A 72,089-nucleotide genomic window follows, 5' to 3' on the forward strand; every position below is an offset into this window, starting at 1 on the left:
CTCCAGCACTTTGGATTTGAAATGATACAATATGAGGTTAAAGTGCAGACGCTCAGCTTTAAGTTGAGGGTATTTTCATTAATATCGGGTGAACCATTTAGAAATTACAGCGCTTTCTGTACATTGTCTCCCCATTTTAGGGGACCATGGGACTTTAATGTATATTAAAGAAGGTCAAAGTTAAGTATTTGGTCCCATATTCATAGCACGCAATTTACTCTACAAACTTGTTGGATGCATTCGCTGTTTATTTTGGTTGTGTTTCAGATTACTTTGTGCCTAATAAAAATGAATGGTAAATAATGCATTGTGTAATTTTGGAGTACTTTTATTGTAAATAAGAATAGAATATGTTTCTAAACACGTCTACATTAATGTGGATGCTACCATGATTACGGATAATCATGAATGAATTGTGAATTTTATTTTTTTATTTTTTATTTTTTTTCAAGTCAGTTAAGAACAAATTCTTATTTACAATGACAGCCTAGGAACAGTGGGTTAACTGCCTTGGTCAGGGTCAGAACGACAGATTTCTACCTTGTCAGCTTGGGGATTCGATCTAGCAACCTTTCGGTTACTGACCCAACACTCTAACCACCTGCCGCCCCTGCCAAATAATGAGTGAGACGCACAAATATAATACCACCCCCAAAAATGATAACCTCCCCTGTTATTGTAATGGTGAAAGGTTAGCATGTCTTGGGGGTATGATATTTGTGCGTCTGTAACTTTCTCAATGATCATTATTGAGAATTCTTGGTTCAGTCAATTCATATTTCAGCAATACGGTTCGAGGGGGTGTGGTATATTGGCCATATATCACAAACCCCCGAGGTGCCTTATTGCTATTATGAACTGGTTACCAACGTAATTAGAGCAGTTCAAATAAATGTTTTGTTGTACCCGTGGTATACAGTCTGATATACCATGACTGTCAGCCAATCAGCATTCAGGGCTCGAACCACCCAGTTTATAATGCAGCTTATAGGATGGTAATACAGAGTGACAAGTAGCCACGTTAGGAATACTCTGTACAGGAAGAGCTACATTCCAAATGTCAAACTTCATTGTGGATTTTACTGAGCCATACTTGAATGTTTTCCATTCCACAAGTGTGCAAAACTAAATGGAAAATCCATCCCTTTTATCCGTGGTTTTAACTTTCACTCTCTCTTTTAAAACACGCACTATTTTAAATGGTAAATATTCATATTTAATAATACTAGCAAAATTGTAATTGTATATTTTTTGCTATTATTTTTCTTTATGGGAGAGTTGAATGTTCTGTTCCGAATGTGTTTTCTTCGCTACACTTTTGTTTTCTATTATCGAGAAAACACACCATATACAAGAAACAGGCACAACTAGCCACACCACCACACAAAGCTTCTCCACCAATGGCAGCCTATTGAGAGGCGGAGAGAGAGCTGCCACCGCAAGGCAAATCCTGTTGATCTGGTCGTGAGCCAACTGGTTTACAGTATTTCAACAGGAAGTGGGCACTACGCCCCTGCTCCTCCACGCCCACCTCCTCTCTTTCCGCCCTCCTCCCAACCACCTGTGCAAGTCTCACAGGATGAAGATCCCCAACACCCACCAGTCTCACAAACACTAGCTAGGTCTACAGCTGCACCATACCCAAAACCACACTACGTACGTGTTTGTGTACTTTTACACTCCACTGCTTCGATTTCAATGATTTCAATGAAAATATTGTTCTGTATTTTTAGAACTTGTATTTTAACCGTAAATAAAACACATTTCAAAAAAAAAAATTGAGTAACTAACAGTAACCGCATGATTCTAAATATGAAATGGTTATACTTGTATAACTGCAGGGGCAAATCAATGAAGTAGCCTACACATGAAAACAAATAAGGAGAAGTTCCATGAAGCTGATTCATAGATAATCATTATTATGTCCTGACTTGTTTATCTTGACCCTGGAGAAAGGGACTCATTCGATTTTTTTCCCCCCTCATTATTCATACAGCGTAAATCATCAGACACAGATGTTGGAGCTCTGTGTTAACATCCCCTCACACACACAGGGAATATTTTGTTTTTCGGGCGAGCCGTTCTGATATGCTAAGCAGTACTAATAAATACGTCTAGAAGGAATGGTGACCTTTGCCAAAGCCAAGGGTTACCTCAGAGTTCACGGTAATGGCTGACTTGCCCTGGGCCTGGGCCTGGCAGACAGACAACAACAGACTGCCACGGGATCATCCCAGCTCTCCCTCTATTCTCCCTCCCTCACTATAACAATGATCTCACTCCCCTTACCAGGACTCCACTGATTGTTTTAAATACCTTCCACTCTCGAATGCTTGAAAGACTGCTGCCTCTTTTTCCCCCCATCGACTAAGGAGAGAAACAGGAAAAGGGGGGAAACAAAATTACCTTGTCAGGAAACGTTGGGCCCTCTAGCCACCCTGGGACTCGGGTTCACTCAGGTATCAACCTATATTATTTGAAATGACCGACAACGACGACAAAACCCTTGTAATTTAATAAAGCTCAGTGAGAGAGAGAGAGAGAGAGAGAGAGAGAGAGAGAGAGAGAGAGAGAGAGAGAGAGAGAGAGAGAGAGCGCACATGGAAAAAATATCAAAATTTTTGCGGAAGAATTGTTGTTGGCGGGATTGTGAGGAATCCGATGATGACATGGGTTGCCAAGGTGAATGAAGTGAAGGAATACCTCAACACCTAATACCATATCTCTGGTGAAATGAAGATTACGGAAATATTCACAGTATGCCTGTGGACTGTTCATTTGAGATTTTGCAGGTCTGTTGCATCACTCAAATTACATTTTACAATATCATCTTTTTAGATTTGCACTTTTAACATTATCTATAATCAGAGAGGCAACAAAGACACCAAAGATAACCCTGAAGGAGCTGCAAAGCTCCACAGCAGAGATTGGAGTAACTGTCAATAGGACCACTTTAAGCCGTACACTCCACAAAGCTGGGCTTTATGGAAGAGTGGCCAGAAAAAAGCCATTGCTTAAAGAAAAAAATAAGCAAACACGTTTGGTGTTTGCCAAAAGGCACATGGGAGTCTCCCCAAACATATGGAAGAAGGTACTCTGGTTAGATGAGACTAAACTTGAGCTATTTGGCCATCAAGGAAAACGCTATGTCTGGCGCAAACCTAACACCTCTCATCACCCCGAGAACATCATCTCCACAGTGAAGCATGGTGGTGGCAGCATCATGCTGTGGGGATGTTTTTCATCTGCAGGGACTGGGAAACTGGTCAGAATTGAAGGAATGATGGATGGCGCTAAATACAGAGAAATTCTTGAGGGAAACCTGTTTCAATCTTCCAGAGATTTGAGACTGGGACTGAGGTTCACCTTCTAGCAGGACAATGCCCCTAAGCATACTGCTAAAGCAACACTCGAGTGGTTTAAGGGGAAACATTTAAATGTCTTGGAATGGCCTAGTCAAAGCCCAGACCTCAATCCAATTGAGAATCTGTGGTATGATTTATAGATTGCTGTACACCAACAGAACCCATCCAACTTGAAGGAGCTGGAGCAGTTTTGCCTTGAAGAATGGGCAAAAATCCCAGTGGCTAGATGTGCCAAGCTTATAGAGACATACATCAAGAGACTTGCAGCTGTGAATAGTGATGCATGTTCAAGTTTTCCATTTTTTGTCTTATTTCTTGTTTGTTTCACAATAACAAAATATTTTGCATCTTCAAAGTGGTAGGCATGTTGTGTAAATCAAATGATACAAACTCCCCCAAAAAATCTATTTTAATTCCAGGTTGTAAGGCAACAAAATAGGAAAAATGCCAAGGGGGGTGAATACTTTCGCAAGCCACTGTATATTACGACAAAGCATGATGTTGACATGCAATAGTTGATGTGATTCATGTGTGCCTACTGTATGTCACAGGTTTGTGTAGACCCTGTAGACCCTGTGCAGAGATACAGCTCAACTCTACTTAAAGCCCACACATTAGCTTTCTGACACACCCTCGTCGACGAGCTGTACATTTCTCTGCACAACAATACGTCCTGTAATGCTGAACACCAGCAGAACAAAAGAGATTGTCACAGGGATAACAGCAAGGATATGACCTCAGGCTAAATAGGAAGACAACAGAACAGCATTCTTTTGTCTGACACGGTGTCAGGCTGTGGCCCAACACGATAAGTTAGCGTCAGACAGAGATAGAGGGTAACCTTTACAAATAGAGTAGCCCTCGCAGACTCATGCTTTCAAACTACTTAAGAGGAAAGCATTAGCAGTGTAAAACAAGTAGTGAATAAGGACGCATTGGGTAAGTTAGAGACAGGCAGACGAGTGATTAATAAAACGTCTAAATACCGTAAAATCGGACTGTTTGAGCCCCTCTGCTCCACTAGGAGCTGAAAGGAATAGGTCAAGGAAGGCAGTGTGAGTTGGTTGGTTTAGCAATGGGAGGTTGACTGGGTGGATGTGTGAGTGGTCGGTCATTGGTCAGAGGGGCTCCGGTTGTTCGCCTCCACATTTGACTCAGCAGCTGCAGATGGAAAATGCTGACAGGCGGGAGGCGATGGCTCTAAATTTAACTAGGAGGAGATTACTTATATGATCTATTGAGTTCCCCATACACAACACAGACGCCCTGCAGACAAAATCCTGCCTCAAATTCACAGCAAAACAGCCCTAATTTGATAAGGTGTGTAACATGCATGTCATCACCACTATGAGAGGAGGGCCCTCAAGGGAGTAGACAACACCTGGAACAGAACTGGGTGTTTTGCGTTGCTCTAAATATAGAACAGGCATCTTAGGAACACTAACAAAGGCTTAGGAAACGAAACAAAATGCAGACAGGGATTTGTCATCTAAATTATACAACTACTCACATGGCACACCGGTGCATTTGCTCTTTGGCCCTTCCTTAGCTGGATGTGGTTCTGGTAAAGAACCGATGCCTGCCTGGTTGGACTGTAACTGTGCTGCTGACACAGTCAGACAAATAGGCCCAGCTGAGGCTCTTGATGTGGTTCCTATGCCGCCATTTTCCGAGTCAACTACAGAAAAAAAATGACTTGCATCACGTACGTCACTCAAGTCCTCTGACGCTTAAAGAGGAGAGGACCACACACAGTGGCAGGGCTGGTGAAAACATGCACAGCCTACATTTAAATGCTCCAGTTTAAAACATGTAGCCATGCACTCTCACGTGATACCATAAGAAGATATACAAATGAGTAAATGTACAGGAAAAATAATGGTGTGAAAACATAATTAAAACGGACATTGACAGTGACACTAGGCTATGAATGCCATTGCTAAACATCTACAAGTGGAACTGAAAAAGGGGTTTCATTTCAATGGAACTGGACAGGAAATGCAGGTGTTGGTATTGACTTCCCATTTAAGAAGCACACTGGTATCCCATCACCAATACAACAACAGTTGTACTGTCAAGCAGGAGCTGAAAGGGACTCCTTTGGCATGATACTCACGCCTTTGCCCTCAGATAAGAGCTGATTATTGAGGCTCTTCAGTGACACTTGAGGCTGAGAGCACTGCAAGCCCACTCCTTGGCATAGTCTTGTCTCTCTCACCAGAGAGCGCGAGAGCACTCCTATGCTGGCGCCCTTTCTGTGAGGGGCTCACCGTGTCCAAATGGCAGCTGTGCCGGCTTTACCACAACCGCTCATCATACTCCCCCAGCCCTCTCTACGCTTCACAAAGGAAAGAGGATCCAGCAATGTGAGGAGGACACTTCCAAGCACACAGCACCTCCAAGCACACAGCCGTGCCGAGCGCCCATTAGGGGAAGTGATCAAACATGGTGGCGTCTTCCAATGAACTTCTGAACAAAGACATCACTGCAAAGTGATCTGAATGGCCTCATTACTACTTCTCCTTGAATGATTCACTTCATTGGATGTCTATTATTTTACGTGACTAGTGGTTCCATCATCGACCCTAGTCTCTGTTGTTTTCACTTAAGCCCAATTCAGACCAAATGTGAGCGAGTTAGTTTGCTGAGATCCGTTTTGCACAATGAAAAAGTAATGGGTGATCACTGGATGGGTTCCTAATGAGCATTATGTTAACTGTCTGCGTGAGCCATCCGGCTCAAGGCCTGAGGCCACATAGTGGGGCTCTGAGGTGATCTAGTCTGTCACTCTCATCCTGGTGGAAAATACAGCAGATTATCACAGACAGTCTGATGACACAGTCACCGGGGTGATTTAGGGGTCTTGATAATCTCTCGCAGGCAGTATAAAAACGCCACGCAAAACAGAGCAATCAGTATCGCGCCCGTAGCGTTGTTGCGTGTGATACGTTTTGCCACTCTGTCTGTGATATGTTTTATTGTCACATACACCGGATAGGTGCAGTGAACTGGAAGGGAACACAGTGAGGGGCAGGCAACACAGGGCTGTTTCATGGAGGGCTTTTGCGACCGCAGACGGAGCTGGGTCTGGCGCGATAATGAAGTCTGATTTCACATGGTGCGTGATAATGTCAGTAAGCATCACTGCCCCGGACAGTGGGAGAGGAGGAACAAAACACCCAGGAAAGAGAGAGAGAGAGAGAGAGAGAGAGTGAGAGAGAGAGAGAGAGAGAGAAATAAAAGCCCTTGGTCTGAGTTGCATGGTCTTAGAGTTCTCCCAGCAGTGCTGTCCCATCTATAGCTCCCACTGGCTGGGGCCCAGTCAAACATGCCTTTGTGCTGACGTAGGTGAACTATGGGAACACGTTTTTTTTCGTACTCAAGACTGTGATTAGAGATGTTGGTTTTTTGCTGGTAGGGGTTACTCAAAATGCCTGGAGGGATGAAAACAACCCCTTAACGTGGCAATCCGCAGTTGAAACAATTAAAAAAGGGAATGCCCGCCTCTGTTTTGGTAAAAAGCTGAAGGATGGGCCTGGAGAAAATGTAACCACTATCACATTCATAGTCAGAGCTATGGATGCAAGGACTGACCATCCAAGATATCAAAATTATAGTTTTATTCTATGTTTTAAATTATTATAAGCATGTTTTGAGGCTATTACAGTGTTTGTTTACATTGACAATGTTTACAAACATTTGAGTTAAACAAGCTTATATTTTGGGCTCTGATGGGGTGTGACAGTTGAACTAAACTCATGAGACATCTATAATTCTTCAAGAATCAATGGGTATATAGCATTTATAATTTATATGCCAAAAAATGTATATAGCAGCTGCAGACTGCCCCTTTAATGATGCCGAAAACCAAGTTGTATGTGTGAAAACTTGCTCAAGACAGATACATCTCATTGCCTTTTGATTGTTACCTCGTAAAAAACACCTATTTATTTTCCTACAGACAGTTCCATTCATTCATGTGCATAATCTACCGAATAATAAGAAAAAGAATAAGAACAAGAAAAAGTATGTGAAGCCTTTGGAATTACCTGGATTTCTGCATAAATTGGCCATCAAATTTGATCACAACAATAGACAAACATAGTGTGCTTAAACTAATAACACACAAATGATTGTATTTTTCTTGTCTATATTGAATACATAATTTAAACATTCACAGTGTGGGTTGAAAAACGTATGTGAACCCCTAGGTTAATGACTTCTCCAAAAGCTAATTGGAGTCTGGAGTCAGCTAACCTGGAGTCCAATCAATGAGACGAGATTGGAGATGTTGGTTAGAGCTGCCCTGCCCTATAAAAAACATTCACAAAATTTGAGTATGCCTGATGTGAACCATGCCTCAAACAAAAGAGATCTCAGAAGACTTGCATAAAGCTGGAAAGGGTTACAAAAGTATCTCTAAAAGCCTTGATGTTCATCAGTCCACGGTAAGACAAATTGTCTATAAATGGAGAAAGTTCAGCACTGTTGCTACTCTCCCTAGGAGTGGCCGTCCTGCAAAAATGACTGCAAGTGTAGAGCGCAGAATGCTCAATGATGTTAAGAAGAATCAGCTAAAGTGTCAGCTAAAGACTTACAGAAATCTCTGGAACATGCTAACATCTCTGTTGACGAGTCTGCGATACGTAAAACACTAAACAAGAATGGTCTTCATGGGAGGACACCACGGAAGCCACTGCTGTTAAAAAAAAAACATTGCTGCACGTCTGAAGTTTGTAAAAGAGCACCTGGATGTTCCACAGCGCTACTGGCAAAATATTCTGTAGACAGATGAAACTACAGTTGAGTTGTTTGGAAGAAACACACAACACTAGGTGTGGAGAAAAAAAGGCACAGCACATCAACGTCAAAACCTCATCCCAACTGTAAAGTATGGTAGATGGCAGCGTCATAGTTTGGGCCTGGACAGGGCCTGGACAGCTTGCTATCATCGACGGAAAAATGAATTCCCAAGTTTATCAAGACATTTTGAAGGAGAATGCAAGGCTATCTGTCTGCGAATTAAAGCTCAACAGAAGTTGGGTGATGCAACAGGACAACGACCCAAAACACTGAAGTAAATCAACAACAGAAGAAAATACTCCTTCTGGAGTGGCCCAGTCAGAGTCCTGACCTCAACCCGATTGAGATGCTGTGGCATGACCTCAAGAGAGCGGTTCACACCAGACATCCCAAGAATATTGCTGAACTGAAACAGTTTTGTAAAGTGGAAAATATTCCACCTGACCGTTGTGCAGATCTGATCCGCAACTACAGAAAACGTTTGGTTGAGTTTATTGCTGTCAATGGAGGGTCAACCAGTTATTAAATCCAAAAGTTCACATACTTTTCCCACCCTGCACTGTGAATGTTTACACAGTGTGTTCAATAAAGACATGAAAACCTATAATTGTTTGTGTGTTATTAGTTTAAGCAGACTGTGTTTGTCTATTGTTGTGACTTGGATGAAGATAAGATCACATTTTATGACCAATTTATGCAGAAGTCCAAGTAATTCCAAAGGGTTCACATACTTTTTCTTGGCACTGCGGGTGCATAAATACATTGAAACAGATTTTTCTTGATTATTCAACCAAATTCATGATAAGTAGTGCTATTCTAGGTCTTAATCACCTGACAAATCACAGCGCAAAAGAAAATGGGAAAGTGTGATTTCATGAATCATTAACTTTGGAGTGCTCTTAGCCTACTCCAAGGACAACAACGTGTTTTTTTTTTGTGTGGTTGTTTTAAATACATGCAAGGTACAGGGCATTGCTAACATGGCAACATAAGACACCATTATTGATGGAACATAATAGGGTTGATTACCACAAAGCAAAGGAAACACAAAGAGGAGTTAGTATGTAGGCCTGGTACTTCTGCGTTTAAGGACGTAGAATGAGAATGGAAAGTCTGCATGGGAGGGACAAACAGTGTCAGGTGAAGAGATCTTGTTCAAGTGTGGGATTTCAGCGGTGGTTAGGCGCTGGGAGGGAACCCTCTGGGACTCATTATGTGTGAATCCCCAAACAATCTGTTTACGTCACAAATGGCACCCTATTTCCTACATAGTGCACACCATTTGACCAGATCAAAGGTTAGTCAAATGTAGTGCACTGTGTATGGAAAAGGGTGCCATTTGAGACGGGACCAGTCAAATTGAGACAACTTCCCTATAGTCAATCAATGCATGAGAGGGACATTGACCAGTTATCATGTCTGTCATTATGTGATGAACGGTGAGTTGTGAGGGGAAACTTGGATTTTATGATAATATTGGAATATAAGGTATATGCTTTTTTCTTCTTTGTCTTCTAGGTAATATAAGTAACTGACTCTCATAATTACTTTGACTGTAAAAAGCTGTTGAAAACAGTTACAATAATGCAACAACAACAAAAAAAACGTATAAAGGAAAGAACTGTTCCAACCAAAACCAATTCATCAAAGCACAAAAACAAAATAGGCTATATCATTTCTGATGTAGGTTGTTGGTGTGATATTGCATCATATACTGTATCCAGCCAAGGTTCACTGTCAATGCCTCAAATGATAGATTCAGATTCACTGGGAAAGTGAAGCATACACTGACACTAATAGGGGAAGCATGCGCATGTACAGAAGATAAAGACAGCAGAACAATGGAATCATATCTGCAGCACATGATTACACAAGTGCTACATAGCGTACTTTGCAATCTTGATTGATACAATGCGCTTCAATTACACCAATGGGATAGAGGCATAGTTTAAAAGTGTATATTTTCTACTGTTGGTGTTTCTTGGTTCAAGAACAGAGGAAATGTAATCCAAGTAGATAGGCTATACCTAGGCCTATGAGTTATAATGGTGTTATAGCCTTCTCAAGCGTTGAGGCTCAATTTTATGGGAAATTAGTTTTCAAAATTACATACATCAGTCCAAATCATGAATGATCACTGAAAACATATTTTCAACGCGCACATTCATGGCACAATCAGCCACTGTTATTCCGTGGCATGAGCAGTTCGGTTCAAATGCACTAGTAGACAAAGGAATGTCTTGATCCTCTGGGTGCATGTCACACTGCTATAGGCTACAAACTGCGGTAACACTGCATTAAAATGTCAACATCATTCATTTGAAACGCAACGCTTATTTTTTCCAGACATATTCTCATATGACAACGCATGGCCGATGTTAGAGATTATGAGTTAGTTGTTTTGTAAGGCTATTGTGTCATTCTTTGGAAATAGCCAACGCATCGCAATCCCAGATAGCCTAAATGTGCGGCGCGGAGAGAACACACATGACACATTCTTATTACAGCACAGCGCAGCAAACGTGGTCGCCTTTGCACAGCATGCGAGAGAGATGTGTAAACTATAGTAGCCTAATGCACGGATCAAGAGCCGCTTTCCGTCGGTGATTTCAAATGAGGACAAAGCCGCTAAGTCACTGCACCAATTATCCCATCGTCAATTAAAACGTCAATAAAAACATTGAATAGAAATAATGAAATGATGGGAAATAGGTTAAATATGTATAACGGCAATAATGCCCTCCACGTTGTTGCCAATGCAAAGTGAGCGATGACAAAGTACGAGGACCGTCCGTGCGTAAAGGCGAAGCTTTTGTGGCAGGTAGGCTATACAGTATATCGTTTCTCAAGCCACATTGCTGTAGGAAATGCTGGGCTGCTATGAGACTAGGCCGAAGATATGAGCTATTGTAAACACATGTAACTTCAATTAAACTTGAGTTAGGACTATAATGCAAATATGGAGAGGGGGATCAAATCCCCCCAGTTTCATTGAAATATATGCTCTGGCTCTTTAAATGGCACCCTCCGGCTATTGAGCCGATTGCATTGGCTGCTGAACCAAATAAAGCTCGCAGTCCTTACACAGCAAATATTTCGCTGATTTTCTGTGGATTAACGGGGTGATTGTAGTATAATGGATACTAGTTTTACATGAGTGCAGTTTGGCCAACTGTTGCCAAATTGCTTTTGTTACTCAAAAGCAACAAGTTGCACTGTAAAATGTGTGCTAGTAAAGTATTTTTTAACATCCGATTCGTCGCAGGAGCACATTCGGTAGCTTTAAAGAATATAATATAATTACTAAATAACATAATACTAGCCTAACAATAATTATACTAATCGTAATCATTATTATCGTCAATATAATTTGTCAGTTAAAGTAGCCTAATCGTTAATGTGTAAACTATACTCGTTTTAAGTTTAATTGCATTGCACATTTGAATCACTCCGAGTTCATTTCTGCAGTGAATGAGGGCGGGAATTCGGACTGGGGGTATTTGCCTTTGCCATGGCCAATTAAACGGTTAAGGCCTTTGCAAGTGACAGCTTCTTTTCTCTCAGCGAAAACAAGAGTCATGCCTAACCCAGACACTCACTCCGACGTGCCTCCTCCTCCTCCAGGATAGCAATGCATTCACTGCTCTCAAATCGGAGGGAGCTCAAATCGGACTGACTCAGATCTTTACAGGATGTGGTAGCCTTATGTTTCACTCTTAAAACGAGTGTTCACAATCAAAACTAGCCTAATAGCTACAACCAGGCAAAAATGATCTGAGGCATGCCGCCAAGTGTTGGAGATTTATGCATGTATTCTTTTGGAGAGGTTTTCATATCTTCGAACTCCAAACATTAACAGTCCCCTCAACGTATAAGTTTGGAACTCCATTCGCCGTTATAAACATACTATAGTCTATTCGAGCACTTGCACAATAATTCAATAATTAAGACATTCGATAACACATTTCAGTTAAATGGTTGAAATATGCATGCAGCTCACCTTTTAACTTTCGCTTGTTTTCCTGTAATCCAGCCTTTTTGTCCGTTTACCAAATATTTTTTTTTATCACATGGTGACTTCGTTGCAGTTTCCTAAAGCCCCCGACTGCAGGGAGAATACCTTTACTTTACACTATTCGTTTCTTTCTTTCTATTTTATATTAAGTTTTGTGGTTATAAAAAGTGTTGTTCTTCTTCTTCAGCAAATGTCAGTGTGTGTGATGATCCTGTGCAGCGTGCTGCTCCGTCTCCGCTGTTTATTACACTCGAATGGAACGCCTACTCTGAATGGCTACATTGTTGACATTGGGCCACTGACGTCATTCTAGCCCTCATTCACAACATTACGCGGTGCAGATTGCGTTGGTGCCCCGGGCAGTAGGCACATACTCAAAAAAAATGTCCGCAGTTGAGGTTTGTGAATTCCTATTTCGAGTACGCGCAGCGCGCGACCCTAATCTGTACAAGCAGCTTCTGTCAATATGAGCAGTTGTATTTGATTTTTTATTTAACCTTTATTTAACTAGACAAGTCAGTTAAGAACAAATTCTTATTTACAATGACGGCCTACCCCCTGACGGGGGGACGGCCTACTCCCCTGACGCAGGGCGGCAGGTAGCCTAGTGGTTAGGGCGTTGGACTTGTAACCGAAAGGTTGCAAGATCGAATCCCTGAACTGACAAGGTAAGAATCTGTCGTTCTACCCCTGAACAAGGCAATTAACCCAGTATTCCTAGGCCGTCATTGAAAATACGAATGTGTTCTCAACTGACTTGCCTAGCAAAATAAAAGTTAAATAAAAAATAACAATAATTGTGCGCTGCCCTATGGGACTTCCTGGCCAGTTGTGATATTGCCATGACTAATACAATATACCGAGCAATTAAGGAACATGCACAAAAGCTGAAAGGATGGGCATAGTTAGAGTTCTAAATATATATATTCCTTTACAAAGGAGGATATTTAAACCAGATATAAGACACTAGCCTTTTGAATTGAATAATATACTTATAATTACTTTATTACCAATGAGAATTTCCAAATCAAGGAACAAAGATTAGCCTTGCCTACAGTTCACTCTAGAACAGCAACTTTCTTTTACTAGAGAGAACATACATTCTTACGTAGATCTTGGACGAGTAAACCCATGTTGTTGTTCAGGACCAAAGTGTAGGCACGGAGGGAAGCTGGCGGTAGAACATGAGGCATGTTACTCAGGCACGTTTTGTTCTGGATCAGCCCACATACTGTTTGTACAAGAGAGCTTTGGCTGGAAATGTTTTCATTTATAATGTAAGATTCTTCCTCGGGGGAGTTTGCATGTAATTATGCATGATCATGATGCTACAGACAGACAGCTTTTAGTTTTCATCCCAATATATTCAGTTCACTCACTCGACATTTTACAGTGGCACTCGATAAGTGCTGTAACACCCCATGTTGCTGCAAGTGTCTCACTGGTGGTAGGGACATTAAAATACCAACAGGCATTTGTTTATGCAACAGCAGAGCAATATGGGAACAACATATTATTATGAGTGACATAAGACTTACATTTGAAACGGAAGAAAACACATTAAACATGTTATTTGAGATGTATTGTACTGGGACTTGAAACCTGAAATGGTGGACCTAGTGTAGGTCTATACGGTTCCCCAGTTCTATTACACAGCTCAACAAACTAATATTACAATTCATCTAGAAGCCTGCCTGAGCATCTGTGTGCTCCTCAAAAAGATGATTCCTGCAAACAATAAATGCATGATGATTTTTCATAGATGCCTGTGGGATATTTCTCAATACTTTCAGCTGCACAGCATCACAAACAATAAAACACATTCCCTGCGAGGGATATCTCTGGAAATGACAAAGGATTGCATAGTTATTGGATAGTTCAGCACACTCCCACAGATAGGGACAATTGATTCCAAGTAGACAGGCTCATAGCAGCCTCTTGCCAGGCTTGCAATGGTATGTTAGACAGCAGACTAGATTAGATTATGTACTGCTCTTGATGTAAACTATGGTAGACTCAGGGGGTGTGTAACAATGGTTAATGTACGAACAGCGTTAATGTAATAAATGTTCTATTTGTAATACCTTTTAGATTTGTTATGGAACGAAAAGGTTAAGATAACTTGCCTGTTGACATAATAAAATGGTGAACTTTAACGTAATAACTTTTCCTGCTAAATGTAATACGTCAGTACATTAACAGGTGGTTATTACAATAATCGGCGAGTAGCAACTTTTTTGATGAATAATTGAATAACTTCAATCAAGTAATAACATACCAAATAAATGTTTTTATGTAGCCTTATACTTTCCTCAATTTGATGCACATATCACCACCCACTGCCAATTGCAAAACAAACAAACTCATGCACATTATACAGGAATATTCACTCACACTGTAGAGGCAATCACAAGCACACATTGAAATGTACACACACACACACACACACACACACACACACACACACACACACACACACACACACACACACACACACACACACACACACACACACACACACACACACACACACACACGGTGTAACGCTTTACTTGATTATAGATTGCCATTCATGAAACCTTTACAAATCCATTCCTGACATAAATTTTTCTAATAAAAGTTTCAATAGAACACATCTTTAATTTATTTAATTTATTTTTATTTTACCTTTATTTAACTAGGCAAGTCAGTTAAGAAAAAAAATCTTATTTTCAATGACAGCTTAGGAACAGTGGGTTAACTGCCTTGTTCAGGGGTAGAACGACAGATTTTTACCTTGACAGCTCGGGGATTTGATTTTGCAACCTCTCGGTTACTAGTCCAACGCTCTAACCTCTAGGCTACCTGCCGCCCCAGGTTGAATTTTGGCTGGGATTCAGTCCGATCGGCCCTTTTCGGCTATCCACCATTTAAAGGCAATTCGACTCTTGTCGCGAAGATCGCATTCAGTAAACGCTGCAGATGTCTGCTCAAACCTTTAATGTCAACCGTGCTACAACTCAGCTCTTCCAAGACTCGAATGGAATCCTGGCCATTGTTCATCTGGAACATGCCTTTTTGCTATCACAGTACCTACGGCCTGACACCATACACACAACAGGATGTATATCAGGATGAGTACCTTGCTTGAGACCTTGTGGTAGACCGGGTTAGAGAGACCTTGTGGTAGACAGGGCTAGAGAGACCTTGTGGTAGACCGGGTTAGAATCTAGTCTGTGCCCGGAAGTGTAACAGAGGTGGTTTGGTACAGATATAAGATCTTAATTTGATCACCTTGTTTTTGACTTGATTTTTCTACAAAAAGTTATATTAATTAGAATTCACACAATATTTCACATTTCCTGTTGCTGCAGGATTATTTTCCTGCTGTGAGAAACTGGTTTAATTAAGATCCTACATCTGTAGTTTGGTGAACCACAATTGCATGTTGAGTAACCTCGTGTGAGACCTGAAGACTTGTGTTAGCTCCCCCAAGATACAAAAATATTACACTTCAGAGCCGTTTTGTGGTTGTGCCTTGCTCAAGGGCACAATGACAGGATATGGCATCTAGGATTAGACACCAGAAACCCTCCATTTGCCGGTTCACAAAGACTAGATTTTTCCAATCGGACCTGGGATTCAAACCAGAAAACCTCTGGTTGTTTGCCCCCCTCTAACCTCTAGGCAACATGCCTATAGTTCGGCAAGGTAAGAAGTGACCCAAGTTTGAACTTAGTCAATGACACCAGCAACTGTCTGGCTCACACCTGCCAGATTTAGCCTGTCAGCCCAAAACGGCAACCTTACAGTTACTACCAAATTAATCTCTTTAGGTATCAAAAAAGGTTTCTAAACACACAACAAGAATAGTTTACAGAACCACCTTCGTTACACCCCACCACCCATTTCAACTCCTCACAGATACCTATCCAGGTCACAGCACCAATGGGACAGACTGGTGTCTAACCTACACTATATATACAAAAGTATGTGGACAACCCTTCAAATTCGTGGATTTGGCTAATTCAGCAACACCCGTTGCTGACAGGTGTATAAAATCGAGCACATAGCCATGCAATCTCCATAGACAAACATTGGCGGTAGAATGGCCTTACTGAAGAGCTCAGTGACCTTCAACGTGGCACTGTCATAGGATGGCACCTTTCCAACAAGTCAGTTCATAAAAATTTTGCCCTTCTAGGGCTGCCCCGGTCAACTGTAAGTGCTGTTATTGTGAAGTGAAAATGTCTAGTAGCAACAACGACTCAGACGCGAAGTGGTAGGCAACACAAGCTCACAGAACGGGACTGCTCAGTGATGAAGTGCGCAGCACGTAAAAATTGTCTGTCCTCGGTTGCAACACTCACTACCAAGTTCAAAACTGCCTCTTGAAGCAACGTCAGCACAATAACTGTTAGTCGGGAGCTTCATGAAATGGCTTTCCATGGCCGAGCAGCTGCACAAAAGCCTAAGATCACCATGCGCAATGCCAAGCGTTAGCTGCCAAGTGTCGACTGGAGTGGTGTAAAGCTTGCCACCATTGGACTCTGGAGAATTGAATCACGTTTCACCATCTGGCAGTCCGACGGGCGAATCTGGGTTTGGCGGATGCCAGGAGAACACTACCTGCCAGAATGCATAGTGCCAACTGTAAAGTTTGGTGGAGGAGGAATAATGGTCCGGGGCTGTTTTTCATGGTCAGGCTAGCCCCCTTAGTTCCAGTGAAGGGAAATCTTAACGCTACAGCATACAATGACATTCAAGATGATTCTGTGCTTCCAACTTTGTGGCAACAGTTTGGAGAAGCCCTTTCCTGTTTCAGCATTACAATGCCCCCATGCACAAGGTGAGGTCCATACAGAAATGGTTTGTCCAGTGTGGAAGAACTTGACTGGCCTGCACAGTGCCCTGACCTCAACCGCATCGAACACCTTTGGGATGAATTGGAACGCTGACTGGGAGCCAGGCCTAATCACCCAACATCAGTGCCCGATCTCACTAATGCTCTTGTGGCTGAATAGAAGCAAGTCCCCTCAGCAATGTTTCAACATCTAATGGAAAGCCTTCCCAGAAGAGTGGAGGCTGTTATAGCAGCAAAGGGGGGGACCAACCCCATATTAATAGAATGAGATGTTCGACAAGCAGGTCGTCCACATACTTTTGGTCATGTAGTGTAGGTCTCCTGCAGGCCACAAGACTGTGTTACCCTGCTAAGCTTAAGCTTGGGCATTAGATCAGGGAGCTTACACAAATCTTTAGGTCTCAGATAAGTTTAATTACACCTAAATCACTTTTCAGGTGCAATCGCCTACTGCCTTGGTGGCCATGAGTAAGGCACTTTGCCCCTAAACTGTTACAATGGCAAGGCTGACCGTTTTCTACGCCAAGCCTGTTCTGTATTTGGTGTGTCATAGGGTTGGGTACAGTCCATAGCCGCGGGAAGTTGTTTTGAGTAAAAAAAAATATATATATATATATATATATATATATATATCACCTTTATAATAAAGTATTGCAACTATGCAGACTAACAACAAAATACTATTCCCAATGTGATTAGTAGGACAAGACTTGGTAAAAGTATTACTGCAGCCTAAGTTAATTTCATATCATGGCTCTTTGCAAAAAAGCCTGTTGTGAACAGCACGCATATTTCTTGGTACTGCATAATTACAATGGGTGTGTATGAGAGACGGTTTCAGGACCATGGACATCTATGCAAGCCATCGTGGAAAAAAGTGCTCACCTCGATCGATCGAGCACAGGCTGGGCTGTGCGGTGGGCTATAAGCCTATACCTACGTGTTTGGCCGGAGCAGTCCTACGAGTTGAGGGCGAAAGAGTGCCATGTCCCTTATTTGATATTGTTCCCATTCCCTTTTCGCCAAGTTGAGAATAGTAAACTAGTAGAAAAAGTGAAAGTCTAATTGTGAGCACTACTCCAGATCACTTGATATCCACCACAAGGTGGAGAGAAGAAAAGCGGCAGAGAGAGAGACAGGGAGAGGGCCATAGGAGGGAGAGAGAGAGAGAGACCCGACTCAACTCAAACTAAACTGTGTATCAAACAGCAGAGCATGTGTACGACTCCTATCCATCACAACTGAATAGATAAGAGTGTAAATCATGAGCGCACCGCTTACAAAACAGAGCTGAGAACTCTCCATGCAGAATTGGGCCGATGCCACCCAACTAATTCCAGCAAAGTTAACCCACTTATCAACAGAACCTCCCACCAAAGCACACAATCGTTAGAAATAATTGCTCAACAAACCACAACACAACAACTGCATTAAAGAGAAAAAGCACAGTTGACTAATTTCAGTAGCCAACACCATACTATCCACAAGCTTTTGCGCATAAAGCACAAGAGTAGGCAACACACTATCCTCTCCGAGGACGCAACAGCGATCGGAAGACAGAGGCACAGTTTGATTAGGGTTTCTACTTCTCTGAAGAGACCTCTCGTTTGTGGGTGAAGTTGGGCCAGAGCTCAAATCAAATCAAACCTTATTTGTCACATTCGCCGAATACAACAAGTGTAGACCTTACCGTGAAATGCTTACTTACAAGCCCTTAACCAACAGTGCAGTTCAAGAAGAGTTAAGAAAATATTTACCAAATAAATTAAAGTAAAAAATTATAAAAAGTAACAAAATATCATAACAATAACGAGGCTATATACAGGGGGTACCGGTACAGAGTCAGTGTGCGGGTACAGGTTAGAGGTAATTTGTACATGTAGGTAGCGCTCCAGTACCGCTTGCCGTACGATAGCAGAGAAAACTGGAGTCTCTGACAATTTTATGGGCTTTCCTCTGATACCGCCTATTATATAGGTCCTGGATTGCAGGAAGCTTGGCCCCAGTGATGTACTAGGCCGTACGCACTACCCTCTGTAGCACCTTATGGTCAGATGCCGAGCAGTTGCCATACCAGGTGGTGATACAACCAGTCAGGATGCTCTCGATGGTGCAGCTGTAGAACTTTTTGAGGATCTGGGGACCCATGCCAAATCTTTTCAGTCTCCTGAGGGGGAAAAGGTTTTGTCGTGCCCTGTTCACGACTGTCTTGGTGTGTTTGGACAATGATAGATCGTTGGTGATGTGGACACCAAGGAACTTGAAACTCTCGACCCGCTCCACTATCACACAGTCATACAGAACAGCTGGTGCTCTTGTGCATGCTTCAGTGTTGCTTGCCTTCGAAGCGAGCATAAAAGGCATTTAGCTCGTCTGGTAGGCTCGCGTCACTTGGCAGCTCGTGTCTGGGTTTCCCTTTGTAGTTCGTAATAGTTTTCAAGCCCTGCCACATCCGACGAGCATCAGAGCCGGTGTAATAGGATTCAATCTTAATCCTGTATTGACGCTTTTCTTGTTTGATGGTTCATCTGAGGACATAGCGGGATTTCTTATAAGTGTCCGGATTAGTGTCCCGCTCCTTGAAAGCGGCAGCTCTAGCCTTTAGCTCGATGCGGATGTTGCCTGTAATCCATGGCTTCTGGTTGGGATATGTACGTACTGTCACTGTGGGGACGACGTCGTCGATGCACTTTTTGATGAAGCCGATGACTGAGGTGGTATACTCCTGAATGCCATTGGATGAATTGCGGAACATATTCCAGTCAGTGCTAGCAAAACAATCCTGTAGTGTAGCATCTGCGTCATCTGACCCCTACTGTATTGAGCGAGTAACTGGTAATTCCTGCTTTAGTTTTTGCTTGTAAGCAGGAATCAGGAGGATAGAATTATGGTCAGATTTGCCAAAATGGAGGGCGGTGAAGAGCTTTGTGTGCATCTCTGTGTGTGGAGTAAAGGTGGTCTAGAGTTTTTTCCCTCTGGTTGCACATGTGACATTCTGGTAAAAATGTGGTAAAACTGATTTAAGTTTGCCTGCATTAAAGTCCCCGGCCACTAGGAGCGCCGCTTCTGGGTGAGCATTTTCTTGTTTGCTTATGGCCTTATAGAGTTGGTTGAGTGTGGTCTTAGTGCCAGCATCGGTCTGTGGTGGTAAATAGATGGCTATGAATAATATAGATGAGAACTCTCTTGGTAGATAGTGTGGTCTACAGTTTATCATAAGGTATCCTACCTCAGGCGAGCAATATTAGACATCGCGCACCAGCTGTTATTGACAAAAAGAGACACACCCCCACCCCTCATCTTACCAGACGTAGCTTCTCTGTTCTGCCGGTGCATTGAAAATCCCTCCAGCTCTATATTAACCCGTGTCAGCCACGACTCGGTGAAATTTAAGATTTTACAGTTCTTAATGTCCCGTTGGTAGGATAATCGTAATCGTAGGTCATCAATTTTATTTTCCAATGACTGCATGTTAGCAAGTAGAATTGATGGCAGTGAGAGTTTACTCGCTCGCCTACGGATTCTCAAAAGGCAGCCCAATCTGCGCCCTCTTTTCCTCCGTCTTTTCTTCACGCAAATGATGGGCATCTGGGCCTGTTCCCGGGAGAGCAGTATATCTTTCTCGTCGGACTCGTTAAAGGAAAATGCTTCTTCCAGTTCGTGGTGAGTAATCCCAGTTCTGATGTCCTGAAGTTATTTTCGGTCATAAGAGACGGTAGCAGCAACATTATATACAAAATAAGTAAAAAAATAAGTTACAAATAACGCAAAAAAAAGAGAACAAAATAGCACAATTGGTTACGGGCATGTAAAACGTAAGCCATCCTCTTCGGCGCCACCTTAACAGATGAAGCATCCTCTGGGACTGCTGCATGGGGTATTTTTTGTGATGTCTCCCAACATGTGGACTTAGAGCAGCAGGTGGCCTGTGTATAGCTGCATGGGGGGGTGAAGGGAGTCAAGGGACTGTGCATCCAGTTGAGTTGTGCTTCCATTTGCAGCGTTAATTAGGTTTTTGTTCTCATCTTGCTGATATCCCTAGCCCTTTCTGGTTGAATCTTCTCTCCATTTCTGAATGCACCAGATCCACCGATTTCAAAGAACTGAGGCTGATGGCGGGTGTTTTTGGTTGGCTATACCAGGATTGAAGAAATCTGATATACTTTTCTGAGACATTTAGATTTTGATTGACCTTGATCTTCTAAATCCTAATTGCTAGCCTACAGGAAGGAATGAACCAGAAACGATCAACCTCGCGGTAATGCATTGTCAATGATTGGTTGTTATTTTATAGTAGAAATGTCTGGTGAGACTGAGCTGGATGGTTGCTGGTGTTACTGACTGGGTTAGTTATGCGTAGCACAAGACGGGGTTAGCTTGTGGAGCTAATGCTCTTCAGGTTTCAGGCAAGGTTACTCAACATGCTAAAATGACAGCATTTGCCCTGATGCCATCCAGATCTGGGTTCAAATAGCATTTGAAATCCGTCAAATAGTTACTTTAAGCTGCTTGAGCCTGCCTGGACTGCCAGATTGATGAGTTTTGTACTTTTGGGACTACTCCATCGATGTCCATCAAAATAAAGGAAATAATACCTACATGATCGGTTGAAGTTATTACATTATTCATCAAAAACGTTGCTACTCACCTGATAACGTACTAACTACCTGACATAGTTATTACATTAACCGTTCAACAATTTAGTAAATTATCGGATTGAATCCGAAACTATGTAAAGGTGTGTTCTATTGCAGCTTTTATGTGTGTGTGTGTGTGTGTGTGTGTGTGTGTGTGTGTGTGTGTGTGTGTGTGTGTGTGTGTGTGACTGTACATGTGTGCTTGTGAGTGCCTCTATGTATGAGTATTCCTGTATGATGTGCATGAGTTTGTTTGTGTTGTAATTGGCAGTGGGTGCTGGTATGTGCATCAAATTGAGGGAAGTACTGTAGTACATAAGAACCTAGATTTTGTTATGCTATTACGTGATTGGTTGAAGTTATTACATTATTAATAAAAATATGTTTTTACTCACTGGTTAATGTAATAACTACCATTTAATATAATAACATTACATTTAGCAGAAAAAGGTATTACATAAACCGTTCAACCTTTTATTACGTTAACCGGCAAGTTATTACATTAAACCAGTATTATTAACTGGTTTTATTACATCAAAAAATCTCAAAGTTATTACATAAACCAGAGTTATAATATTAACCGTTGTTACAGGGTGGCTTTTGTGTGCATGAGTAATTGTAGGCCACCCCCAGATGCATATTTGCCCCTTTACTGTACTGTGTCAATTAAATAGGAAGCAGAATTACTTACTTAACCACCTTCATTCCTGTAGGAACATAGGACTCGTACTAAAGATCTCCAATGCTGTCGGTCTTGGGCTACTTTCTTTGCCTCTGCCCATGACAAGTGGATGTTTTTGAGTTCCATGGTCAGACATCTGCGTCAGGTCATGGTTGATCTTGCTCTTCTTCGTTTGCCTTTAGGATAAAGCAACACGCATGATTGTAATTTTAGAGTCAATGTGTAACCCACACAAAAGTTAAACTTACATTTGAGATAATAAGTACTAAATGTTAAATGGTCAAAATGAACTGATCCTTGTTAGAGGAAAAAAGACAGGAAACGTGTGAAGTGAGACATTTTGTGAGGAGGAGACAAGGATGTCCGTGAAGGAAAGATTTATGGGAGGCCAGAGACACACCATTTGACAAACCCAAAGTAATCCAGCAGATTAGAGAAGACATTCATATTCATATTCATCCACAGAAACCTTCAGGACATCTGAAGCTTTTAATACCCATCCAAATGGTTTAGCACCAAAGCTGGGCTGGGGGCCTCCAGAGGGAAGGTGTCCCATATCTTAGCACTGAGAGACAGACAGACAGGGCTCACTCTTTTGTCTCAGCAGACAATGCTCCTGAAGTCAACATCTTGCCTATGCTGAGAATGCTCAAAAGTGCACGGGGACAAGTGCATTTCAAACGTCTGTGGAATATATAAGGAGTCTAAAGTGGGGATGGCAAGGCCTTGGTTTCCCGCCTTCACTGGGGACAAACACTGAAGTTTATGTCAGGAAGACTAATTCGAGCTAATCCAGACAGCATGTTCTGTGTCTGACATTCAGGCAAGACATCGGAGGTATGGCAGCATAGTGTAGTGAGACACTACAGAAAGGTTTGACTCAACTCACCCACAGAGCGGAGTGGAATCTGACAGACCATGAACTTTCAGTGGTGAGGAAAAGGCAGTTGCAGGGATTGCTCAACAGGGAGGAATGTTGTTTTGTGTTGAGTTGCATAAACAATAGGCCGAAGGCAATCCATTATGAGGAAACCATTTTCACAAACTAGAGATAAGTGAATACAGATACAACGATAGAATTTTGAGAAATCTTGAAAAGTACATTTAAACTCTTCTGGGACTGCATACTATCCCATTATTGTGTTCTGTACTCAGATGAACTGATGTACCTCAGAGCAATCCAGACAGACCACACAGGAGTTGTATATCTACATACAGTACATTCAGGGAGAGTCACCTCGCTGAAATGCCATCTTGAAAATGCAGTTCTTGGAAAGAGTAGAACATACACACTAATGGCTTTTGATGTTTATTAATTACATGCATTACTTATACTTTGTTTATACTTCATGTATACACTGTATATTTAAAAGGTACAGTATATACACTACTACATCGCAAGCTAAGCCTGTATATTCCTGCATTTGTTGAAATGAGTGACTCATAGCAAAAGTATTCGGAGTAAAACCAGAAACAAAAGCTCTGTACAAACTGAGAGAGACAAGTCGGTCAAACAGTCACATCTTAGTGCGTGGAGGGATGACTCATTTCAAAGGGATTCATTGGGTTTTTGCGGTCGAACGATAGGACCCAGAGACAGAAATCATCCATGAATTTGCTGGCTAAGGAGTACGGCAAGCTCAGACCTAGGCACAGACGTAAACGCAGCCTTGTTGTCAGCTAGCATGAGACCCAAAGCCAAATACCTTGATTACGTCAATTACAGTAGCTCTAACAGTGCCCCGGGGACCGTTCTACCGCCATTCATAACAAAGCCTGCCACAGAACAACTTCCCTGGCTCAGGTTACCTTCAGAACAGGTGACACACATTCAAACATAATAACAGACAGTCAGTTCCTGCCCCAGGCCTCATACAATACTTGTCTGGCAGTTTGAGTTGGTTTACATTTTTTATCTCTTTACCTTTGAGATGGAAAAATAAAAACTAGAACTTCCTTGGCTGACAGATTGTTATTTTATGTTCATCGAGTGTGGACAAGTGTGTGCATGTGCGTGGGCGGTGAGGCTGGGGTTGCAGGGTTCACACCAATGCCAAACCAATGCCTTGGCTCATAAGCAGAACCCTCAATCACCCATATGGTCTAAACAAACCCAAACAGTTACAGAGCTTTGTTTAATACCAGTTGTAGCCACTGATGTGTGTTCTGGCCAGTGAGGGAGGGAGGAGCAGTCACAGGAATTTCTGAGTGGCTGCCAGTTCCACCCAGGAAAAAGTATTTAAGCAGATAAGCTGGAGAGGGTATAGCCATGACACAAGTCTTGTGTTGATAAGGAGTTTATACACCGATGCTTTTGAAGAATTCACCGTGTGCCTGGATAGCGCAGTAAACAGAGAAGCTCCCTGTTTAGTCTAGACTCTAGTCAGACTCAGCGGGGTTGCACGGGCTGTTTACATGGGAAGTGGACCTATATGCACTGTGCTCTAAGCTGCTTGCCGTGTGCCTAAACAGGTGAAATCCTTTAAGACAGTGCCGTCATCACCACGCTCGCTCGTTGCTCTGTCGATGAACGGGCCGGGTAAACAAACAGAGTGAATGGGGTGTGAGTGATAAGTCATCACATTTTGAGCTGCCCGTCTCTCTCTCTCTCTCTCTCTGTCTGAGAGTCTCGGTCTTCTACACATCTGCTCCCCTAGAGGCCGTCGTCACCACACGCATGCTTGAATGCAATTGCTTTTCGCCCACACGCTGTCAGTCACATGGGCCTGTAACAACAGCTTGTCGCACTGTCCCACTCAGTCACAACACAGCCAGCGCTTCAGCGCTCTCCCCTCTTTCCCACTCCCTCTCTCTCTCTCTCTCTGTCACATATACAATTGTACACACATGCATATTTTGATTATGATTACTGTTTTATTGGTAGTAGTTGTCTGCTTCGTGGAGGAAAATGTGCAGATTGTAAGGTGCAAGGGAATGGTGGATTGTTATATAGCTAGCCCTGTATTATACAGCCAGTCCTCCCTCCTTCCTCTCCCCAGCCCAGACCCATCTGGGGAGAAGATGCGGTATGCAGCTCTCATGATTGAAGATAAAAGATAAGACACGTCACCTCTCACCCACACTGTACAGAGTACAGTGCAGGAGACAGCGAGTCACCTCAATGGGAACACCATCTCAATGGGAACACATTATCAGCACATAAATAAAAAATATAACATGTCAACAGACATTTCCCTGGTGTTACTGTTTCTATCACAACACGTTACATCTTGTCTGTCATACATACACATTGGAGACCTCTTGTTCATGTTTCTCTGCCTCCGTCTTGGTGGGAGAATGGCACTGTCACCCTCAACAGGACTAGAAATTAGGGCTGTGACATTCATGGCATTTTGGGGTAACGATACATTGTCATGCAAATAGGCACAGTTATTGTTATAATTGGCATTTATGTTGAAAAACGTTCTGCGCTTGTATACCTAATCATACCACAAAGCTTCGGCGACACCTCTGTCTCAAAAACGAATGGTTTTGACCGCTTTGAACTTTTGGAAACGAAAGTTTCCGCCTGTGCCGTTTTGCTCGTAAAATGACTGCCAACTTTACCCACTTCACGTAAAAACGAACAACTGCTATTTGGTGAACTATCCATAATTGTTGGTTAAGTGATTATTCGATAATTGTGCTAGCCCTACTAGGAACTGCATAATGTATACTTACTTATCCTCTCAGTCCTTTCCTCCGCATGCTTGCAGAGAGCTTGAACCTTTCACATCATCAAAATGTGTGAACATTACAACTGTCAATTTCATTACATAATTATACAATAGGGTGTCCTTTGCTTAATTGCCATTAGATCTAATCATTTTCCATTGAACATTTTCAGCCAGGCTATCTTAAGACGGATGCTAATGAGGATAATTGTGAACGGCTAGGGAGGGAGGCAGTATTTTCAATGGGCACACACTGGTTGAATCAACGTTGTTTCAACTTAATTTGTCAACGTCTTGTGACGTGGAACCGACGTGGAAAATAGATTGGATTTGAAAAAAGTAATCAACCAGTACTGTTTTCATCTCGTTTTAATAAGCGTTGTAAACATTGAAATTAGGTTCAAACTTAAACATATTGACTTAACCTGAATAACAAGTTGATACAATTAACATAATCATCAGAACTATATATATATATATATATGTTGAAAGGGCATTGAAAATTCCACATAGAAACATAAAAAATAGACTACATACACGTCGACTACCTAATAAACATTGAATAGTTGAAAGTCACTAACTTTTCTTACACAATCTATATGTAGAAGTCAATTTGGAGTGAAGTTGGGTTTATGTAGGCTACATTGACATCTGATTTGCCTAAAACACACCATAATAGGAATACTATCATTAATCCATGGTTGATAGAATCTTTGGAAGATTAGTAGTTACCAATAGCTCTATAAATAGGATGCCAAATTCATGATATTAATAAGAAACTTTAGCCTTTTAATATTGTATTTTATATATGTTATTCATAATATACTATCCAAGCAGAAGATACATGTCCTTCAAATGTTGATATTTAGTTGCGATCAAAAGTCAATATTCAGTTTGCCTAAAAATGTATGTTGATATGTTGGATTCACATCTCCAGCTCATCTAAGTTAAAGAATGGTACGAAATCAAATCAAACTTTAAATGCACTTCAAATAAATGTTGATTTAGTCCTATTCTTAAACTTAGATATTTGGTTGAGATGGAGATGTGAATTGAACCTATTAATAACTTATAGATTACATTTGAAATCAACCAACCAACCATCCTTCATATACAAGACAATATCCAAAAGGTAAAAGTGTATTATTAATATTATGAATTTGGCATCCTATTTATAGGAATTACTTCTAAACTTCTAAAGATCCAATCAACCATGGATCAATGATAGTATACCTACCTACACATTGAAATGATGGTGCATTCTGTTGGGCAAGTTAGACGTCAATATAGCTTACATAAACCCAACCTCATTCTGAATTTACTTTCACATACAGCTTGTGGAAGAAAAGTCAGTGTAGTTACTTTCAACTATTCAATGTTATTTAGTATGGAAGCTGATCATTGTCTAAATGTGTTGACATGATAGCTCAGCTGAATCAAACACAGCTTGTTTCCAAAGCTGAGCAGTGTACATAGAGGTAGGCCTCTGACTGGTAGACTTGTTTTCACTGAAGTGCATTACCCCTCATTAGGGGGGAGCATTAGGAGTCACTGTTCAGGCAGAAACCATTAGACTGTGGCTTCATATTTTATTTCAATGTACCTCTTTATTGATGTTGGAACAATGACGTTGATTCAAACATATCATTTTACTATCAACATTGAAACAAGGTCAAATAAAATATGTATAATCAAATCTACAATTTCAACATACATACGGTACCAGTCAAAAGTTTGGACACGTCTACTCATTTAAGGTTTTTTCTTTATTTTTACTATTTTCTACATTGTTGAATAATAGTGAAGACATCAAAACTATGAAATAACACATATAGAATTATGTAGTTACAAAAAAGGTGATAAATCAAAATATATTTATATTTTAGATTCTTCAAAGTAGCCACCCTTTGCCTTGACAGCTTTGCACACTCTTGGCATTGTCTCAACCAGCTTCACCTGGAATGCTTTTCCAACCGTCTTGAAGGAGTTCCCACATATGCTGAGCACTTGTTGGCTGATTTTCCTTCACTCTGCAGTCCAACCCATCCCAAACCATCTCAATTGGGTTGAGGTTGAGTGATTGTGGAGGCCAGGTCATCTGATGCAGCACTCCATCACTCTCCTTCTTGGTCAAATAGCCCTTACACAGCCTGGAGGTGTGTTGGGCTATTGTCCTGTTGTAAAACAAATTATAGTCCCACTAAGCGCAAACCAGATGGGATGGCATATCGCTGAAGAATGCTGTGGTAGCCATGCTGGTTAAGTGTGCATTGAATTATAAATAAATCACAGACAGTGTCACCAGCAAAGCACCCCAACACTATCACACCTCCTTAATGCTTCACGGTGGGAACTACACATGCGGAGATCATCCGTTCACCTACTCTGCGTCTCACAGACACGGCGATTGGAACCAAAAATGTCAAATTTGGACTCATCAGACCAAAGGACAGATTTCCACCGGTCTAATGTCCATTGCTGTGTTTCTTAGCCGATGCAAGTCTCTTCTTATTATTGGAGTCCTTTAGTAGTGGTTTCTTTAAAGCAATTCGACCATGAAGGCCTGGTTCATGCAGTCTCCTCTGAACAGTTGATGTTGAGATGTGTCTGTTACTTGAACTCTGTGAAGCATTTATTTGGGCTGCAATTTCTGAGGCTGATAACTCTAACAAACTTATCCTCTGCAGAGGTAACTCTGGGTCTTCCTTTTCTGTGGCGGTCCTCATGAGAGCCAGTTTCATCATAGTGCTTGATGGTTTTTGCGACTGCACTTGAACAAAGTTCTTGAAACTTTCCGGATTGACTGACCTTCATGTCTTAAAGTAATGATGGACTGTCATTTCTCTTTGCTTAGTTGAGCTGTTCTTGCAATAATAGGGACTCGGTCTTTTACCAAATAGGGATATCTTCTGTATACCACCCTGACCTTGTCACTACACAACCAATTTACTTAAAACACATTAAGAAGGAAATAAATTCCACAAATTAACTTTCAACAAGGCAGACCTGTTAATTGAAATGCATTCCAGTTGACTACCTCATGAATCTGGTTGAGAGAATGTCAAGAGTGTGGAAAGCTGCCATCAAAGCAAAAGGTGGCTACTTAGGGCGGCAGGTAGCCTAGTGGTTAGAGCGTTGGACTAGTAACCGAAAGGTTGCAAGATTAAATCCCCGAGCTGACAAGGTAAAAAAAAGTATGTCGTTCTGCCCCTGAACAAGGCAGTTAACCCACTGTTCCTAGGCTGTCATTGAAAATAAGAAGTTGTTCTTAACTTACTTGCCTAGTTAAATGAAGGTAAAATAAATACAACTTTTAAGAATCTCAAATATATTTGGATTTTTTAAATACTTTTTTGGTTACTTCATGATTCCATGTGTTATTTCATAGTTTTGATGTATTCACTATTATCCTTCAATATAGAAAATAGTAAAAATAAAGGTGTGTAGGTGTGTCCAAACTTGACAGGTACTGTGGTTCTGATGATTATGTTGAAATTAGAATGATGTAACAATATGTTAATCAGGTTAAGTCAATGTACTTATGTCAGTGTATTTATGTTTAAAACGCTGGTTGAAATTAGATGAAAACAGTACTGGTTGATTACTTTTTTCAAATCTAAATGTATTTTCCACGTTGATTCTACATCACAATACATTGACAAATTACGTTGAAACAAGTGTGTGCCCAGTGGATTACTACCCAATATTTTTGATATTTGTGGGCAATCAATTTTCTGTTTCAGTTGCTAATTAGATTCTGATCCAGTAATTGAAGAAAATAACAGATTGTTTATTTTTATGGTAAAACAATAGATAAAAATGTAATTAGACAATGTCAAAGTTAAATTACTACCATCCAAATATATGAAATGCACATGAAATACTACACCTGGTAAGATGTAGCCTACAGAAAGTCAACTGACAACACAGAGCTGAAACAGCAGTCATTTTCTGCGTGACGTCTTTGACTCTGCAGACGAGAACTTAAATAATCACCCACAGCCTCTTTGAAGACCAACTAGGGATTCTACAGATTAATGGAATACGTATCTGGCACACAGTGCAATTTATAGACCAACATACACGATATTATGACCCAAATTCTGTCCATTATTAAAAACTGCAACATCTCTCTGACCGTTTCTAGCCTATTTATGTCACACAGTTTCCATGGCTACCGTGAGATAGAGAAATTCTAGTGCACATTAAGTGCAACTTCAACTTTCCTTTTCAGAGAGAAGATGAATGATCATTCTAGCTCCACACATTGTTAGACTTCAACACAAGCTGTAATTCCTCCTCAACAGCCGGGTCTACAAATAGTAGTAATGAACAATATCATTGTGCAATATCTCAGATAAAATTGTATTGGTCACACACATATTTAGCGTATCTTATTGTGGGTGTAGTGAAATGCTTGTACTATAGGCATTCATATTGCCAACCACTTACATCATTGTTAGGCAAAGTCAAGAGGAAAGAGTGTGCAAAAGCATGATGACTGACAACAAAACAGGTATTTTGGGCTGTAATCATATAATGCAGTATGTCATATCTTCCTACGACAGATGCACAATAGTTCTTACGAATTTAACTAATCCCCTACCAAGAATATAAACATGTAACAGTTGGATCCAAGCATAGAATTTGAAATCAGTGTTGATGTGTGCATACAAACACACTCACAAAAGAAAGACATTTGCATATCTAGGCAAGAGACAAGGACTTCATTCCAAATGGCACCCCATTCCCTTTATAGGGCACTACATTTGACCGGGAGTAGTGCATTATATAGGGCAGGGGTAGGCACCAACTAGGCAGCTCACTTGGTCAGGTGTGGTAATTGATCAGTTCAGTGAATGCCTAAATTCAACACAGACAAATTCAACACTGCCTGCGGCACTCCAGGACAAGGGTTGCCTACTACCCTTGTTATACGGGATAGGATAGGGTATCATTTGGGACACAGGCCCAAAGATGGTATTCTTGTTTTCTTGGCCAGACACAGACCTTCACCATCCATTTCCTCTCTGCAGAGACAAGAAGCAAGACACAAGATGAGAATGTCACTGTGAGAACAAAGCAGCGCAGCACAGGACAGGCCTGCTAACAAAACGCTCAGTTCCTTATTTCCACCACACTCAACAGTTCAACAAGGGCATGGAGGCCAGCCAAAGCAAGCAACACAATACCTGGCCGCAGAAGGAAGATGACATCATTTCTCCTCAAAATGTGTCTTCTCTTTAGCTGTCAACTTCAAAACACACAAGATGAACTCTATTGTGAGGGTGAAAACAAAGCCTTTGTAAACAGAAGGGAGATAATTTTTACAAAAAATATAAAACATTGTGTTACATACATTTTGCCCTTGAAAGAGGAATCAGATCATCGGTACTTGCTAAGACTTCAAAGACAAATCTGACCAGCTCTGTTAGGGACTTGTGTAACTAATCCTATTTTTGCCATATAAAACAGGATTATAATTTCATACAATCAATAAATTAGGTCACAAGTCTTGAATCAGTACACAAAGTATTAAGGGTCAGGTTTGATCCCCTCAATTGTTACACCATACAGTGGCAAGTACTCAGTTTCTTTGTCTGTGAAAAACAGCCTCAGTTCCTGGACAGAGAACATGTCTAGATCTTGTACGCCACCTCCTGGCAGAACACCACAACACCCAGAAATCCCCATTATATAAGACAAAGAACCACAAAAAAAAAGATAACCGGGAAGAAAAACCCCCCAGTAATGATTGAACACAGTAAGGTTCTTGACTGATGTGATGCCAGTCATCAGTAGTCAGTCCTTTAGAAGACTAATTTGTGTTGCCAGTTCAGGTGTGAACAAACACCTTAACCAGCACCCCACAACCCTCACAGAAGGGTGTTATGGGAAGCTTTGAGAGATAAGATGAAAACACATCTGCAAGATGAATTTAGCTCATCATCTCATCATAACAAGAGGGATAACGTTTTGGCATTTGTTGTAATAATGAGCCATGTGGATCAATACGTTTTATGAATTATTCCGGTGGGCGTGTAGACCATAAATTCAATCACACACAAAAAAATATAAAACATGTTAAAAAATAACATTTCTCAATGTTAAAGTTTATTTCAGGATGCCTCCCTCCCAGGCACATACAGTGCCTTCGGAAAGTATTCATACCCCTAGACCTTTTCCACATTGTTACATCATAGCCTCTCAGCAAATACTCCATAATGACAAAGTGAAAACAGGTTTTTAGAAAAAAACTTAAATAACTTATTTACATAAGTATTCAGACCCTTTGCTAAGAGACTCGAAATTGAGCTCAGGTGCATCCTGTTTCAATTGATCATCCTTGAGAAGTCCTTCAACCTGTAGTAACTTCAATTGATTGGACATGATTTAGAAAGGCACACACGCCTGTCTATATAAAAGGTCCCACAGTTGACAGTGCATGTCAGAGCAAAAACCAAGCCATGAGGTTGAAGGAATTGTCCGTAGAGCTCCGAGACAGGATTGTGTCGAGGCACAGATCTGGGGAAGGGTACCAAAACAATCCTGCAGCATTGAAGCTCCAAGAACACAGTGGCCTCCATCATTCTTAAATGGAAGAAGTTTGGAGCCACCAAGACTCTTCCTAGAGCTGGTCGCCCGGCCAAACTGAGCAATAAGGGGAGAAGGGCCTTGGTCAGGGAGGTGACCAAGAACCCAATGGTTAGACTGACAGAGCTCCAGAGTTCCTCTGTGGAGATGGTTGTTCTTCTGGAAGGTTCTCCCATCTCTTCAGCACTCCACCAATCAGGCCTTTATGGTAGCGAGTGGCCAGACGGAAGACACTCCTCAGTAAAAGGCACGACAGCCCGCTTGGAGTTTGCCAAAAGGCAGCTATAGACTCTCAGACCATTAGAAAGAAGATTCTCTGACCTGATGAAACCAAGATTGAACTCTTTGGCCTGAATGCCAAGTGTCACTTCTAGAGGAAACCTGGCACTATCGCTATGGTGAAGCATGGTGGTGGCAGCATGTTGTGGGGATGTTTTTCAGCGGCAGGTACTGGGAGACTAGTCAGGAACCAAGGCAAAGATGAAAAGAGCAAAGTACTGAGCGATCCTTGATGAAAACCTGCTCTAGAGTGCTCAGGACCTGACTGGGGCGAAGGTTCACCTTCCAACAGGACAAAAACCCTAAGCACACATCCATGACAATGCAGGAGTGGCTTCGGGACAAGTCTCTGAATGTCCTTGAGTGGCCCAGCCAGAGCCCGGACTTAAACCCAATCTAATATCTCTGGAGAGACCTGAACATAGATGTGCAGCAATGCTCCCCATCCAACCTGACAGAGCTTGAGAAGATCTACAAATAAGAATGGGAGAAACTCCCCAAACACAGGTGTGCCAAGCTTGTAGCGTCATACCGAAGACTCAAGGCTGTAATCACTGCCAAAGGTGCTTCAACAAAGTACTGAGTAAAGGGTCTGAATACTTATGTCAATGTGATTTCAGTTTATTTTTAATACATTTGCAAAAATGTCTAAAATCCAGTTTTTGCTCTGTCACAATGGGGTATTGTGTGTAGATATTTAATTAATTTTAGAATAAGACTCTAACCTAACAAAATGTGAAAAAGTCAAAAGGGGTCTGAATACTTTGAAGGCACTGTACCCAATAGTTTAAGAAAACATTTTATATACAGTAATGGTTAATAAAATTATAGTGAATATAACTTTAAGAAAGGGAAAAACTAGGGATATAACTGCAGCAAATGAACCCTTACACAATTTCACCTGTCACCTCCCTTGTAAACCATCATAATATATACTTTGAAGTACAAGACCCAAACGGTTAGTTACATGTAAATCAGTAAAACCAGAGGATTGTGCAAAACATTTGAAGGACTGTAGCAGCGACGTCAGATCTGGTGAAATGAAACGGCAAGACAACATTTCAAAGTAAGATCAATTCTCATTGTAAGTGTAGATCTCCAAATCAACTTTCATCTTGCATGGATACTTAAAGCTACTGGGATTCATTCTATTAATTGGGAAAAGCAGTGACAGATATCATGATTTATTTTGCAGCCTATTGACATCATTCATTTGACCAGACAATCAGCCTCCTGGTAAACCATTGGCATAATATACAATTCTCCCTCAAAACAAAAGTCATACCTTTCTCACTGACTGACTGTCCATTACATTCAAATGAGGCGTAAGTGAATCCCGCAAAAAAAGGAATGAAAAAATGAGTCAAATACTTTAAAATCTAGCAATCAAATTCTAAGGCAACATGTGAACTAAAAACAAAATACATAAAGGCGAAGGATAGGCCTCTTGTACATCTCTGCATTCCCATACCAGATAAAAGTATAATTCCTAACACCAAAATGGATAGGAAAAAAACAAAAGGAAACAAAATGAAGTCATGATAAACATGTTGCACTTTGAACCTCGTAAATAGTTTATTTTAATTAAACAGGTTGAGAAAAGAAGTCTGTCGTCTTTGCTTGTGGTTGTTGAAAGCAGACTATCAATATTTAATCTCTGTTTGAGGCTCAATCCATGTTTCGATCCAGGTACTTGTGACAAGCCAAGTCCTTCCTTTTTTATCAAAGACATCATGGATGTGCAAGGCATATGTAAAATACATCACCCGGTAAAATAAATAGAACATACATTAAATACTTTCAGATAGGTTGTGGTGGATTTCTTTTGTAAGGGGTTGTGCTCACCCCCCCCCAAAAGGGTGGCTATTTTTGCATTAAAGGGTAAAAAAAAACACAAAAAAACACTTAAAGATAAGTCAAATAGATTCTGGTCATAATTCATTAAAACACCAACTTCTGCACATAATTCACACTTTTTGTCTACACCGTCTGTTTTTCACATTCTCAAGGACACATGGCCATTGGCCAGTTAGGAGGACAGGTCAGGGTAAAACTAACCAATGGGAGGAGGGGTGGACACACACTGACCAGGCAGCCCAGGGGAGGGTCCGAGGGGCCCTGAGAGCAATAGAGACAAACACATTTCACACCCCTCACTGGCCTCCCTCTCCAATCAGGCTCAGCAGTTACTGTACTCACATACTTCAAGAAGCAGCAGCAGTTACTGTACTACGCTCACACACCTCAAGAAGCATTGCTTCCTGACTAAAAGGATGGCTGACAATCGATGCCTAGAAGCCCACCTCTCTGCCCAGTGTGTTCACTGAACCCAGGACAGGCAACCCCAGGACTCCAACCTCTTTATGGGCAGAGAGAGCAGATGCATGCTGATTGTTTTGGCCTGCTATCAAAGAATATACTGTAAAGATGTGCGAGAGACATTCCATAACAGCTTGATTGAGTGCACACCTCATATTCCGCTCCATGTTATCAGCAGGGTGTGTCTATAACGCAACATGCAGGTACACAGTAAAACACAGGTCTCTTTACAGTACAAGGTAAAACAAGATCCACTCACTGGAACCTACAGGGTGAAGGCGTGGGCACCTAGGTTGAGATCATAGTTGTCATGGGGCAGAGGGAGGAGGAGGAGATAGTGTCAATTCTTCTGAAGGTAGGGTCTGGGTTTCAGACTAGACTACAGGTGACCCCGGACAGAGCAGAAGCAGGAGAGGAGAACAGGGGATATGACATGGGGACACTTTGTTTGTGTGTCTCTGCAGCATGATCCAGGTGGCGGCCAGCTCGTGGCCCATCACGAGGTGCCCTGTCTCTTCTGTTGCTGGGCACGGATCAGTTCCAGCTGCTTTTTGCACTTCTGGTAGTAGGTGGACAGAGACTTGTTCTCCTCCAGCAGCTTCTTGTGCTCCTGGACCAGGCGGGACGTGTTCTGCTGGTCCTTCTCGTCTTGGTCCAGTTCAGCGATCAACTCTTTCCTGGAGATAGAAATTGGTTTTATTTACACATACAAATATATCTGCCACAATGGTGGACTTGAGCAGTTTACAATATGGAAAACTGAACTGCAGTGCTGCAGCTTACATCAGATAACAAGAACATTACTAAAAAGAGAAGCACATTGCAAAAAAGGTAAAAATGCAAACAGAAAGAACAATACATTTTTTATTTATTATAATATTATACACACACAAAAATAAACGCAACATGTAAAGTGTTGGTCCCATGTTTAATGAGCTGAAATAAAAGAGCCAACAAATGTTCCATATGCACAAAAATAGTATGATCATGATCATTACAAAGGTGCACCTTGTGCTGGGGGCAACAAAAGGCCACTCTAAAATGTGCAGTTTTCTCACACAACACAATGCCACAGATGTCTCAAGTTTTGAGGGAGTGCGCCATTGCCATGCTGACTGCAGGAATGTCTACCAGAGCTGTTGCCAGATAATTTAATGTTCATTTCTCTACCATAAGCCGACTCCAACATAATTTTTGAGAATTTGGCAGTACTGTACATCCAACCGGCCTCACAACCACAGACCACGTGTAACCACGCCAGTCCAGGACCTCCACATCCGGCTTCTTTACCTGCGGGATCGTCTGAGACCAGCCACCCGGACAGCTGATGAAACTGAGGTGTATTTCTGTCTTTAAGAAAGCCTTTTTTGTGGGGAAAATCTTATTCTGATTGGCTGGGCCATTGGCTGGGCCTAGCTCCATCCATGGTTGCGCTCCTGCCTAGTCATGTGAAATCCATAGATTAGGGCCTAAGTAATTTATTCAAATGTACTTTTCCTTATATGAACTGTAACTGGGTAAAATCGTTGAAACTGTTGCATTTACAAGGCCCAATGCAGCCGGCTTTGTCTCAATATCAAAAATGTTCTGTGTGATTGTTGATTTGTTACAGTTTTTATTTAAAACAAATATAGTTTCTCAGCAATGCACACTTTCTCAAGCAAGAATTTAACTCATCACGGTCAGAGTGCTCTGATTGGAGAGAAAACTAGCTGTTATTGGCAGAGGTTTGGAACTCTTTCCATTGGTATATTTACCACATGGTGATGTCACCAGGTAGGTTAAAACTAAATCCCACCAAAACAGGCTGAAATATCAGCTGGTCTTTTCAAAACAGCTCTTACACTAAAAGGGCATGATCATCATTTTCACCATTTCACAGTATTATTTGCATCTCATAGTGTGGAAATGTATATAAGACAGGAAAATCACGCTTTTGACTACACTGGGCCTTTATTCCGATAATGGTGAATTACTCAGCTGTGCTTGAACAGGGGCACTTCACAATAAGCACAACAGAGGCTGGAGAGAGATGCAAAGGAGCACCAAAGCATCGGATAGCTCGCGTGAGAAAAACGCTGACTCCACAAACACGGTAGTTTCCTTGCTAAAGTCATCGTCTATAAATATGAGCTGAGCTCTTTAGCCAAACACAGCCAGTTGCTCCACTGCGCTCGACTTCCACAGCATAGATGGCCTGTCTGCCTTGGATTTGTCATCGAAATTCAGTAAATCCCTTTGGGTGGCCTTCTGCATAGTCATACGCCCAAGTCTAAATACGTGTTACACATCCGATGGAGCTGCTTGTTATGTTAGTCACAAGACAGCCCATCCCGTAACACGGGAGATGTTCTTTAAACTGTTTATATCAAAAATGTGTGTATGGTCACATTCAGCAGGGCTTACAGTACAAGAGGTAATTTACATTAGACACTGCAGTACCACATCAGTCCCCTTAAAAAAACAACCCAGAACGAACAAATAGCGTATTATCTCAGCACTTTGGTAGTGGCTGAACGCTTGCCCGACAAGATGGAGAGGTACAGTAAGGGTTCACTACTTGCCTTCTCTGGATCAGTAAGGCGATTTCTGTCTGCACTTTCAGGTACTCCTGGGCCATTTTACAGTGCTGCTCAAACACGGCCATGGACTCTTTGGAGTTCGGGCAAGGAGCGAGGGGCTGAAAATAAACCACGCATGTTGTCATTAATTGATCTAGGGAGCTTATAGCCAGTTAGATGTATTGCAAAATGTATTTCTATCAGCTCTCAGAATCGTCGGAGCTTTTAAAAATACACAACATGTCTCACCGCCGTTGCCGGTGGGTATTTATAAAGACATTCCGCTTTTGAGATAGCATCATTTTCTCACTTTGACAACAGAAGTAATCCCTGCACTAATTGAGTTAATACAGTCAATTTTCAGTGTCCTTGAAAACATAGTTGAGAGGGAAAACCTCAACATTTGAATTCAAACACAAAATATAGCAATCTACAAAAGAAAAATAATCAAGAGTTTGTCAAATGGCCAATCTCGAGGCCAATTTTGACAGGTCAGACAAGCACTTGAAATGGGATGGGAGTGGGATCAAGCTGTTTTGTGGCATAAAAGAATGCTTAACATTAGCAGGACAGGGTCGGGGGAGGTCCGGTATGAAATGGAACCCTACCTGCAGCTGGTGGTCCAGAGTGAGATATGCCATGGGAATGGAGTTGTCTGAGCCGTTGGTATCTGGGCAGGAGAGAGCAAGACTTGTGTTTGTTTTTGGTCTGACAGTGACACCAGCACAGGCCCAGGCGGTGCAAGATGAGTCGACTGGGCAGGCACACAGTTATCAATAGACACCAGAAGTCCTTCAACAGAAATAGACCTGTGTCAGTGTCCCCGCCCCTCTCAGGCTCCGTGTGACAGGAGACCAGCGCCTTAAATCATTGATGAGGATTACGTAATGTCTGCAGAACCTGCTCAAGTGATTTAGGCCCCCATCCACAATGACATTGATGCCATTACAGCACTCAGGGTTGTGAGAGGGTGACACAACCAACACGAGACGCTGACTTCATTCAATCAAACTGGTTCTAAACGCCAACCTTCACTTTTTCGTCTCTCAACAGTACAAAGGGAATGGGATACAATGACTTGGGATCTTACATTAAGCAACAAGTTGAGCACCAGCATCAATATAGGATAATACAGTAAGGAACATGGGCAGTATGAGTGAATTTGCTAATCAAATTATTATTATTTTTTACATGTACCAAACTCCTTCCAGCTTCATCTGTAGAAGTAGCTGTAGAGATGAGCATGTTTGAGAGACAGAGGTAGACTACTATACCTGTGGGGTCATCGGGAGAGAAGCTGTACCCTCTGCTGTTGGTCTTATCAGGCGGCATCATCCTCACACTGGGACTGGAGGACCTGCTGCTGTTCCTACTCCCCTGTAACAGGACCACAACACAGTCAATCACGCATACAGCCCCTGTAACAGGCCAACAACACTGTCAATCACTCATAGAAGAAATGGCCCTTTTGTTTTTGTCCATGGTGCATACATCTGACACTCAAGCAAAGTCAACAATGACAGCGGCAACAGAAACCCACATGGCAATCCTGAGCCTGTTCCACTGGGGTAAAACAATGCTTAGTTTGTCAAGTAAAAAGTGTCAAGTATAAAGGGTGAAAAACAAGGTCTAAAGTCTGTCTGTGGTTATGTACACACTTCCGCAAGAGAGAAACACAGAAGAAAAATCAGAGGTACCACCATCTCTGTCACGCTATTGGGAATTCATCAAAATATTCTCTTTCCTAATTCACAAAAGAGCACAAGAATAAATAAATCCGCGTCCAAAGTCTAGTTTCTTACTAAACTCAGTGAACTTTGCTACCGCATAGCGCTGCACAGGAAGAGGTGTGCCTTTTAACAAAATATACTGTAGAAATCAACGTTTAAGAATGCAAGGATGTAGGGGCTTATTTGAAGGTTGTCCGTAGGGGGGGGGGAGACAATGTTCTTCCTACACCTGGAATATCTTGATCTTCTCAAAAGTGACATATCAAACAGTATTCTCCGTCACATCCTGTAGCATTTCCCCCCCATGGGACACCTTGTTTGACCGAGCATGTATCAAATCCTCCGAGAGCAAGCAAAACATGATAGGGGTGATCAGTCAAAATGCAAAACAATCCAAAGAGGGGAGAGAAGATACTATACCACTCTAAAAAGGAAAACAAATGAAAGGCTTCTGAAAGGCTTCTGTACGGTGCTACACTCGACAACCCAGGCCCTGTTCTACTGCAGAGCATCTTACCTGGCTGGACTCTGTGCAGATCCCCGGGAGGTCCTGTACAGATCTACGCCTCTGCGCCTCACAGGAGGCTGTGGAAAGGATGGAGCGAAAGGGAGAGATAGAGAAAAGAAATAGAGGGGGGGGGACATGAGCGAGACCCAGAGACAGTTCCAGGGGGACTTGTCTGTTGCCTGTCTGCCTGCCTGTGGTGTGGGATGAGGGGGGGTCCAATCCACAGAGCCAGGACAGCTGCACAGATTTAACCCCCGACTCCCTGGCCTGTCAACATGTGCTATGGCATGGCCGTAACGTGACCATAGAGCAGCAGTTATCCCCCCAACCTTTACACTAACACGGCACAACACACGCGCAAACACCACCACTCCATTGCAGACCACACCTACTGTACCACATGAATAGGTAAGCCTCACTGTGTCACGTGTTTGTGCAGATCTGCTTGTTTGGGTTGGTGGGGCTGGTGATGGGGAACTAGGCTATTTCAGGGCTCACAGCACATTGTAGGGTCTCAGACAAGACTAGCAGGCCTGGCCCTGTCCTGCAGTCTTCCTCATTAATCCCCAGCCAAGGTAAACCTGAGGTTGGCTCTGACCTGCATGGCATCTTCAGAATAACAGGAGAAATTCCAGCCATCTGGCAGTTGAAGATATTATTAGTTCCATCTCTGCCAGAGAACTTTGAACAATGTCTTCAGAGTCACGTCTTACTGTTGGAATATCAAGCTGCTGGAAATTACCTGTCAATGAGAGCATTGTGGTCTTTTTACCCTCCCGCACACTCCATGCTGTCAATCTCAGAGACCCATACAATACAATACAATTTCGACTACTGCAATGTGGGACACATTAATGGTAACCATTCAAATATTACATTTGGGACATTTGAAGTCAGTTGCTAGAAATATGACATTGCAATATGACAAACCTGAAATAGTTGTTTTTTATATAAAAATCCTGGTATGGAACCTAACATCTAAAACTACCAGGAATGTAGGTTTGCGAAATGTGGCACTACAGGGAACAGGGATGGGGGCAATTGCCCCTCTGTCTATTTACTGGTCTAAGTACTGGTCTAATGGTCTTGGGATTTTAACTTGACCTCTCCAAAGTAGGAGATATCTATAGCACAACACGTTTAAACCAATAGACACACAGGCAGAGACACACAGGCAGAGACACACAGGCAGAGACACACAGAAACAATACACTGAACGTTGGATTGAGACACATGCTCATCTGTCACTGCAGTGATTGTTGCTCTAGGGCGTATACATCAGAAAAAGTTCCTGTTATTGTCCTTTTGCGTGTAAAAAGAATACTTGGCGACTATAGGCATTTTAAGGTCCAGCTGACTACGATACAAAACTGAAGACATTTGAATTAGAATGCCAATCCAAAACGTTTTTTAAAAAATCAAGTAACGCCTCGTAGTAATTGAGCTACTAAATAGAGACTGGTGTCAAATGAACTGGAGGAATGAGTGACATCCAGGTGTGCCACATACAGTGATAACAACCCTGTCATACCTTTAATATCCCCTTACGTCAGCCCTCTCCCTTAGTCACTCGGTTTAATTAACTACTCATTCAACATGTCTTATACAGCTCCTACTTCCTAAATAGAAAAGGACTGTGATATCCAGTGCTGCTGTCCCCATTTCTTTCATCCTTATCTCGGATGGTAATAATAGCTGTGTGACCCACAACGTGAGGGAAATTAATCAAAATGACTTTTACAAAGTTAATGGTTGTAAAGAGAAGAAGCAAAAAATATATTCGCAGAGCTTTTAACAGACGTCCTCTATGCATGAGAGACAAGGACGAGCTGAGAGGAGAGAGCTGAGAGGGGAGCTAGCAACCAAGCCAACTGATTTACTCCCTCCCTGCCTGCAGTATAAGCAGAACGACATCTGAGAGACAAACAGGACCATGAGTTATGCATCTTATCACACCAATTTCACCCCCCTCCTCTCCGATGGCAAATATGCTGATTAGATAACCGGTCTGTGCCCCTAAATCAAGAGTTTATTCTATTAGTTTTGCACCAGGCTAACTCAAGTCTGGATTCATCCATGAATCTGGATTAGATAAATAGAATAAAAGACGGATCTATGTGAATTGAAATGGCTCCATCAGCACCTTGTGGCTAGAGGGTGAAACCCCAATAAGAATGCCACCATGTTAACTCATGCCCCTTTTAACATCTTGTCAAATTCACAAAAGACAAGCGAGGAAAGAGAACTCTGTGTTACTCCAGGTTTATCATCATTCATAAAATAATGACTTATTTAGATTGGGGAATATTTCGTTTTTTAATATCCCCATAATTCAATTCAAATGGAAAAAGCAAAGACAAAGTATAAGGTGTTTGGCCAGTTGGCCCCTACAGGAGCCAGTGACCCTTGTAGGCTGTGATACCTGGAGTAACAGACACTACAGGAACAGCAGTGTCAGAGCCCAGAGCAAACAGAGGAACCCGCTGATTCAGTTCAGTCAAGCCAGCTACACCCAGGGCACCAGGTAGCCTGGTGGTCCGCACTGGTACCTGTGAAGACGATCTTGGGAACGTCCAGAATGGTGCCAAATGACGCCGTTTTACGGTGGCCTCGTTTATACTGGGGACGTGCTGCAACAGATACACATACACACACACACACAGCTGGCGTACACATGCATGCAGACAAAGAGAGAGGGCCCAAAGCTGGAGCATACATGTCGGACGGTGCCCTCTCCCCCTCACTCGTCTCTGGACTCTACTGGCATGCAGAGCACAAAAGTACATGCACATTGCACGGGAAGCATGCGTACTGTGGTCAGTTGATTGGTTCGACATCACAGCGCTAGCGATGCCGATTTAGGCCCGGCATGGGAAGTCTCAGCACAGACATGTTAGGCATTCAGCTACACGCAGCAAGCAGTTTGAATGTACTAAAATGAATATTTATTATGAATCCACTTAGAAAAGATGATCAAATCAGATAGATGGCTCTGAAGATTGTAATATACACAGTAACTACAGCATAATTGATTTAACTATTGAAGAGTTGAGGATATACAGATTAAAGCTAAATACATGATTATTATTCATATGATATACCATTGACAACAATAACACATGGAATGTTGAAAATAATTGATATCGCAAAAACATTCTCAAAGAAAGCATGAGGGAAAACCCTGACAAGAGACTTAATTATAGCTTTTTCATGCCAAACAGTATTTGACTGCCTCCAAAGCCTAAAATGTTGACATGACAGGGCTGATGATGAATACAAGGCATCCTCTCAGCCTTCGATCTGTGTGAGGGAGGGGAGATGATTGGCACCAGTGCCGAGGGGCATATGGAGGCATTTATATGAGGGGTGAGGCATGCAGTTTGACGGAGAAGGAGACATGATATTCGCTTCTAATGGCATAGATATTTCTCCATCTCTCGTATTGGGATGAAACCCACTTCAGTAGCTGATGTAAGATTACTGTATGTATGTATGCATGCATGTATCTATCGATCTCTCACAGAACGCCATGGGCAGTTTATGTAAAACATTTGCATATTCATATGTGCATCTCTGAGGACTATATCTTTGGCACATCTTCAATGTGACAGAATCTGTATCTCCATCAGTGTTGGGGTCGTTACTAAAAAAAAATGTTTAATATATTACCTATTACTTTTTTAACAATAACAAATTACTTGACTTATTACTCCCTGGGAAAAGTAATTAGTTACACTACTTGTTATATTACTTTTGCATTACGCCCCCAAAACATTGTGTCCTCACTCAATGTAAACAATGTCAACATTACATAGGCCTAAGGCACGGTCTAAGGCACTGCATGAGGCGTCACTACAGTCCCTGGTTCGAATTCTAGGCTGTATCACATCCGGCCGTGATTGGGAGTCCCATAGCGTGGCGCACAATTGGCACAGCGTCGTCCAGTTTTGGCCGGAGTAAGCCGTCCTTGTAAATAAGAATTTGTTCTTAACTGACTTGACTAGTTAAATACAGGTTACATTTAAAAAAAAAAGTTTAAAAGTTGCCCAATAATGACAGATTCTACTGTGGATAAGGGCAGCATTTCCTCAACTACATACCCAGCTACAAGTTTGTTGAGCTCTCCATCGGTTACAATGTGTCCTCCAGAACAATTCAAATCAAGTCTTGGTTGTTTGGATGAGGTAGGCCTAAAGCAGGGATCGTCAACTAATTTCAACCAAATTTTTCTTGAGGGGACGTTCGAGGGATTGGAACATAATTACAAATAATTGTAGACTGCAAACTAACCGCAAGAAGCCCAAACATATAGAATATTTGACTAAAACAATCATTTCAAACCTTGCTTACATTTGTATATGATCACGTCTCTCTATTATGCGTGGGAATACTTGTGAACAGATACCAAGTTATAAAAATAAAACAAATGTAACACACACACACAGTACCAGTCAAAAGTTTGGACACACCTACTCATTCAAGGGTTTTTCTTTATTTTACTATTTCCGACATTGTAGAACAATAGTGAAGACATCAAAACTATGAACACATATGGAATCATGTAGTAACCAAAAAGGTATTAAACAAAACAAAATATATTTTATATTTGAAATTCTTCAAAGTAGCCACCCTTTGCCTTGATGACAGCTTTGCACACTCGTGGCATTCTCTCAACCAGCTGCACGAGGTAGTCACCTGGAATGCAGGTTAACAGGTGTGCCTTGTCAAATGTTAATTTGTGGAATTTCTTTCCTTCTTAATGCATTTGAGCCAATCAGTTGTGTTGTGACATGGTAGGTGTGGTATACAGAAGATAGCCCTATTTGGTAAAAGACCAAGTCCATATTATGGCAAGAACAGCTCAAACAAGCAAAGAGAAACGACATTCCATCAATTACTTTAAGACATGAAGGTCAGTCCATCCAGAAAAGTTTCTTCAAGTGCAGTCGGAAAAACCATCAAGCGGTATGACGAAACTGGCTCTCATGAGGACCACCACAGGAAAGGAAGACCCAGAGTTACCGCTGCTGCAGAGGATAAGTTCATAAGAGTTACCAGGCTCAGAAATTGCAGCCCAAATAAATGCGTCACAGAGTTCTAGTAAGAGGCACATCTCAACATCAACTGTTCAGAGGAGACTGTGTGAATCAGGACTTCATGGTCAAATTGCTGCAAAGATACCATTACTAAAGGTCACCAATAAGAAGAAGAGACTTGCTTGGGCCAAGAAACACAAGCAATGTCTTTGTGAGACGCAGAGTAGGTGAACAGATTATCTCCACATGTGTGGTTCCCACCGTGAAGCATGGAGGTGGTGTGATGGTGCTTTGCTGGGGACAATGTGGGTGATTTATTTAGAATTTAAGGCACACTTTTTTAACCAGCATGGCTACCAAAGCATTCTGCAACAATACCGTCATCCCAACTGGTTTGTGCTGTGTAAGGGCTATTTGACCAAGGAAAGTGATGGAGTGCTGTATCAGATGACCTGGCCTCCACAATCACCCGACCTCAACCCAATTGAGACGGTTTGGGATGAGTTGGACCGCAGAGTGTAGGAAAAGCAGCCGACAAGTACTCAGCATACGTGGGAACTCTTTCAAGACAGTTGGAAAAGCATTCCAGGTGAAGCTGGTTGAGAGAATACCAAGAGTGTGCAAAGCTGTCATCATGACAAAGGATGGTTACTTTGAAGAATCTCTAACATTTGTTTAACCTCTCTGGGACATGTGGGACGCTAGCCCGCGGGACACACTGCCAACAGCCAGTGAAATAGCAGGGCGGCAAATTCAAAACAACAAAAATCTCATAATTAAAATTTCTTAAAAATACAACTATTATATCCCATTTTAAAGATAATCTTCTCGTTAATCCAACCACATTGTCCGATTTCAAAAGGCTTTACGGCGAAAGCATAACATTAGATTACCGTAATTTCCGGACTATTAAGCGCACCTGAATATAAGCCGCACCCACTGAATTAAATGTTTTTATTTTATTTTGAACATAAATAAGCCGCACATGTCTATAAGCCGCAGGTGCCTACCGGTACATTGAAACAAATTAACTTTACACAGGCTTTAACGAAACACGGCTTGTAACAAAAATAAATAGGCTTTAACGAAACACGGCTTGTAACAAAAAAATAATTAGCAGTAAGCTTTAGTTGTCTTTTTGCACTGAGTCAATTCCTCACGCTGCTGTTTCCAACGTCTTATCATCGACTCATTAAGACCAAGCTCCCGTGCAGCAGCTCTATTTCCTTTTCCAACAGCCAGATCAATCGCCTTCAACTTGAAAGCTGCATCATATGCATTTCTCCGTGTCTTTGCCATGATGAGGGTGACAAAATGACTACCGTAATCAGAATGATGAAGTTTGAGAGCGCTCGATTTAATCTAAACAGTAAACAAAAAAGTTGTTTGACCTTAACCCATTCGGCAATTTCATTGCTCTAATGAAAGCTTCATGCCGCCAAAAAACTGAGCACGTTACAGAATGTGTTTTTTTGGAGAAAAAAAAATTGAAAGCGGGAAAAATCCATATATTAGCCACGTCATTGTTTAAGCCGCGAGGTTCAAAGCCTGGGAAAAAAATTGCGGCTTATAGTCCGGAATTTACGGTATGTTAGGACAGCGCCTAAACAAGAAAAACCACACAGCCATTTTCCAAGCAAGGAGAGGTGTCACAAAAACCATAAATACAGCTACAATTAATCACTAACCTTTGATGATCTTCATCAGATGACACACCCAGGACTCAATGTTACACAATACATGTATGTTTTGTTCAATAAAGTTCATATTTATATCCATAAACCCCATTTTACATTGGCGTGTGATGTTCAGAAATATTTTGCCTCCCAAAACTTCCGGTGAATGAGCACATCAATTTACAAAAATACTCATCATAAACGTTGATAAAATGTACAACAGTTATTGAAAGAATTATAGATACACTTCTCCTTAATGCAACCGCTGTGTCAGATTTCAAAATAGCTTTATGGCGAAAGCACATTGTTCAATATTCTGAGTACAGAGCTCAGCCATCAAAGCAAGCTATACAGTTACCTGCCAAGTTCTGGAGTCAACTAAACTCAGAAATAGTATTATAAATCTTCACTTACCTTTGCTGATCTTCATCGGAATGCACTCCCAGGCCTCCCACAAGAAATGTTCGTTTTGTTCGATAAACTCCATATTTATATATCCAAATACCTCCGTTTTATTCGCGCGTTCAGATCACTAATCTCAAAAGGCATAATGCGCGAGAGCAAAACCCGAGACGAAAAGTCAAAATAGTTCCATTACCGTTCGTAGAAACATGTCAAACGATGTTTACAATCAATCCTTAGGGTCTTTTTAACATAAATCTTCAATAATATTCCAACTGGACAATAGCGTATTCATTACAGAGGAAAAAGAAGGAACGGTGCGCCTGCGTAGTAAACAACTCGTTGGTCTCAGGCTTGAGACAGCTCTTATTCTCTCCCCAGTAACAGTAGAAGCATGAAACAAGGTTCGAAAGACTGTTGACATCTAGTGGAAGCCTTAGGAAGTGCAAAATGATCCCACAGACACTGTAGTTTGGAAAGGCAATCAGTTGAAAAACTACAAACCACTTCCTGGTTGGATTTTTTCTCAAGTTTTTGCCTGCCATATGAGTTCTGTTATACTCACAGACATCATTCAAACAGTTTTAGAAACTTCAGAGTGTTTTCTATCCCAATCTACTAATAATATGCATATCCTACCTTCTGGGCCCGAGTAGCAGGCAGTTTAATTTGGGCACGTCATTCATCTGAATTTCCGAATACTGCCCCCTGTCACTAAAAAGTTAACACTTTTTTGGTTACTACATGATTCCATGTGTTATTTTGTAGTTTTGATGTCTCCACTGTTGTTCTACAATGTAGAAAATAGTAAAAATAAAGAAAAAAACCTTGAATGAGTCGGTGTGTCCAAACCTTTGACTGGTACTGAAAAAGTGCCTTCAGAAAGTATTCATACCCCTTGACTTATTCCACATTGTTGCATTACAGCCTGATTTCAATATTTTTTTCTGAGCCATCCACACACAATACACCATAATGACAAGAGGAAAAATTGTTTTTAGACATTTTTGCAAATGTATTGAAAAGGAAATACAGAATTCTCATTTACAAAAGTATTCACAAACATTTGCTATGACACTCCAAATTGAGCTCAGGTGCATCCAATATCCTTTGATCATCCTTGAGATGTCACTAGAACTTGGACTCCACCTGTGGCCAATTCAATTGTTTGGACATGATTTATAAAGAAACACACTTGTCTAGATAAGGTCCCACAGTTGACAGTGTCAGAGCAGAAAGTCCAAGGAACTGGCCGTTGATCTCCGAGATAGAATTGGGACGAGGCATATATCTGGGGAGGGGTATACAACTATTTCTAGAGTGTTGAAATGTTATACCCAGACTGTGCCTAGAGCTGGCCGTCCGACCAAACTGAGAAACCAGGCTAGAAGGACATTGTCAGAGAGGTGACCAAGAACCCAATGACCACTCTGACAGAACTGCAGAGTTCCTTAGCTGAGATGGGAGAAAATGCCAGAAGGACATGAGTCTCTTCAGCACTTCACCAATCTGGGCTTTATGGGAGAGTGGCCAGACGGAAGCTATAGCTGAGAAAAAGGCACATGACAGCATGCCTGAAGTTTGCAAAAAGGCACGTGAAAGACTCAGAGCATAAGGCAAAAGATAATGTGGTCTGATGAGACAAAAAATGTACTATTTGGCCTGAATGCATAGCACAGCTCATTACGCACCTAACACCATCCCTACCTTGAAGCATGGTGGTGGCAGCATCATGCTATGGGGATGCTTTTCAGCGGCATGGACTGGGAGACTGGTAAGGATAGAGGGAACAATTAATGGAGCTAAATAAAGGCAAATCCTTGATGAGAACCTGCTTCAGAGTACAAACAACCTTAGACTCGGGGGAAGATTTACATTTCAACAGGTCAATGACCTCAAGCATTCAGCCCTTTGGCTGTATGCGAAAGTCCTTGAGTGGCCCAGCCAAACCCCAGACTTGAATCCCATTGAAAATCTGTGCAAAGACTTGAAGATTGCTGTTCACCGCCTCTCCCCATCCCATTGAGAAAATCTACAAGGAAGAGAATCTCCAAATTCAGATGTGCAAAGTTGATAGATATACTGATGACGACTCAAAGCTGTAATCGCCGCCAAAGGTGAATCTACAAAGTATTGACTCAGGGGTATGAATACTTACAATGTGTAAATTAGATATTTCAGTATTTAATTAGCAACAACTTAAATTCTAAAAACATGTTTTCACTTTGCCATTATGGGGTATTGTGTGTAAAAATCTGTTTAATCCATTTTGAAATCAGGCTGCAACACAACAAAATGTGGAATCAGCCAAGTGGTATGAATACTTCCTGAAGGCACCGTATATATCTTTTATTTCATTTATTTTAGCTCAGAAAACTCTAGGCCAAATAAAAACAGGGCTGCCAGTTGGGGAACACTGGCCTACAGTAATCTTCAGCAGCAGTGGTCAGATCTCGGGGGTCTTCCTCTAAGAGTTTTGTGTTGGCGTGTTGCCTTTGCAAGTGCTTCAAGAGATTGGAAGTCGTGTTTCTAGCAGTGAAAACGTGTTTCTCGCTTGGGCACAACATTTTACAGTTATATTCTTGTCATTTTGTCCTACCAAAGTCAACGTTTTAGATGCTTCTGCCATTTTTCATCTCCCCACAGTTATTAAAAGTGTGTGTGTATAAACAGAAACTTGGTGAGAAGACAAATTCATTATATTTTTATATTGCGCCAAGAGGGAATAAATCACAAATGTATTAAGATCAATACCTGTAATAGGAAGGGAATGATAGCAAAAGTAAATACCCATTTATTTGATCAGTAACTGTAATATTATTACTCAAATTGGAACGGTAACTCCGTTATATTAATCATTACCGCAAAACATTACATTGTTACCCGCAACACTGATCTTCATACTCTATAGCAGTGTGTGGGTGTTACAAAAATATGTAGACCTATACTGGTCCTCTTGCATAATCCATTGTGGGGTATGTAGGTTGTAGATTCTGACGTTACCTGCAGCAGCGAAAGGCACCCTGTGCTCCAGCTCTGACAGGTCTGCGCTCATTCTTTTGCTCTCGGAGGCCACCAGGCTGTGGGTTCGCCCCGACAGGCTCTCAACACTGCCCCCTCTGGACAGAGGCAGGCTTCGCAATGGGTCTCCCTGAGAGCACAGACAAAACAGATACTGTACATTTTACTATTATTCACTTAGGTCACCAAATTATGGTTTAGAGTACTGATGATTACTTCAAAATGACCATGATTACTTTCATATGAGGCTTGTGTAAATCGTTTTGTTTATATCAACACACGTAATTGCCTTAATTTGTCTACCTTTTCTTTCTAGTCACTTGACAAAGTAAATTGTTCCAGTTTAATTGTTGTGGTAGAAATGGCTAGCAATGTACAGTACAGCTTGCTGCTTTACCTTTGGCCTGAACTGATGTGCAAACTGAGGTTTGATCTTGATTGTGTCGTTGCTCCCTTGAGAGTACCCATGCTCCATGTTTGTGTCACTCTTGCTGCTAGTGCAATCCACATAGGAACCTATAATACCCAATGGAGAGGTAGTGAGACAACGGAGATATTCCGTAATATTCCACATTACATCAATGATGTTTCATGAAGGTAAAACTATAGTGCAGGTTAAAAAAGCTTCCATTATTTCAAGGATATAGATTTCTATTTATTTATTTAACCTTTATTTTAGCAGGCAGTCCCATTGAGACCAAGGTCTCTTTTGCAAGGGAGCCCTGCAGCTCAACAATAACCCAATCGGCAGCATAGGAGCATCTCAAATACGTCAAGAAAAATACAAAACACAATCATGAAAAACAACAAAACTCAGTGAAATACCTGTGCTGGAGGCCGAGTTACTCTGTCCTTCATCTGAATACTGGTAAGGGTATTGCAAGGGTTCATCAGATCCTGGGAAGCACTGGAAAAGAGGTTGACAAAGAATGTAAGGGTGCCATTACCAACACTGACCGGTAGATAAGCAGTCTGAGAACAGGACACCATGGAAAGAGTCCTGCATGCATCCAGGGTTAGTGTGGGCATATAATTAAAAAGAACACTGGAATGGACATTGTGGCGGTCAATGACTGCAGGACGGCCATCTTGGTCAAGCAATCTTTCATTTAATGCATCTCTATGAGTATGAGTGTGTGTCTAGGAGGGCCTTTACCCTCATAAGATGGGTCATGATCTTGACTATCTCCTCCATGGAGGGCCTCTGGGAGGGGTCTTTGGACCAGCAGCGGGTCATCAGGCTCTCGATGGGCTTGGGAAGGCTCTTGATGAGCGGTGGCCGGGTGCCTGAACACCGTCAACACAAACAGATAAGGATACATTAAATCAATATTCATCTCTATGAATACAAACAGTCACAGTAAAACGTATGGAAACTCAAATCTGTTAACATGAGGACGTTCCAGAAAGTTCATTGCAGTACAAAACACGAAGAACACTTGCAAATGACAGCCCTGCTGTGGAGGCTCTGCTAACGTGTCAAAGAAACAGGCGCAGCAGCAGTGTCGTGGCCCCAGGTGTGCTCCTGCTCTCAGACAGTCAGTGTTTCGTTAGCATTCTGCGCCATCACTCTGTGTGTGATGGAAGAAACCACGGGGAGCGCCTCACAGGCGAGTGTCTTTTAATTGCTCTTCACCGTCAGCCTCGTAACTCATTTAATCTCTCAGCAGGTCTCACTGGGGACCTGGCTCTGAAACACCAGGGCGATGTCAGCACCACCATGAACGAATTCACCTCCCCAACCTCCACCCCCACCACTTGGACTCACCGTTGTGCACCGCCCACATGATGCGGAAGGCCGGCCCACCGATCTCGTCAAAGGGCTTCCGGCGCGTGATCACCTCCCAGAGAATGATTCCCCAGCTGAACACATCACACTTCTCACTGTAATTGCTGCCTGAAAGCACAGAGGAGAGAAAGAGCTCCACTCAGGGCCTTTCAGATGGGGGGGGAAAAAAACTATGGGCTTGACATAGCTCTGATTGACTGATGAAAGGTAATTCTCTGAGGCACAGTTAAGTGAGGAGTGTTGAGGGAGGGGATGTTTATGGGAAAGCACAGGAAGCCTTTATTTGGTCTGCACCTTTAGACCACAAATGTGATGAAAATAAGGAGGCAATTTTACTTCAGGGCCTCTCCGGAGATGCATAATTACTGTGGCTATTACGGCGGAATTAAACTGCTCTTCACACACGTTATGGGCTATGTCCCAAATAGCACTCTATTCCCTATTTAGTGCACTATTTCTGACCAGGGCTCTGGACAAAAGTAGTGCACTATATAAGGAATAGTGTCATTTGGTTCTCAGCCTTAAAGTTGATGTGCTGCTTAGGCCTTTAGAAAACATTTCTCCCTGTGATGCAAATTAGCTTTAAGGTCATTCTGGGGGCAAATGTGAGGTGCTTAATTGCATGGAGTCATGTTACTCCCTCAACAAACAAGATAATGACTACCTCATTTGTGTTTCCTCCTGACCGCCTCAATGTGTTTTGTAAAACAAAGTACATTAGGCTACCACCCGAGAGCATAGACTCAAATGCTACATTCTCTCAGGGATGAAACCTTTCCTTCCATTCCAGTTTTTCTCCTAGGATTTATTTCAGCAGCGGTGGCAAAGTTAGCGTAGAGACAAAATGTTGCTGTTTAAAAGCTAGTTTCCTGCAATTCTACACATTTTGCCATGGCTTATGCTATCTGAGTGACTCAAACATAACAAAATCATTGGGAATTTTAGATTCTCCCTGACTGTCTTGTTTTTATTTGGTAGTTCTTAAAGATTATCTTATTTAAAAATATATAGCTCCATTTTTTCTACATACTTTATATCTGGTTTAAGTCGTTTAATTTAACGGTGAAACACTGCATTCACCTAAAAGTCTGTGTGCAACAATCATGCATACCACTCAAGATATGAATGACTTGTAAATTAAGAGAATACTAACAAAAGATGGATAAATTGTGCTTCGAGAAATTATGGCATCTACGTGTTTGCAGTGCCTTCCAGTGATCAAGTGAGTGACAAATCGAAAGCGGAGCACTATTACAATTAATGAGCACTTCCATCACTAGACATGAGCTCTACTATAAACCCTCTGGTCTTAACAGTATTATCACTTAAACACTTGACTATCAATGAACTCTAGGTGAACGCATTCGTAAAAGGCTACACCTGTTTAGATCGCACAAATCTGAGAACAAGGGCTTTCTAAGACAGAGGCCGGACAGACATCTCTTTGCATGCGTTTCAAAAGCGCCCCATGCAGCTCATGCTTGCCTTCAAACACCTCAGGGGCCATCCAAGCTGCACTTCCCTTGTTGTTGGTCATGTGGGTCTGTATGTCGCACGCGGTTCCAAAGTCACATATCTTCAGCACGGTGCCACCGGCAACAAGGAGCAGACTAAAACAAACAAGGAAACAAAGATCTACTCTAATGCTAGACGTGAACTTCAGAGGTTGGTGACGTGTGAGAATACGTGAAGGTAACTACCAGAGGCTGCTGAGGTCTTACTGGGTTACAAACACTTCATAAATCCAATTTCGATTCAAGGCAAACATTTCTAATCATAAAAAACTCTGAAAAAGGAAATACAGCAAGTAATATTCTTACTTTTAAACATACAAGAGGGAGAAGTGAAATCCCCTACAGAAAAGAACTCTACAACCACACAAATATTCTGGCAGCACCCACTGTGTAACACAAAGGACATGAAGGTTAGGTTAACAGCACTCTGTGGTAGCATCCCAAATAGCACCCTATTAACTACATATGAGCCCTGGTCAAAAGCAGTGTGCTATAAAGGGAATAGGTTGCCATTTGGGAAGTAGCCTGTGAGTTCAGCCAGTGGTCGACAGGCCTGACCCATTTCTTCCCAGGGAGTAAATTCTGGACAGGTTTCTAGGAAATGGACCAGCTGGTCATTCCCACAGTGCCCTGCCACTGCCAGGGACTTTTTCCCTGTCAGAGCCCAATAAATAACCTCTGGACCCGGTACAGCTACTCTAAGCAATTCAGTCAGAGGCATACTATGAAAACACTAAGGTCTCACTACTGATGCCAGATAAAAAAAATAAACAAACATTGGTATATCATAACAAAGGACTAGAGGATGACAAATGCTATGCTCTTTTGGTTTTAAAAAGTCAGATAACGCATTTCACGCTATTGCATAGTACAACATAGGCTACAACACACAACTAGCAAATGAAACTTTGAGTGGCAGAGCAAGCCACTTTATGGGCAGTGAAACAAGAGACAACAGAGAGTGAGGAGGTGGGGAGGAGCATACTTGGGTGGTTTGAGGTCCCTGTGAATGAGAGCCTTTGGTTTCATGCCATGGAGATAGGCGACCCCTTGGGAACACTGAAAACACCAGCTCATGGCATGGGAGGCAGTGTAACAGGGGAGGGGTTCAGCACCATGCAGCACTGTGGACAGAGAACACAGTCACTACCACAGAGAGTTCCAAATAAACACAGAACACATGCAACACACATCTCCACAAGAGACCTCGAAACCAATGCAAACACTCATCCACAGAACCAGTGGTGGGAAAAGTACCCAATTCTCATACTTGAGTAAAAGTAATGATGCCTTAATAGAAAATGACTCAAGTGAGTGAGTCACACAGTAAAATAATACTTGAGTAAAAGTCTAAAAGCATTCGGTTTTAAATATACTTCAGTATCAAAAGTAAAAAATTATCAAATTGTATTTGTCACGTGCCGAATACAACAGGTGTAGACTTTACCGTGAAACGCTTACTTGCAAGCCCTTAACCAACAATGCAGTTCAAGAAATATAGTTTAAAAAATATTTACTAAATTAACTAAAGTAAAAAATAAAATAAAAAGTAACAATAACGAGGCTATATACAGGGGGTACCGGTACAAGGTCAATGTGTGGGGGTACACGTTAGTCGAGGTAATTTGTACATGTAGGTAGGGGTAAAGTGACTACGCATAGATAATAAACAGCAGTGTAAAAACAAAAAAAAGTATAAATCATTTCTAATTCCTTATATTAAGCAAACCAGAAGGCACAGGTTTCCTTATTTTTTTTTTAATGGATAGCCAGTGGCACAATCCAACACTCAGACATAATTTACAAACAAAGCATTTGTGTTTAGTGAGTCCGCCAGATCAGAGGCAGTAGGGATGACAAGTAATGTTCTCTCGATAAGTGCGTGAATTTGACCATTTTCCTGTCCTGTTAAGCATTCAAAATTTAACGAGTACTTTTGGATATCAGGGAAAATGTATGGAGTAAAAAGTACATTATTTTCTTTAGGAATGTAGTGGAGTAAAATTAAAAGTAGTCAAAAATATAAATAGTAAAGATACCCCAAAAACTACTTAAGTAGTACTTTAAATAATTTTTACTTAAGTACTTTACACCACTGCACAGAACACACTCTTACAGACATGTCAGACAAAGAATTAAGAGAGTAGGCATACACCATTCAAATACACAGATAACCACCGAATAACATCAAAGTTATAGTTTCAAGTATTCAAAGTTGACAACCACAACTAAGAACGTCGACTTTACTGATCCTAAAATATTCCTTTGATAGAGATTCAGAGGGATAACAGGAGACAAGGGGGTAAAGTGCTTGTGCAGGTAAAAGGCCATTTACACTTCCTAACTCTGATACTCCACTCGCAGGTCACTGTGCAAGGACTGGCCAATGTAATAGTGAGCTATTTAAGGAATCATGACAATAGTGGGCTTATTAAGAGAATAGTTTGCATGTGGGTATTGGAGTTAATGACACATTGACTGCAATATTTCCACTTGTTTGGTATGGCAAGGCATGTGTTGCACTAATTTACAAACCATGTCAATGGCCAAGTCTACTGTGGTAGTGCAGTAGGCCATCCTACATAATCGCCCAGAGACCCACCATTGTACAGGGACCCCCCTTCAGCATATTCCATCACCAAGCAGACCTAGATGGGAAAATTAGCATTAGGCAAGAATAACAGAAGGCTAACAATGTACTGTTCCAAGGTATTTACAACAACAACTGGCAAAACCATAGGCTATAACACACTGAAATATTGGAGTTTTTAAAAGCTGACTTACTGGACTATTGCATGAGCCATACAACTTCACAATGTTGGGGTGATTCACACGTGAAAGTTGCCGCAGCTAGGGAGGGGAGACAAGACAACACAATCAAGATTGGTTTCCTTTAGTTGTAATAAACAGCCTTGTCACCACTTTGCAGAACATCTCTACTTGTAGCCCAGTATAATATGACAGTACCTCAACTATGAATGCTTTCCTTTCAGATTCACTCTCTATTGTCTTGATTGCGACGTCTTTGCCTTTCCATTTGGCCTTGCAGACAACACCAAAAGCGCCTCTCCCCACGACCTGAAAGAGAAGAGGTAGACAACATAAGCAAAGTGTGTTGGATGCATTGTTATTAATCCCTTATAATCATGACAATACTAAATCCACTTTCCACCTGGATATATTAGGCCTAGCTAACACTGTCGTTATTTTTTGTGGGCAAGTTCCATTACACAATCCAGCATATCAATCACAGTATGTGCGCAGTCAACATCAGCTGATGGAGAGGGGTCTTATGTCTATGTGTAGGGCCCACCTGTGGGGAACTGCAACTAACTAACTCGCTACATAATCAAAAGAAGAACTGCCAAATCGATTTGGAACATAGGTTGCTAGCTAACTGACTATTCTCTATCATGTCTATCTATAGCTTGGGCAAACTCATTGATGAATGGGCATAGCTATAGTGACATAGTTAATGGTCATGTTTAATTAACAAGCTTTTCAAAACCAGAGTAAACAAACATTCCTTGCGTGGTAGAACTAGCTAGTATGACAATTGAGATAAAGCATTGTGGCAACTTCAGCGTCATGACCTGGTTTTAATGTATATGGTCATGCCACTAACATAAGAGGATGACCTCACACGTGCCAATCAAATGGAATGTTGTTGATATATAGCTTTTTAGCTACTTACCTCCTCAACTTCAATATCCACATAATCTATTTCTTCAAAGGGATATCCAGGTGGCGTTTCGAGCATATCGGCGGAAGACATCGCTAACTAGCTAACTAACGTTACTCATTAAAACCAAGATGTTCTAAAATCAAATAAATAAATAGCTAAAACATGCATAACACGCGCACTCGAAGAAACAGCTAAAAAATAATATTGCATGACATAACTTGCCAAGACACTGGCGGACCCAACACGGAAATAAATACACTTTAAAAACTGGAGCTCATAAACTGTGTTAGCTGGCTAGATAGCCAGCTCAGTACAATCATACACAGCCAGCTGGTAGCTAACTGAGCTAGCTACTGTAGCTAGTTAACTAGCTAAGGCAGTTTACTAACGTTACCTAAAAAGACGACGACTGGCTAACTAGTTAGCGAACAATTTGAATACATACATTTTCAATTGCCATATCATGTACGCCAACGACGTTTGTTGACTAAAGTAATTCGGCAAGTTAGCTAGCTATATATGACACTAGGCCGCTTGGTGGCCTGGTATGGCAGGCCGTCGCCGCGGTAGACTGCGGTGCACCCCACCGGTACTAGTGGCTCGAGACATTGGGTGATTGATTTCCTCAACATTTAAAACTCAGAGAATCGATTTGACTCCCGGACATAACTTTAAAATGACGACTCTGAGACTTCTTCCATTATATACTTTTGTTTCCCCCCCCACAGTTCTTACAGGCAAGCAACTCCAGGAAGTTTGCTACCTTAATTATGACCCACCAGTTTTGTTCCCCGAATAGCATGCAGATGCAACTTCGTAAATAGTGTTGCTATAATAAAAAGGATGCGAGTTTTATTAACATTATTACAATAAATGCATGCATAAGTGTGTGCCTCTTGTATAAGTCTCTTACATGTTAATAATATACATACAGTTGTAAAACGCAAATGACAGCTGTGATTTACTGCCTGAATGTAAACGTTGTTAGAGTGACAAAGGTATAATACAATGCTACTCATTTTAGTGTTTCAAAATGAAATTGTAAATGTATCAAATGGCGCATCAATCATGATCCATCAATCAGAGTTTGTCTGGTACTCCGGACAAAATACAATTCAGTTGTTGCCCATATAATGTGGATTAAATCCAGGGGCGCAGTTTTGGTTTTAGAAGTGGGAGGGACATAATTTATTATTATATATATTTTTTTTTAATAAACTCTCAAAACAGCCAACCTGACCACTCGGAGGCGTCTGCATGGTCCTAAAGCACATCCTTGTCTCGTTTTGTGTCACATTCCAATTATAAAACTGGGGGGGATGCAATTTCAGAATATGGTGGGGACATGTCCCTCGTCCCCAGTGAAAGTTTCGCCCCTGATTAAATCTGTAAATCCCTATTCACCCCAGAATCAAGTGACAGAGTAGGAACCATTGTTTTGGTCAGCGTTTCCCAGGGGAGCCTAATTAGGTTGCGGACAGTTCAAAAAGTATAATAGCGCAGAGGTACAAGAGCAGGGAAGGAAGTGACGTAGCTGAGAGTACATGTCCAGAGTGAGCTATACACACGGGGATGGTGGTTGGAAGAGCGTGTGCTTGTTTGAAATGGAAAAGTGTTGTGGTAGCTTTTGATAAAGAATAACATCAAGACGAAGCAGCTGCTTTATAAGTGGGAGGTACTGTTGAGCGCTACATCCCAAGGGGTTCATGCTGATTGTACGGAGATTGTGACAGCCGGTTAAAAGGTGTCTCTTGAGAAAGCAAGAACAAAATGTATGTCAGAAGGGCAGTATTATCATAAGGAGACGTATACTTGGAATACGGAGGAGGAATGGAGGGAAAAAGAGAGGCAGAGGAGGTCTAAGTGAGAGGGGGAGGAAGACGGTAAGCTTGAGTCGGTTAAAAATGGCGGAAAAAAGGGAGAAAAGGTTTGTTAAAGAAGAATGGTACAAAGTGTAAGCAGAGTGAGCTGAAGACTGGGGAAATGGAAGTGAATGAGGTCGAAGTATTGGAGGTGGTAGGTGTGGTGAAGTTCGGAGCCCGAGGCTTGCACCGAGGGTCAGGATGAAGATGAGTCTGTGGCAGTAGAAATTACGTTTCTGGAAAAAGTGGACCCTTGCCTTTTGGCTGATACATTTGTGGTTTCAAGGTGGGTGAAAACATTGTTTGGTACTGTGGAATCGGTGAGGGTAACCAGAAGTAGTCTTGTGATAATTGTTTGTATTTCTGCTGGTCAGAGGGAGAAAGCGCTCAGCGTTAAACGAAGGGGGGTAAGAAATGTGAATTGTTTCTCTCTCAAGAAAAGGGTGCCATTGAAAGGAGTGATTACTGGGGTAGCAGTAAATGTAAAAGTTGACCAACTGAAGGGGAAGATTCGCGGTGTTTGTGATGCTCGTCGTTTGGTGCGACGCAGACAGGCTGGCGAGAGTGGTGAAACAGAAGACTCTGTTCTTTTGAGTTTTGATGTTGTTTTTGCCCGACAGACAAAGTGATGTTAGGATATATAAGTTATCCTGTACGAGCTTTTGTGCCAAATACATTACGTTGTTACAGGTGTCACGCTCATGGGCATGTGGCAGAAATGTGTAGGGGGGAGGTTCCTAGGTGTGAGAAGTGTGCAGAAGGGCATGAGACAAAGGAATGTGTAGCACTGGGAAAAGTAGTGGTATGTGTGTTAATTGTAGGGATGCCCATGGGGCTGGGGATCAGAAATGTCCTGTGCGAGAGAGGCAGGTTGCGGTTTCCAGGGTTAGAGTAGTGCAGAAGTTGTCATATGCTTAGGCAGTGAAGAAAGTAGAGGAAGATGGGTGGGAGGGATCCTGAGAGGAGTGGTGTGAGTAGATCTGTACCAGTACAGAGGGATAGGCCAACAAGTGATATGTTTCAGTAAGATTTTTTTTTTGTTGCATTTATAGCAATGGTTATCAACTGTACTGCAGGGATGGCATGTAAGTCGCAGAAAATAGGTTGTGGTGGCAGCTGCACAGAGGTATTTGGGTGTGCGAGATTTAACATCAGAAGAGTTACATGGTGCGTTAAGTGGTGATGTCCCATCCTTTCAGGTTGTTGGCATGAGGTAGGACTAAATATATTTAAATAGTGGAGTAGGGTGGAGTTATTTTGTATATATTTTTTTATGAGTGTAGTGTTAAATGGTAGGGTTATTAAAAAAAAATTCAGGCTAGGTATAAGAGTTGTACTCCAGTCTGGTAGGTGGCGGTAAAGCAACATATTGGATGCCAACCGCCGTTAAACCTCATCGAAGAATGTGCAAGAGCATGCCTACATGGAGTTTGTAAAGACTGCCTGGCATCATGTCTGTTTGAGAAACAGTTTTAGAACCTTTGATAACCATGCTGTCTTGAAGACAACTGTTGTGGTCAGAAGGTACAGTAAGTGTTGAGTATGATTATCAGTGTTTATTATTTCAAGTTGGACAATATAAAAGTGTTTTATGTCAGCCTCCTGACTGTTTCCTTATAAGTTGGCTCCGACACGAGACGTATGTGGCAGGGTCTACAGGATATCACGGATTACAAAAAGAAAACCAGCCATGTCACGGACACCGACGTCACGCTTCCAGATAAACTAAACACCTTTGCCCGCTTTGAGGATAATACAGTGCCACCGTCGCGGCCCGCTAACAAGGACTGACGTGAGTAAAACATTTAAACGTGTTAACCCTCGCAAGGCTGCTGGCCCGACGGCATCCCTAGCCGCGTCCTCAAAGCATGCGCAGACCAGCTGGCTGGTGTGTTTACGGACATATTGAATCGCTCCCTATCCCAGTCTGTTGTCCCCACATGCTTCAAGATGGCTACCACTGTTCCTGTACCCAAGAAGGCAAAGATAACTGAACTAAATGACTAGCGCTCTGTAGCACTCACTTCTGTCATCATGAAGTGATTTGAGAGGCTAGTCAAGGATAATATCACCTCCACCTTATTGGCCACCCTAGACCCACTTCAGTTTGCATACCGCCCCAACAGGTCAACAGACGACGCAATCGCCATTACACTGCACACTGCCCTATCCCATCTAGACAAGAGGAATACCTATGTAAGAATGCTGTTCATTGACTATAGCTCAGCATTCAACACCATAGTACCCTCCAAGCTCATCATCAAGCTGGAGGCCCTGGGTCTCAATCCTGCCCTGTGCAATTGGGTCCTGGACTTTCTGATGGGCTTCCCCTAGTTGGTGAAGGTAGGAAACAACATCTCCACTTCACTGACCCTCAACACTGGGGCCCCACAAGGGTGCGTACTCAGCCCCCACCTGTACTCCAGGTTCACCTACGACTGCGTGGTCATGCACGCCTCCAAATCAATCATCAAGTTTGCAGACGACACAACAGTGGTAGGCTTGATTACCAACAATGACGAGACAGCCTAAAGGTAGGAGGTGAGGGCACTCGGAGTGTAGTGTCATGAAAACAACCTCACTCAACGTCAATAAAACAATGAAGATGATCATGGACTTCAGGAAACAGCAGATGGAGCATCCCCCTATCCACATCGAAAGGACAGCAGTAGAGAAGGTGGAAAGTTAAGTTCCTAGGCGTACACATCACAGACAAACTGAAATGGACCACCCACACAGACAGTGTGGTGAAGAAGGCACAACAGCGCCTCTTCAACCTCAGGAGGCTGAAGAAATGTGGCTTGTAACCCAAAACCCTGACAAACTTTTAAAGATGCACAATTGAGAGCAATCTGTCAGGCTGTATCGCAGCCTGGTATGGCAACTATACTGCCCTCAAACGCAATGCTCTCCAGAGGGTGGTGCGGTCTGCATAACGCATCACCGGTGGCAAACTACCTGCCCTCCATGACATCTACAGCACCCGACGTCACAGGAAGGCCAAAAAAATCATCAAGGACATCAACCACCCGAGCCACTGTCTGTTCACACTGCTACCACCCAGAAGGCAAGGTCAGTACAGGTGCATCAAAGCTGGGACCGAGAGACTGAAAAACAGCTTCTATCTCAAGGCCATCAGACTGCTAAACAACAATCACTAACTCAGAGAGGCTGCTGTCAACTTTGAGACCCAATCACTGGCCACTTTAATAAATGGATCACTAGTCACTTTATACAATGCCACTCTAAATAATGCCACTTTAATAATGTTTACATATCTTACATTACTCATTCCACATAAACAGTTGAAGTCAGAAGTTTACATACACCTTAGCCAAATACATTTAAACTCAGTTTTTCACAATTCCTGACATTTAATCCTAGTAAAATTCCCTGTTTTAGGTCAGTTAGGATCACCACTTTATATTAAGAATATGAAATGTCAGAATAATAGAGTGATTTATTTCAGCTTTTATTTCTTTCATCACATTCCCAGTGGGTCAGAAGTTTACATACACTCAATTAGTATTTGGTAGCATTGCCTTTAAATTGTTTAATTTGGGTCAAAAGTTTCGGGTAGCCTTCCACAAGCTTCCCACAATAAGTTGGGTGAATTTTGGACCATTCCTTCTGACAGAGCTGGTGTAACTGAGTCAGGTTTGTAGGCCTCCTTGCTCGCACATGCTTTTTCAGTTCTGCCCACAAATGTTCTATGGTCAGGGCTTTGTTATGGCCACTCCAATACCTTGACTTTGTCCTTAAGCCATTATGCCACAACTTTGGAAGTATGCTTGGGGTCATTGTCCATTTGGAAGACCCATTTGCGATCAAGCTTTAACTTCCTGACTGATGTCTTGAGATGTTGCTTCAATATATCCACATAATTTTCCTGCCTCATGATGCCATCTATTTTGAGAAGTGCATCAGTCCTACCTGCAGCAAAGCACCCCCACAACATGATGCTGCCACCCCCGTGCTTCACGGTTGGGATGGTGTTCTTCGGCTTGCAAGCCTCCCCCTTTTCCCTCCAAACATAATGATGGTCGTTATGGACAAACAGTTCTATTTTTGTTTCATTAGACCAGAGGACAAATCTCCAAAATGTACAATTTTTGTCCCCATGTGCAGTTGCAAACCGTAGTCTGGATTTTTATGGGGGTTTTGGAGCAGTGGCCTCGTCCTTGCTGAGCGGCCTTTCAAGTTATGTCGATATAGGACTTGTTTTACTTTGGATATAGATACTTTTGTACCTGTTTCCTCCGGCATCTTCACAAGGTCCTTTGCTGTTCTGGAATTGATTTGCACTTTTCGCACCAAAGTAAGTTAATCTCCAGGAGACAGAACGTGTCTCCTTCCTGAGCGGTATGACAGCTGCGTGGTCCCATGGTGTTTATACTTCTGTACTATTGTTTGTACAGATGAACGTGGTACCTTCAGGGTTTTGGAAATTGCTCCCAAAGATGAACTAGACTTGTGGAGGTCTACAATTTCTTTTCTGAGGTCTTGGCTGATTTCTTTTGATTTTCCCATGATATCAAGCAAAGAGGCACTGAGTTTGAGGGTAGGCCTTGAAATACATCCACAGGTACACCTCAAATTGACTCAAATGATGTCAATTAGTCTATCAGAAGCTTATAAAGCCATAACATCATTTTCTGGAATTTTCCAAGCTGTTTAAAGGCACAGTCAACTTAGTGTATGTAAACTTCTGACCCAGTGGAATTGTGATACAGTGAAATAATCTGTCTGTAAACAATTGTTGGAAAAATTACTTGTGTCATGCCCAAAGTAGATGGCCTAACCGACTTGCCAAAACTATAGTTTGTTAACATGAAATTTGTGGAGTGGTTGAAATACTTAGGTTGGAGTCATTAACTCGTTTATGTAAACTTTCGACTGTATTTAGACCATCTACTGCACCTTACCTATGCCGCTCGGCCATCGCTCATCCGTATAGTTATATGTAAATTCTCATTCACCCCTTTTAGATTTGTGTGTATTAGGTTTTGTTGGGGAATTGTTAGATATTACTGCACTGTCGGAACTAGACGCACAAGCATTTCGCTACACTCGCATTAACATCTTTTTACCATGTGTATGTGACACATAACATTTGATTTTAGGCCTAGAGATATATATATATATATATATATATATATATAGTGGAACTCTGGTCAACTCTTATTACATATACCCAACTTGTGAGATATTTGCCGACCCGTGCCTCTGCATTTTTGGCGACACTATCTGAATGTTTATCTGTAGTTGGTAGATGGTTCTAATTAAGTGGTCGTCATTTGCATCGCAGAGCTGAGCCCAATAAATAATTAAATCCAATTGTTAGATGCCAGCACCCCTTCAAAAACATGACCACTTTGCATGCACACCTGTCTGTGTCTCACACGTTTGTCGTAACTAATCAGCCTCGCAATATGGGTATCGTGCTGCCGCAGACAAGTAGAATGGATGTGTGCGCTAACATTGACATCCATGTTAGGTCTTAATATGGAGGAAGGTGGTAGACTCTTAGAACAGTTTACCGATTATGAACATACAGTGCCTTCAGAAATTATTCACACCTCTGGACTTTTTGCACATTTTGTTGTTTTACAAAATTGGATTGAAATTGATTTAGTTGTCATTTTTTGTCATTGTTGATTTACACAAAAATACTCTGTAAATTCAAAGTGGAAGAAAAATTCTAACATTTTATGAAGGAAAAACTATATATGTATGTATGTATGTATGTATGTATGTATGTATGTATGTATGTATGTATGTATGTATATGTGTATATGTGTATATGTGTATATGTGTATATATATGTGTATATGTGTATATATATATATGTATATGTGTATATATATGTGTATATGTGTATATGTGTATATATATGTGTATATGTGTATATATATGCGTATATGTGTATATATGTGTATATGTGTATATGTGTGTATATATATATATATATATATATATATGTGTGTATATGTATATATGTATATACATATACACACTGCTCAAAAAAATAAAGGGAACACTTAAACAACACATCCTAGATCTGAATGAAAGAAATAATCTTATTAAATACTTTTTTCTTTACATAGTTGAATGTGCTGACAACAAAATCACACACAAATAATCAATGGAAATCCAATTTATCAACCCATGGAGGACTGTATTTGGAGTCACACTCAAAATTAAAGTGGAAAACCACACTACAGGTTGATCCAACTTTGATGTAATGTCCTTAAAACAAGTCAAACTGAGGCTCAGTAGTGTGTGTGGCCTCCACGTGCCTGTATGACCTCCCTACAACAACTGGGCATGCTCCTGATGAGGTGGCGGATGGTCTCCTGAGGGATCTCCTCCCAGACCTGGACTAAAGCATCCGCCAACTCCTGGACAGTCTGTGGTGCAACGTGGCGTTGGTGGATGGAGCGAGACATGATGCCCCAGATGTGCTCAACCGGATTCAGGTCTGCGGAACGGGCGGGCCAGTCCATAGCATCAATGCCTTCCTCTTGCAGGAACTGCTGACACACTCCAGCCACATGAGGTTTAGCATTGTCTTGCATTAGGAGGAACCCAGGGCCAACCGCACCAGCATATGGTCTCACAAGGGGTCTGAGGATCTCATCTCGGTACCTAATGGCAGTCAGGCTACCTCTGGCGAGCACATGGAGGGCTGTGCGGCCCCCCAAAGAAATGCCACCCCACGCTATGACTGACCCACCGCCAAACCGGTCATGCTGGAGGATGTTGCAGGCAGCAGAACGTTCTCCACGGCGTCTCCAGACTCTGTCACGTCTGTCACGTGCTCAGTGTGAACCTGCTTTAATCTGTGAAGAGCACAGGGCGCCAGTGGCGAATTTGCCAATCTTGGTGTTCTCTGGCAAATGCCAAACTTCCTGCACGGTGTTGGGCTGTAAGCACAACCCCCACCTGTGGACGTCGGGCCTTCATACCACCCTCATGGAGTCTGTTTCTGACCATTTGAGCAGACACATGGTCATTTTGCAGGGCTCTGGCAGTGCTCCTCCTGCTCCTCCTTGCACAAAGGCGGAGGTAGCGGTCCTGCTGCTGGGTTGTTGTCCTCCTACGGCCTCTTCCACGTCTCCTGATGTACTGGCCTGTCTCCTGGTAGCGCCTCCATGCTCTGGACACTACGCTGACAAACACAGCAAACCTTCTTGCCACAGCTCGCATTGATGTGCCATCCTGGATGAGCTGCACTACCTGAGCCACTTGTGTGGGTTGTAGACTCCGTCTCATGCTACCACTAGAGTGAAAGCACCGCCAGCATTCAAAAGTGACCAACACATCAGCCAGGAAGCATAGGAACTGAGAAGTGGTCTGTGGTCCCCACCTGCAGAACCACTCCTTTATTGGGGGTGTCTTGCTAATTGCCTATAATTTCCACCTGTTGTCTATTCCATTTGCACAACAGCATGTGAAATTGATTGTCAATCAGTGTTGCTTCCTAAGTGGACAGTTTGATTTCACAGAAGTGTGATTGACTTGGAGTTACATTGTGTTGTTTAAGTGTTCCCTTTATTTTTTTGAGCAGTGTATTTCAAGTGACTGATTTTTATATATATATATATATATACACACACACACAGTTGAAGTCGGAAGTTTACATACACTTAGGTTGGGGTCATTAAAACTCGTTTTTCAACCATTCCACAAATTTCTTGTTAACAAACTATACATTTGGCAAGTCGGTTAGGACATCTACTTTGTGCATGACACAAGTAATGTTTACAGATACATTATTTGACTTATAATTCACTGTATCACAATTCCAGTGGGTCAGAAGTTTACATACAATACACTAAGTTGATTGTGCCTTTATCCAGCTTGGGAAATTCCAGAAAATTTTGTCATGGCTTTAGAAGTTTCTGATAGGCTAATTGACATAATTTCGTGCCAATTGGAGGTGTAACTGTGGACGTATTTCAAGGCCTACCTTCAAACTCAGTGCCTCTTTGCTTGGGAAAATAATATTATTTTCATGGGAAAATAAAAAAGAATCAGCCAAGACCTCAGCAAGGACGAAGCCACTGCTCCAAAACCGCCATAAAAAAGCCAGACTACGGTTTACAACTGCAAATGGGGAAAAGGATCGTACTTTTTGGAGAAATGTCCTCTGGTCTGATGAAACAAAAAAATAACTATTTTGCCATAATGACCATCATTATGTTTGGAGGGAAAAGGGGGGGAGGCTTGCAAGCCGAAGAACACCATCCCAACCGTGAAGCACGGGGGTGGCAGCATCATGTTGTGGGGGTGTTTTGCTGCAGGAAGGACTGGTGCACTTCACAAAATAGATGGAATCATGAGGCAGGAAAATTATGTGGATATATTGAAGCTACTTCAAGACATCATACAGGAAGTTAAAGCTTGTCACAAATGGGTCTTCCAAATGGACAATGACCCCAAGCATACCTCAAGTTGTGGCAAAATGGCTTAAGAACAACAACGTCAAGATATTGGAGTGGCCATCACAAAGCCCTGACCTCAATCCTATAGAAAATATGTGGGCAGAACTGAAAAAATGTGTGCAAGCAAGGAGGCCTACAAACCTGACTCAGTTACACCAGCTCTGTCAGGAGGAATGGGCCAAAATTCACCCAGTTTATTGTGGGAAGCGTGTGGAAGGCTATCTGAAACGTTTGACCCAAGTTAAACAATTTAAAGGCAATGCTACCAAACACTCAATTCGTATATGTAAACTTCTGACCCACTGGGAATGTGATGAAAGAAATAAAAGCTGAAATAAATCACTCTTCTATTATTCTGACATTTCACATTCTTAAAATAAAGTGGTGATCCTAACTCACCTAAAACAGGGATTTTTTTACTAGGATTAAATGTCAGGAATTGTGAAAAACTGAGTTTAAATTTACTTGGTTAAGGTGTATGTAACCTTCCGACTTCAACTGTATATAACCTACCGTTCAGAAGTTTGGCGTCACTTAGAAATGTCCTTGTTTTTGAAAGAAAAGCAAAACATTTTGTGCATTAAAATAACATCAAATTGATCAGAAATACAGTGTAGACATTGTTAATGTTGTAAATGGCAATTTTGTTTTTTACACCTTTATTTAATTTAACTAGGCAAGTCAGTTAAGAACACATTCTTATTTTCAATGACGGCCTAGGAACGGTGGGTTAACTGCCTTGTTCAGGGGCAGAACGACAGATTTTTACCTTGTCAGCTCAGGGATTCATTTTTGCAACCTTCCAGTTACTAGTCCAACGCTCTAACCACCTGCCTTACATTGCACTCCACGAGGAGCCTGCATGGCAGGCTGACTACCTCTTACGTGAGGGCAGCAAGAAGCCAAGGTAAGTTGCTAGCTAGCATTAAACTTAAGAAAAACAATCTTCACATAATCACTAGTTAATTACACATGGTTAATGATATTACTAGTTTCTAGTGTGTCCTGCGTTGCATATAATCGATGCGGTGCCTGTTAATTTCTCATCGAATCACAGCCTACTTCGCCAAACGGGTGATGATTTAGCACTGTCGTTGCACCAAACCTAACCATAAACATCAATGCCTATCTTTAAAATCAATACACAAGTATATATTTTTAAACCTGCATATTTAGTTAATATTGCCTGCTAACATGAATTTCTTATAATTAGGGAAATTGTGTCACTTCTCTTGTTCCGTGAGAACAGTCAGGGTATATGCAGCAGTTTGGGCTGCCTGGCTCATTGCGAACTGTGTGAAGTCCATTTATTCCTAACAAAGACCGTAATAAATTTTCCAGAATTGTACATAATTATGACATAACATTGAAGGTTGTACAATGTAACAGCAATATTTAGACTTAGGGATGCCCCCCGTTAGATAAAATACGGAACGGTTCCGTATTTCACTGAAAGAATAAACGTTTTGTTTTTGAAATGATAGTTTCCGGATTCGACCATATTAATGACCAAAGGCTCGTATTTCTGTGTGTTATTATGTTATTAAGTCTATGATTTGATATTTGATAGAGCAGTCTGACTGAGCGATGGTAGGCAGAAGCAGGCTCGTAAGCATTCATTCAAACAGCACTTTCGTGCATTTGCCAGCAGCTTTTCGCAATGCTTCAAGCATTGAGCTGTTTATGACTTCAAGCCTAAAACTCCTGAGATCAGGCTGGTGTAACCGATGTGAAATGGCTAGCTAGTTAGCGGGGTGCACACTAATAGCGTTTCAATCGGTGATGTCACTCGCTCTGAGACTTGTAGTAGTTGTTCCCCTTGCTCTGCAAGGACGCGGCTTTTGTGGAGCGATGGGTAACGATGCTTCGAGGGTGGCTGTTGTCAATGTGTTCCTGGTTCGAGCCCAGGTAGGGACGAGGAGAGGGACGGAAGCTATACTGTTACACTGACAATACTAAAGTGCCTATAAGAACATCCAATAGTCAAAGGTATATTAAATACTAATGGTATAGAGATATAGTCCTATAATAACTACAACCTAAAATGTCTTACCTGGGAATATTGAAGACTCATGTTAAAAGGAACCACCAGCTTTCATATGTTCTCATGTTCTGAGCAAGGAACTTAAACGTTAGCTTTTTTACATGGCACATATTGCACTTTTACTTCCTTCTCCAACACTTTGTTTTTGCATTATTTAAACCAAATTGAACATGTTTCATTATTTATTTGAGGCAAAATTTATTTTATTTATGTAATATATTAAGTTAAAATAAGTGTTCATTCATTTACATTACATTTACATTTACATTTAAGTCATTTAGCAGACGCTCTTATCCAGAGCGACTTACAAATTGGTGCATTCACCTTATGATATCCAGCGGAACAACCACTTTACAATAGTGCATCTAAATCTTTTAAGGGGGGGGGGTTAGAAGGATTACTTTATCCTATCCTAGGTATTCCTTAAAGAGGTGGGGTTTCAGGTGTCTCCGGAAGGTGGTGATTGACTCCGCTGTCCTGGCGTCGTGAGGGAGCTTGTTCCACCATTGGGGTGCCAGAGCAGCGAACAGTTTTGACTGGACTGAGCGGGAACTGTACTTCCTCAGAGGTAGGGGGGCCAGCAGGCCAGAGGTGGATGAACGCAGTGCCCTTGTTTGGGTGTAGGGCCTGATCAGAGCCTGAAGGTATGGAGGTGCCGTTCCCTTCACAGCTCCGTAAGGCAATCACCATGGTCTTGTAGCGGATGCGAGCTTCAACTGGAAGCCAGTGGAGAGAGCGGAGGAGCGGGGTGACGTGAGAGAACTTGGGAAGGTTGAACACCAGACGGGCTGCGGCGTTCTGGATGAGTTGTAGGGGTTTAATGGCACAGGCAGGGAGCCCAGCCAACAGCGAGTTGCAGTAATCCAGACGGGAGATGACAAGTGCCTGGATTAGGACCTGCGCCGCTTCCTGTGTGAGGCAGGGTCGTACTCTGCGAATGTTGTAGAGCATGAACCTACAGGATCGGGTCACCGCCTTGATGTTAGTGGAGAACGACAGGGTGTTGTCCAGGATCACGCCAAGGTTCTTAGCACTCTGGGAGGAGGACACAAGGGAGTTGTCAACCGTGATGGCGAGATCATGGAACGGCAGTCCTTCCCCGGGAGGAAGAGCAGCTCCGTCTTGCCGAGGTTCAGCTTGAGCTGGTGATCCGTCATCCACACTGATATGTCTGACAGACATGCAGAGATGCGATTCGCCGCCTGCTTATCAGAAGGGGGAAAGGAGAAGATTAATTGTGTGTCGTCTGCATAGCAATGATAGGAGAGACCATGTGAGGATATGACAGAGCCAAGTGACTTGGTGTATAGCGAGAATAGGAGAGGGCCTAGAACAGAGCCCTGGGGGACACCAGTGGTGAGAGCGCATGGTGCGGAGACAGATTCTCGCCACGCCACCTGGTAGGAGCGACCTGTCAGGTAGGACGCAATCCAAGCGTGGGCCGCGCCGGAGATGCCCAACTCGGAGAGGGTGGAGAGGAGGATCTGATGGTTCACAGTATCAAAGGCAGCAGATAGGTCTAGAAGGATGAGAGCAGAGGAGAGAGAGTTAGCTTTAGCAGTGCGGAGAGCCTCCGTGACACAGAGAAGAGCAGTCTCAGTTGAATGCCCAGTCTTGAAACCTGACTGATTAGGATCAAGAAGGTCATTCTGAGAGAGATAGCAGGAGAGCTGGCCAAGGACGGCACGTTCAAGAGTTTTGGAGAGAAAAGAAAGAAGGGATACTGGTCTGTAGTTGTTGACATCGGAGGGATCGAGTGTAGGTTTTTTCAGAAGGGGTGCAACTCTCGCTCTCTTGAAGACGGAAGGGACGTAGCCAGCGGTCAAGGATGAGTTGATGAGCGAGGTGAGGAAGGGGAGAAGGTCTCCGGAAATGGTCTGGAGAAGAGAGGAGGGGATAGGGTCAAGTGGGCAGGTTGTTGGGCGGCCGGCCGTCACAAGACGCGAGATTTCATCTGGAGAGAGAGGGGAGAAAGAGGTCAAAGCACAGGATAGGGCAGTGTGAGCAGGACCAGCGGTGTCGTTTGACTTAGCAAACGAGGATCGGATATCGTCAACCTTCTTTTCAAAATGGTTGACGAAGTCATCCGCAGAGAGGGAGGAGGGGGGGAGGGGGAGGAGGATTCAGGAGGGAGGAGAAGGTAGCAAAGAGCTTCCTAGGGTTAGAGGCAGATGCTTGGAATTTAGAGTGGTAGAAAGTGGCTTTAGCAGCAGAGACAGAAGAGGAGAATGTAGAGAGGAGGGAGTGAAAGGATGCCAGGTCCGCAGGGGAGGCGAGTTTTCCTCCATTTCCGCTCGGCTGCCCGGAGCCCTGTTCTGTGAGCTCGTAGTGAGTCGTCGAGCCACGGAGCAGGAGGGGAGGACCGAGCCGGCCTGGAGGATAGGGGACAGAGAAAATCAAAGGATGCAGAAAGGGAGGAGAGGAGGGTTGAGGAGGCAGAATCAGGAGATAGGTTGGAGAAGGTTTGAGCAGAGGGAAGAGATGATAGGATGGAAGAGGAGAGAGTAGCGGGGGAGAGAGAGCGAAGGTTGGGACGGCGCAATACCATCCGAGTAGGGGCAGAGTGAGAAGTGTTGGATGAGAGCAAGAGGGAAAAGGATACA

At 42.2% G+C, this 72,089-nt stretch overlaps 2 protein-coding genes across 9 annotated transcripts in view; both read right to left on the minus strand.

Annotated features, from left to right (window-relative positions):
* The window catches only part of LOC106607718 (transcription regulator protein BACH2), a 104,148-nt gene extending 91,696 nt beyond the window's left edge, over nucleotides 1-12,452 (minus strand). Inside the window, exon 1 of the mRNA XM_014204974.2 lies at nucleotides 12,169-12,452. The gene's annotated coding sequence lies outside the window, so the exon portion shown is untranslated. The remainder of the gene's footprint in view (nucleotides 1-12,168) is intronic.
* A 21,608-nt stretch (nucleotides 12,453-34,060) lies between these two features.
* On the minus strand, nucleotides 34,061-57,941 carry LOC100196829 (mitogen-activated protein kinase kinase kinase 7). Of its 8 annotated transcripts, none has more exons than XM_045720771.1 (17): nucleotides 57,143-57,941; nucleotides 56,416-56,526; nucleotides 56,233-56,298; nucleotides 56,051-56,096; nucleotides 54,434-54,572; nucleotides 53,420-53,544; nucleotides 51,914-52,042; nucleotides 51,302-51,432; nucleotides 50,971-51,052; nucleotides 50,543-50,661; nucleotides 50,128-50,275; nucleotides 42,560-42,640; nucleotides 40,020-40,087; nucleotides 39,047-39,149; nucleotides 38,381-38,564; nucleotides 37,776-37,891; nucleotides 34,061-35,888 (listed from the first exon to the last, which is right to left on the minus strand). In XM_045720771.1, exons 1-16 carry the CDS (start codon nucleotides 57,221-57,223, stop codon nucleotides 37,813-37,815), a joined length of 1,692 nt encoding a protein of 563 aa, XP_045576727.1. In that variant the 5' UTR covers nucleotides 57,224-57,941; the 3' UTR covers nucleotides 34,061-35,888; nucleotides 37,776-37,812. The 8 variants fall into 8 exon arrangements, with proteins under 8 accessions (XP_045576727.1, XP_014060453.1, XP_014060452.1 ...); XM_014204978.2 differs by having other exon boundaries at nucleotides 38,381-38,442; nucleotides 57,579-57,935; XM_014204977.2 differs by having other exon boundaries at nucleotides 38,381-38,442; nucleotides 57,143-57,933.
* Nucleotides 57,942-72,089: the final 14,148 nt, after the last annotated feature.

The sequence above is a fragment of the Salmo salar genome, chromosome ssa06 (assembly GCF_905237065.1).
Source record: "Salmo salar chromosome ssa06, Ssal_v3.1, whole genome shotgun sequence".
Lineage (NCBI taxonomy): Eukaryota > Metazoa > Chordata > Actinopteri > Salmoniformes > Salmonidae > Salmo > Salmo salar.

Coding starts and splice junctions, on each gene's coding strand:
- LOC100196829 (XM_014204977.2), bottom strand. CDS start 57,223: ATGTCTTCCGCCGATATGCTCGAAACGCCACCTGGATATCCCTTTGAA. Junction 52,043..53,419: donor GGCCCCTGAGGTGTTTGAAG/GCAAGCATGAGC, acceptor CTGTGCTTTCAG/GCAGCAATTACAGTGAGAAG. Junction 42,641..50,127: donor GGTGCCTTTCGCTGCTGCAG/GTAACGTCAGAA, acceptor TATCTGTTGCAG/CACGTCCCCAGTATAAACGA.